The 72089-nt window shown below is 33.6% G+C and overlaps 2 protein-coding genes and 2 long non-coding RNA genes across 4 annotated transcripts; 1 reads left to right on the top strand and 3 right to left on the bottom strand.

Moving 5' to 3' along the window:
• Positions 1 to 28321: 28321 nt before the first annotated feature.
• On the bottom strand, positions 28322 to 29530 carry LOC131650918 (uncharacterized). Its single transcript, XM_058920618.1, has one exon. The coding sequence runs from the start codon at positions 29528 to 29530 to the stop codon at positions 28322 to 28324; it is 1209 nt and encodes a 402-aa protein (XP_058776601.1).
• Positions 29531 to 40129: 10599 nt separating this feature from the next.
• On the bottom strand, positions 40130 to 40812 carry LOC131647707 (uncharacterized). Its single transcript, XR_009297914.1, has 3 exons — positions 40673 to 40812; positions 40277 to 40364; positions 40130 to 40185 (listed from the first exon to the last, which is right to left on the bottom strand). It is a non-coding gene; the product is annotated as an uncharacterized LOC131647707 (long non-coding RNA).
• Positions 40813 to 57231: 16419 nt separating this feature from the next.
• On the bottom strand, positions 57232 to 57912 carry LOC131647706 (uncharacterized). Its single transcript, XR_009297913.1, has 3 exons — positions 57782 to 57912; positions 57388 to 57475; positions 57232 to 57296 (listed from the first exon to the last, which is right to left on the bottom strand). It is a non-coding gene; the product is annotated as an uncharacterized LOC131647706 (long non-coding RNA).
• A 5660-nt stretch (positions 57913 to 63572) lies between these two features.
• Positions 63573 to 64827, top strand: LOC131650917 (uncharacterized). Its single transcript, XM_058920617.1, has 2 exons — positions 63573 to 63576; positions 64469 to 64827. Exons 1-2 carry the CDS (start codon positions 63573 to 63575, stop codon positions 64825 to 64827), a joined length of 363 nt encoding a protein of 120 aa, XP_058776600.1.
• The last annotated feature ends 7262 nt before the right edge of the window (positions 64828 to 72089 follow it).

Raw genomic sequence — 72089 nt, 5'->3', positions numbered from 1 at the left:
GGGGTGCTAAAGAATAGAGCGTCTCCAAGGAGAGTGGGGGTAATTTGGGTGGCGGTGTGCTGGTGTATATGGAAATATCGTAACGAAATTGTATTCAACAACGGCGTATGCGATGCAGAAGAAATTATCCATAATATAAAAATGCATTTCTGGTGGTGGTTAGCAATAGGGAGCAAAAAGAAGGTTAATTGTAATTTCTTTGAATGGTTTCAATGTCTCTTAGAATACTTGTAGGTTGATTATAGTTTAGTTTTTCTTGGCTGGGCATCATAATACTTTTGTAAGGTTCTGAGAATTTCTTCTCTGCACTGTGGGTGCTGTTAATATTAAATACATCATTGCCTATAAAAAAAAAAACCTTATATAAATAGCAATAACAAAGTTTATGAGGCCCTGGGCAATAGGCCTTGTTGCCCTGCCTTAGGACCGACACTGGTTAAGTCCATTTAGGACACTTGGTTACTCCAAACATTCTAAAATTTCAATATTTTATCATTACGACTTTATATAATAATATTCATAAAAACCTTACTTTTGCCCAGGTGGTTGCATGGTTTGTATGTGAAGACCAAGACAAAGTCACTAACTATACACGATTATAAAGACATTTGAATGCTACATATTTTTGCAAACACCAAGACAATTCATAGATTACCATTTACAAATACCAAAGTCAAGGAAGCATTTTGCGTTTGTTTCCTTCCTCTAATTTTGTATTCCATATTCATATTAGCATGGTTTAGAAATCAAAGATCCAAAAGCAAGATGGTGACAAAGTTGGAGCATTTACCCTAAGATATCCAACATTCTATCAAGATTACCAGCAAGATAATTGTTTAAATGCAAATTCGTCTCTAAATTAGGTTTCAATCTCATAACTAATCCTTAATTTATTAAGGATTACTATGTTCTCTCCAACAATTTTATTTACTCTCAAAATCAAGAGAAGTGTCTCTGGATTATTCACAAAATGTTTAATAATTCTGGCGTCAAAATTCATATTCCTCTTCTTTTTTAGAATTTCGATTATCTAAAAAATATTTTCCTCTTCTCCTTTAAATCTTCCTAATGTTTACATTTCCTGTCTAAGTTGATAGTTAGATTATTTGGATATTCGTGTAAATAGTAAATACCATTACATAGACCTAATATTTATTAGGAAGGCTATTTACCATTTACAAGGATATCTAAATAATCTAATTATCATCCAAGAGAAGAAATGTATACATCGTGAAGATTTAAAGTTAAAGAGGAATCAATGTTTTTTGAGATCATCGAAATTCCAAAAAAGAAAAGAAAATACAAATTTCGACGCAAGAATTATTAAAAACTCTTTGAATAACCCAACCTCTTGATTTTGAGAATAAATAAGATAGTGGTAAAAAATATAATAAATTTAATAAAACAAGGATCTGTTATGAGATCCTTATTGTAGGTAATTTTGATAGAATGTTGAATATTATATCATGTGGCAAATGTTCCAACTTTATTACTTTATTTTTTTTTCCAAATATTCATTACAAAACCTTTGTCCAACTATGAACTTGTCTATACTGAATAAAATTAGAATCCTAAAAAACAAAAAGAAGAAAATCATACAAATACAAACTGACCCTTAAACAAGCTTCCTATAAACTCTAGACTTCATAGCATCCGTTTTCAATAAAAAATGTGAAATGATTTTTTTTTGGTAAAATAAATGTGAAATGATTAACTGTTTATATGCTTTAAGGTGTGTCCCTGCAAGCCAATTATAAGGTGTGTCCCTGCACTATACACGTATTAGACATCGACACGCGTATGACATAGGTAAGACACGTATTTGAAACTTTTTTGAAGTGTGAAACACTATTCCAAATAAAGGATATGACAGCCTCTCAAACTCTAAGAATTTTAAAAAATAAAAACTTTCTTACTTTTCATATTTCATCTTCCCGCTATAAAAACAGTATTCCTTTTGTTTTTATTCCTTTTGTTTTTTTATCTTCTCTATCTATTTTCATCTTTGTTTGTTTTCATTTTTGCAAAAATAAGAACTAAATAAATAAACAAATTAATAAGTTTAAAACTAATTCAAATTGCGGTGTCTACGGTTAACCAAACCATGAGGAAACTCCTTTTAAGGTTTTGGTTTTGTAAACTAATTATTTGTCATCAAAACTGGTTTGATAAAAATCTGTTTGATGATAGTTAACGGTAAGTAGCAGTTCCTGGCGTGAAAAAAAAAGTCTAAATGAAAAATCATACACGAAAATGGTAACAAATTGATTTATAAAGTCTTGATTTATAAAGTCTATAGAGGAGTTAGACACAGGGAGGAAACAAAGGTTAATAATTGGGGATAAAAATATGCATATGAATCAAGCATTTTCTACATGAACCATTTGGTGCATCTACATGGGCGTGTGATCAATAAAATAATGAGTATCCTAGAGAAAAACCTTAAATTCCATTTAATAAATACAAATCAACAGCAACGTGATATTTACTATATACAGTTCCACAAATGCATGCTATATGAACAGAAACGCATCAAAATACCAATTGAAGTTGAAAAACATAAATATAATAGGCTAATGCACAACATGCTCACCTTGATTATTTTAGGATTGACTTCATGAGTTATCCTTTCATTTAAACGTTCGAACAGTAAAATGCAGATATTTGCTTTACATACTCTCGTAACAGCCGGAAAATGAGACAAACCCAAATAGGGCAGAGAATAGATTATAGCTGAATAAGGAGAATGAAACCAACTTATCCTCCGTCAAACCACCCGAAAGAACAGGTCCGTGAGAGAAATTCAAAGCCATCACATATATTATTCCTTCCCTATCTATAAACACAAACCCTAACAAAATCAATCAGCCACAAACCCTAACATAGATTTTCTTTCTTTCTCCCCCTATAGATTAGGTCTGTAACGACTAACGACGCTGATCAACTTTGCGGAAAATATTTGTGAGATAGTGAGAAATAATAGGAGAATTTTATTTACTAATTTATATCAAATATAAATCATATTCACTTAGTCAAAAATTAAAAATAAGAAGAGAGATATTGGGTCTGTTTGGTAAAAATAGCGGTTGATTGATAAGTTAGCTGATAGCTTATAGTTTATGACTGATGGCTTATAGCTTATAGCGGATGGTTGAGACTGATAGCTTATAAGCTAATTGAAGTGTTTGGTAATTAGCGGTTCAATTAACTTGTAAATGTAAAATAACATAAAAGATAGGCAAAATACCCTTTTTGGTCCCTTAAGTTTACCTCCGGTCCATTCTATCCAATTTTTGTTTATAAGTTCCAATAATAATAATAATAATAATAATAATAATAATAATAATAATAATAATAATAATAATAATAATAATGATAGTGATAATATATAAAACTGAATGAAAAAGTCAAAATTTTGGAATGTTTTTTTTCAGATTTTTAATGAACTTCAAGATGAATGTGTGCCAACTCATGCGTCATGCTATGACTAAGGGCCACATCAGATGCCAACATGGAAAAGTTGACGTCGTTAACAAAAATTGGACAGAAAGGACTAACGTGGACCTTTTTGAACAATTAAAGGACCACTTTGAAGGTATTTAGCCTAAAAGATATTAATATATAATTATCTATGGATATTAGAAGACATACCAGTTAACATGGGTCATCTGTATATCCCAACCGATTTTGTAGTAATGGATATCAAAGAAGATGACGAAATCCTGATTCTCCTAGGAAGACCATTCTTATCAACAGCCGGAGCCATAACTGATGTTAATAAGGAAAATTAACATTTGAAGTAGGAGATGAAAAGATAGAATTCATTCTTTCCAAGTTCCTAATGGCACCAGTGATAGGAGATGCATGCTATGCAATCGACATCATTGACGAATGTATAAATGAACTTGAAAAAGATGAATCTTTCATTAAATTGCCTTCAACCCCCATTTTAGAGGATGACGGATTCAGGAGAATGGAACCCTACATTGATGACAACCTTTATGAATGTTTGGCTCTTACCCCCGATTCTATGCCATGCCCTAAAAAGTCATCTTTAGAACTTAAGGAACTATCCAAGAATATAAGATATGAGTTTTTGGATGAAGAGATGAATTGCCCTGTTATAATTAATGCCACCCTAAACCAAAACGAAATAGATCAGCTCTAAGATCTCTTACAAAAATATCCCTCAGCCTTAGCATACAAAATCTCTGATTTAAAAGGGATAAGCCCATCCGTATGCATGCATCAGATTATTCTAGAAGAAAATTCAAATCCCTCAAGAGAACACCAAAGAAGAATAAACCTTGTAATGAGTTATGTAGTTAAGAAAGAAGTTCTTAAGTTACTAGAAGCTGGTATAATATATCAGATATCGGATAGCGAGTGGGTAAACCATGTACATGTGGTACCTAAAAAAGGAGGCATCACAACTGTTGAAAATGAGAAGGGTGAACTTGTAGCAAAACGAACAGAAGGAGAATTGCGTATGTGTATAGATTACAGAAAGCTGAATAAGGCGACTAGGAAAGATCATTTCCCTCTTCCATTTATAGATCAGATGCTCGAACGTCTAGCTAGGCATTCGTATTTCTGTTATCTAGATGGATATTTTGAATTCTTCCAAATCCCTATTCACCCAGAGAACCAAGAAAATACAACTTTTACCTGTCCTTATGGAACGTTCGCCTATAGGAGAATGCCCTTTCGACTCTGTAGTACCCCTGCCACCTTTCACCGTTGTATGATGTCAATTTTCGCAGAATATCTCTATGGAATTATGGAAGTATTCATGGACGATTTCTCGATATGTGGATTTGATTCAAAAATTGTCTCTCTAACCTTGAGAAAATCTTAGAAAGATATGTGGAAGTAAACCTTGTGTTGAACTGGAAGAAGTGTCATTTTATGGTTATCGAAGGAATATTTCTAGGATACATTGTCTCTAAAAGTGGCATTGAAGTCGATAGAGCCAAGATAGAAGTAATAGAGAACCTCAACCCACCTAAAACCATCAGGGAGGTGAGAAGCTTCCTGGGACATGCTAGTTTCTACCTACGCTTTATTAAGGACTTTTCCAAAATTACAAAGCCCCTAACTAACCTTTTAATGAAAGATGTTGAGTTTGACTTTGATGAAAATGCACTGAAGCTTTTAACGTCTTAAAACAAGCACTGATTTCAGCTCCTATCATACAACCTCCTGATTGGACGTAACCTTTCGAAATCATGTGCGATGCTAGTGATTATGCAATTGGAGTTGTTCTAGGGCAAAGGAAAGATAAGAAATTGCATGTCATTTACAATGCAAGCAGAACCCTAGATAAGGAATTGCTAGATGTGGTGTTTGCAATTGATAAGTTTCGATCCTATTTGGTGGGAGCTAAGATTGTAGTATACACAGACTACGCAAAAATCTGTTACATGTTAAACTAAAAGGATGTTAAGCCTAGGTTGCTCATATGGGTTATTTTGCTCCAAGAGTTTGACCTAGACATTAAAGACAAGAAAGGAATTGAGAATTCAGTTATTGACCATCTCTCTAGGCTAGAACACCTAAAACCTGACTTAATACCTATAGACGATTTCTTCACCTATTATAGACTGATAGCTAAGATATATGCAATTGGAGAAAATAACTCTGAGACTTGTAAAGAAGAAAACCCTGAAAAAGTCTCGATGATGAGAAACGTACGTTGGTACGCCGACATTCTAAATTATCTAGCCGCTGATATCATACCCCCTGATTTAAGTTACCAACAGAAAAAGAAGTTCTTCCGTGATGTTAAAAAATTCTATTAGGACGAACCACTCCTTTTCAAAAAAGGCATAGACAACATCTTTAGACGTTGTGTTCCGGAAGAAGAAGTAATAAACATTATCAAGCATTGTCATGCTGCATCCTAAGGTGGACATGCAAGCACGTCCAAGACATACGCCAAGATCTTTCAAACAGGTCTTTATTGGCCTACTATATGGTGGGATGTCCATGCTAACATTGTCAAGTGTGACCGGTGTCAACGCATTAGAAACATCTCAAGGCGTGACGAAATGGCCTTAAGTAATATCCAAGAAGTGGAACTTTTCGATGTATGGGGTATAGATTTCATGGGACCTTTTCCATCCTCAATGGGGAATAAGTACATACTAGTTGCTGTTAACTACGGGTCTAAATGGACTGAAGCTATCGCATCAGCCACAAACGACACTAGAGTAGTGATCAAGTTATTCAAGAAAATTATTTTTCCGAGGTTTTGAACACCCCGTCTTGTCATAAGCGATGTGGGATCGCATTTTATATCCAGAATATTTAACAAGATTTTAAGTAAGAACGGAGTGAAACATAGAGTAGCAACACCATATCACCCACAAACCAGTGGTCAAGTGGAAGTATCAAATAGGGAAATCAAACAAATCCTCAAAAAAATCGCTTCTACGTCCAAAAAAGATTGGTCTGAAAAGTTGAAGGATGCATTATGGGCCTATAGAACAGCCTATAAAACCCCTATTGGGACTACCCCCTTCCAGTTGGTTTATGGAAAATCCTACCATTTACCTTTCGAACTAGAACATAAATCCTACTGGGCCATTAAATCTTTAAACTTGTACTACTTAACGGCTGGAGAGAAACGTATTTTGGACATTCACAAGTTAGAAGAACTCCGCCTTAATACTTATGAAAATGCCGTCATATATAAAGAAATAACCAAAATGTGGCATCACAAGAAAATCATAAGGAAAGATTTCACCAAAGGCGACCCAGTTCTCCTATTTAATTCCATGTTACGTCTCTTTCATATTTTTTTTTAAGTGTTCATACAACTTTAACAATGAAACTTTGTACATAACTTTGATATCATTCAAAGAGTTTCATTCAAAGTTTATGAGCATTTAAACTTATTATATTTGAATTATACGTTAAAAGAGAAGAACAATTCATATATTCAAATTTTGTTTCGATCACCGATGTGTGGTGACAATTGTTAGTAATAGAAAAATGTGGGCTTTCTAAAAAGTGTTTTTAATAGAAAGTGGTGTGCTTTCTAAGTGTTGTAAACAAAAATTAGTTTACTTTTTAGTTTATGTGAGAATCATCTCAAGGTTTGATGTTTTTGGAAAAATCATTTGATTCAGGGAGATTCAAAGTCTACCATATGTTTGGTGTTTATGTTAGTAGATTGTAAGAGAGGTCTTGGTGTGAGGCTTGTACAAAGATATAATATAGTGGAAATCCTTCAAGGTGTGAGAAGATTAGATGTACCTTTGGTTGATAAGGGAAACTAGTATAAACATGAAAATCAACTGAGTTAAGCATGAAAATCATTGCCTTAACACTAGAAGCATGTCATCAAGTGCTGTAGCAAGGGATTATGGCATGAAGAAGGAAGTCTTATTTGGTACTGGTAATGACTACGTGAGTATTTTTCTGTTCCTATACATATATTCACCCGGAACAAAACCAATATAAGCCTTTCATTAAAGAATCAGATCGTTGTCTTATATCCCAAGGTAAAGCTTATAAATAGGAAAAACACCAAAGACTCAAAAGTTTTACTATTTCTTTCTTCAAGAGTAGTTAGAAACTTGAATGGGGTAAGCATTAACCTCATCAATGTAAAGTCAATCAAGTTCTCTAGAATTTTGCATCAGTGAAACAACCCTCCATCAAACTGAAATAGAAATCAATTAATCGAAAATCAATGAACAACAAATTTCTTCATTTTCGAACATATTTCCAACCTAACAGTTATTAAATTCACAGAAGAAAGATACCTCTTATATATGCCGAAGAAGAAGATATAATGCCGAATAAGAAGATATAAACCTAGAAGAAACTTTCGTTTTGCAAAAGAAGAAAATCGGTTCTTCGAATCCCCGTGTTCTTTGAATTCGCTGAAGGGTTTTTCGTGTGAGAAGAAATAAGCGATTTCGTGGATGCAGAAGTGATTTAGTGAGAGAAGAAATGAGCGATTTAGTGGATTCAGAAGCGATTTCGTGAGATTCTGAAGGGTTTTTCAAGGATTCAGTGAGAAGAAGTCTAGGGTTTTTCGTGAGAGAAGAGGAACGATAGTATGAGAATAGAAACAGTGATTAGAAACTATTTTTTAATTTCAATTTTAATCCACCTAAGGCAGCGCTTTTTTAGAAAGCGCTTTCTAATGATAATCTAAGGCAGCACTTTTGAGAAGCGCTGGCTAATATGGGCCTTTATCAGCGGTTTTAAGATTTTTTTTAAAATTTATTTGACTTTAGACAACACTTTTGAGAAGCGCTGGCTAATGTGGACCTTTACCAGCGCTTATGTAAAGCCCTTTCTAAAGCAACGCTTTTCACAAGCGTTGTCTAAGGTCGGACTTTTAACAGCACTTTTACTCATTTTCGTATATATTTTTTTTACTTATAGCAGCGCTTTTGTATAAAAGCGTTGTCTAAGGTGCGCTGTCTAAAGGTCTTTTTGACGTAGTGGGTTGAAATTCTGCTAAAACAAACTAATTAAATATATAATATAATACACTTCTAGAAATGTGTCTACCTATCTGCAATTTTATTGGGAGTACAATATTAATATATCATCAAGTATCAGCCATAGGATGTCCACAACTCAAATTGTAAAGACGATTGAAATTCTTGAAAAGCTGAAACATATTTTAACATTCTGTTTCTGTAGCTTATCATCACGATTTTCCTAGTTTACATATTTCACATTTTGTGAGAATGTATATAGAGAAGAAACTAAACCAATTGCCCGTAAGAATCAAAAGAGTTTTGGAGGAATAAGTCTATACTTTGGTAATCATATTTATTTCAATCAAACTTAATCTGAACATTTTACAGCCTCCTTAACCTAGAAAAAAACTTTCATATCCTCTTTAAAATTATCCTCCATCTAACATACCCTAAACTCATCAATCATAGATATTATTTATACATAAGTGGATAAAAAGAAGACATGAACATAAAAGAAAATGTAAGAACTACTTGAGTTTTATTAGGACCATGAACAAAAACTAGAACATGATCAACAAGACATCGAGAAGGCTTCTTCCCAGCCATCAACATTTATTGAAAAGATCACAAACTTATACAACACACTACATTTCGGGGAAGATAATTTAAATTAAGGGTTAAGATACAAAACCACAAGACCAATAACGCAAAGAGGCAACTTAGGGAATTGTTTTGAATTTTTGTTGTCAGAGTTAACAGAGTATCCAAGATAAGCATAGTTGAAACTTGATATTTAAAAAACTTGGGAAACTCACATTATATTTTTTCAAATGAAAGTTTGTTACTCAAATGTTTGTTATGTTATTATGAAGCCGAAGAAAATAAAAACAAAGTGAAGACTACTATTTTGATAAGTGTTATAGTCACAACTACTTTCTACTTGTTATGCGGTTGTGACAATTTCGAGTTCTATAATCACTTATGTTTACTCTATATTACCAATGTCACCATCATTATTCATCTAGATGGAGTTTTCCATGTTTTCTCTCACCCGAAAATGGAAAAAACTTCAATGAGTCTATTTTTTCAATTGCGGAGAAAATTTGAAAAGGTGCAACTAGTTGATAATAGCCAAAAAGGATTTATAGGAAATTTTTTTCAATGACTTTATTAAGTAGCCAAAAAGGATTTATAAGAAAAAATATCGACAACTAATTAAAACAATATTTTTTCTAACGTAAGAGGAGTGGCGAATGGAGTGGAACGTTGTACACCGGAAACGTTTCGGTAATCTGCGTCCAAGATGGGACATCTTTCCGCGTAATTGGAGTGGATTGAAGGAGGAAGTTACTACGGTGTTCTGTTCTGATTTCCCATACAGAATTCAAGCTGAAGATCTTTTTGGTCTTTTTGGGTGTGTAGGGAAGTGTGTGGAAGTTCTTATTTCACCTAATCGAAACAAATGGGGGAAACGATTTGGCTTTGCCAGATTCAGGGAAAATGAAGACTCCAGAATGCTAGCTGTGAAGTTAGATTCAATCCAAATAGATGGTAGGAAGATCCACGCAAATCTCCCTAGATTCGAGCGGAAAGGGGGTTCCACGAGGAGGGGGGGTGGTAGTTTGTATGAGTTTAAAAAAGGGGTTCATCAAGACTCTATTCAGATCAATCGGGAGGTTTCGCGAGGAAGTAAGGTTTGTCTCTTTGAGAAGGGATCTCCTTCTTATGCAGGGGTGGTAAAGAAGCAAACGGTGACGGGAGTTAAACCTTTTACAGGCTTAGTTTTTTCCTCGGTTCTGGAGGACAAGGCTAGAATGGAGAAGGCTTATGTGGGCATTGTTTCTAATCCTGGGTCATCTTTCAGAATACAAGAGCATTTCTTCTCCGAAGGATATTTTGCGATTAAGGCTACACCGCTCGGGGCGAATCTATGTTTATTGGAAGAGTCTGAAGAAGGTGAGATTGAAGACTTGATATGTGATGCGGAATCAAGGTGGTCTCAGTGGTTCAAAGCTATTAGACCGTGGAAGAAGGAAGATGTTGATATGGAGCGAGATACTTGGTTCCGAATCTTTGGTGTCCCGTGTCATGCTTGGAACACCAAGTTCTTCGAAAATCTAGCAAACTCTTTTGGCGTCTATATCTGCTCGGATGAAGATGTGATGAAGAAGAATAGATTCGATATGGCAAGGATTATGGTTCGTGTTAGATGGGACACTGCTATATCCGAGGACATGGAGATTAAGATAGATGGTTTTCTTTACAAATTAAAAGTGAGGGAGGAATTTTTCTGTAACGAGGGTATCAATATCAACAAAGTTGCTTCTGCTCCTTCTGAATCGGAGGATTCAGTTTCCGATGGCGGCTCTTTGGAGGTGTTTGCGGAGGACGAGTTGGAAGAAGGTGAATTTCCGGTTGATGTGGATTGGCCTGAATCGGTTCCAGGGAACAAAGGTGCAGGCGTTGGCCCGTTGGGTAATAACATGGAAGTATCTGGAGGAGAAACGGGTTCCCTAAAAGCACAGGCGGCGGAAAGTGACTTCTCATCCTTTGACCAGGCGGTTGTTGCAGCAAAAAAGGGGATTAGTCAGAACTCTTTTTCGGAGAGAAGTAAGGAGGTAGTTTTGGTAAATCACAACGAGGTCGGTGTGGTGTCTTCGTTCGAGGATGTGAATTGTGTTCCCCCCACGCAAACCGATATGGTGACGTGTTCTAATGAAATTTTGTCAGTTTCGGTGGGTCCCTTAAAGGTTGGAAAAAGCAAGAAGTCTAAACAAGTAAAATTCAAAAACTTAATTCATCATTATGGGCCTCTCTACTCGGGCAAATTTAGGCCCAAACCATACAGGCAGAAGAAAAAGAAGTTAAGTGACTTGAAGGGTTCTCCGGTCATTTCGGACCCAATCTCTTCTTCTCCTTTTCATACAGCGGTGGAGTTCTCTCAGCAGAAGCGTGAATGTAGTGTAGTTATCTACGGAAAGCAACCGGAAGAGTCAGATATTGTGAGAAGCAACAGGAGAATCCATGAGAACCTGAACTCTAATGTTGGAAATAAACTGTGGCAGATTATCAACAAATTAGGGGTAAATGCGGTGGACCCAAAGAAGGATTACGTGATCAGCATTAACGAGTTGGAAAACGATGCGAAAGAAAGACAGCAGAGGATGTTGGGAAAACCAATTGAGTTACTATGATAATTGGATCTCTCAATATTAGAGGTGGTGGCAGCACTGTTAAGAGGAGGAGGATCAGTCAGTTGATTAAAAGAGGTAATGCTGATTTATTCTTGATGCAAGAAACAAAATTAAGAGATATTTCTGTTAAATTAGCCTCTAGTTTCTGGAATATTTCTTCTGTGGATTTTTCTTTCTCGCCTTCCATTGGTGCTTCGGGAGGTTTGATGATTCTTTGGAACACTAGTTGCGTTCAGGTGGTTTATAGTTTTAGTGGCAGGGGCTATCTTGGTGTGAAACTGTATTGGAAGGAGGATATCTATTACGTTGTTAATGTGTACTCACCTTGTTCTATAGTGGAGAAAAGAATTTTATGGGAGAGTTTACTTGGGCTGAAATCTAATTATTCGGATGGCGAATGGTTGTTTGCCGGTGATTTTAATGCGGTCAAAGAGAGACGGGAAAGGAAGGGTGTATCGCTGCACAATAGTAGTTCCGAATGGAGGGGTTTTGCGAATTTTATTGAGAGTAGTAATTTGGTGGATGTTCCGTCGAAGGGGAAAAGGTATACTTGGTATGGGGGAGATGGTAAAGTTAGGAGTAGATTGGATCGTTTTTTGGTGGCGGATGCAATTATAGACAAATGGGGAGTTGTTGGGCAACTTGTGGGTGATCGTGACATTTCCGACCATTGTCCAATATGGTTGTTGAAAGACAATTCGAATTGGGGTCCTAAACCGTTCAAGTTCAATAATGAATGGTTCTCTCATAAGGATTTCTACCCGTTTGTAGAAAAAGAATGGCAACTTATTTCGGTGGTGGGAAGAAGTGATTTTGTGTTGAAAGAGAAATTGAGATTATTTAAGGAGAGGCTAAGATGGTGGAATGTGAATATCTTTGGTAGGTACGACTTGGCGGTTGAGGAAGGAGTTCGCGGCATCAACGATGGTGTTGAGATGGTGGAGGATGATGAAGATTGGGAGGCGGTTTTAGATTTGGATAGAATTAAAAAGGCTTCGAGTGATTTTTGGTTGAATCTTAAAATTAAAGAGAATATGTTGATTCAAAAATCTAGAATGAAGTGGTTAAATGACGGCGATTCTAATTCTAAGTTCTTCCATAGAGTTATGAAAGCTAGAAGGAATAGGAACCATATTGGTTCGTTGTTAACGGATAGAGGGGTGGTGGATTCGGTGGAGGAAGTGAAGGGGGAGGTTTTCGATCACTTTCAAAAGAAATTTACGGAGGGGGAGAATGGGAGACCGAGTTTAGGAGGATTGGTGTTTCCATCTTTATCTTCCGAAGAGTGTTCTTTTCTTGAAAGTCCTTTCACGGAGACCGAGATTAAAGAGGCAATTTGGAATTGCGAGGGATCGAAAAGTCCGGGACCGGATGGGTTCTCTTTCATGTTTATTAAGAAGTGTTGGGATATTATCAAGGTGGATTTCATTAATTGCTTCATGTGTTTCCATCGCGATGCTTTATTGTCAAAGGCTATTACATCCTCTTTTTTGACTTTGGTTCCTAAGTCTCCTAATCCGTTGGGATTGGATGATTTTAGACCAATTTGCTTGGTGGGTTGCATCTATAAAGCTATTTCTAAGCTATTGGCTTCTAGAATTAAAAGGGTGCTTCACTCGGTCATCTCCGATTGCCAAACCGCTTTCGTTCCGGGTAGACAATTATTGGATGGGGTGTTAGTAGCGAATGAGGTGGTGGATTTTGCGAAAAAAGAGGGGAATAGTTGTCTCCTTTTTAAGGTGGATTTCGAAAAAGCCTACGATAATGTTTCTTGGGACTTTCTTAGATTTATGATGAGAAAGATGGGCTTTGGAGGAAAGTGGTTGAGATGGATGGAGGCTTTGATTTTCTCTAGTAAAATGTCGGTTTTGGTTAACGGTAGCCCTACAAAGGAGTTTGTGGTGGAGAAAGGTTTAAGGCAAGGGGATCCCTTATCTCCTTTTCTTTTTGTCATTGTGGCGGAGGCTTTAAGGGGGTTAGTGAGCAAAGCGGTAGAAAATGGGGATTATGTTGGTTTCTCGATAAAGAGAGAGTGTTGTGTAGACGTGCTTCAATTCGCGGATGATACTCTTTTGTTAGGAGAGGGAAGTTGGAGGCAAGTTTGGATCATCAAGGCTATTTTAAGAGCTTTCGAAATGGTGTCGGGTCTTGGGATAAACTATCACAAGAGCAAGATTATTGGTATTAATGTTAACGATAATTTTATGGATATAGCTTCTAACTTTTTATCTTGTAGGAGGGAGGAAAATCAATTCACCTTTCTTGGCATTCCTATTGGGATTAATCCCCGTTGTATGTCATCTTGGAGTAACGTCTTGAACAAAATTAAATCTCGCTTATTAAATTGGAAGGTGCGTTTTTTAAGTTTTGGTGGTAGATTGACTCTCCTTAAGTCCGTCCTTTGTAGCCTTTCTATTTTCATGCTCTCTTTTTATAAGGCCCCTTTGAAAGTTGTGAAGGAGATAACAAGTTTGCAAAGTAATTTCCTTTGGGGTGGATCGCTAGAAAAAAGGAAAATTCATTGGATTAGTTGGAGGAATGTGTGTCTTCCTAAGGAGAAGGGTGGGCTCGGTTTGAAAAGGATTCGCGATTTTAATTTGGCTCTCCTTAACAAATGGAGGTGGAGGATTCTTGGAGGTTCGGAAGCACTTTGGTACAAAGTGTTGAAAGCAAGGTACGGTGATATTAATCTTCTTGTTATTTCTAACGGTGGGAATAAAAAAGGGAGTCTTAATTCTTGGTGGTGGAAAGATATTATGTCTTTGGAGAAAATTTATAAGAGAGATGTTTTTGCTAATAATTGCTCTTTTAATATCGGTAACGGTTTTAGTGCCTCTTTTTGGCATTCTTTTTGGATGGAGAAGAAATGTCTTAAGGATATATTCCCGGTTGTTTATAATCTCTCTAACCTTAAGTTTGTTGCGATAGCGGGGATGGGTGGATGGGTGAATGGTTTGTGGGAGTGGGGCGATTTTGGTGTTGCGGAGGGTAGTAGATCGGAGGCCGTTTCGGTGGCGGTTCAGCACCTAAGATCCCTCTTAGGTTCGGCCCGACCGGATTCGTCGGGTAAAGATGTGGTGGGGTGGGAGGCGGATGCGGATAGGAACTTCTCCGTGAAAAGTTGTTACTCTCTTTTTAATGATTTCCATGTTCCTTTTGGTCCCGATTTGGAATTTTTCAATCCCTTTGGGAGTCTTTGGAAATTGGAGGTGCCTCAAAATATTAAAGTGTTCGGTTGGAGGTGCTTTCTCAATCGGTTGCCAACAAAGGATCTTCTTTTCCGTAGAGGTATTTCTTTTGACAACTCTCTTGCTTGTGTTTTTTGTGGGTCGGAGAGGGAAACTTTGAATCATCTTTTGCATGTTTGTGGGTTTCCCGATTTGATTTGGAAGGAGATCGCTACTTGGTTGGGGTGTGTTGATTTCTTTTTTGAGGGTAGTATTATGGGAAGCTTCATGAAGTGGTATGATTTTTGCAAATCTAAGAAGGTGAAATCCGGTAAAGTAGGAACTATTTGGTTGGCTATTTGTTGGTCTATTTGGAAGATTAGAAATGAGATTATTTTCCGGAATGTTTCTTGGAGTGTTTCCGATACCGTTTGGAGAATTAAGACTCTCATTTGGAGATGGTCTTACATAGGAAAAATTACCCGCACCAATTATAACTTCTATGATTTTAGCAATGATCCTTTGCTTTTTCTTTCTTAGGTTGTATTTGGTGGTTAATTTTTCTTTCGGATGATTTTCTTCTCCGTTTTTTGTAATCGTTCGTAGAACTTTTGGTTCTTTAATATATCTCTTGATTACAAAAAAAAAAAAAAAAAACGTACGTAGAAAACAGTTATAACTATAAACACTCATCAAATTAACAGTCTTTTTATTCTAAAAAAAGTGGATTTCATTTCTCCAGTTTCATCATATTATCACAATTAATGAAGTATCATACTTGAATTTAAAATAACATTAATGAGTTCTACAAATTTTTTAAAGATTAAATAATTTACATGAACTTCTACGTGGATCATAAAGTAAAAATATGCAAAAGTAAATGTTACCGACAACTATGAAACTTTTCTAAACTTTATGGTTCAGTGTTATTCTTGTTTTTTTTTTTTTTTACAAAGTCAAAAATATTTATATTATTCATGATTCTTTTAATATAGGATTCCTAAGTTTACTTATATATGATTGAATCTTGTCTATTTAAGAATGGGGTTTAACAACTTAACTTTATGTATAGAAAAGCATTAATTATGTTTTCTTAAAATATTAAGAATTAATTTAATACTAGTTAAAAATGGGTACGTAGCAAAATACATAAAAAAATATTCTCTTTAAATAACTAACTTACTTTTAAAGGATGTTTTTCTAACATATTAAACATTTTATTTTACCAATTATTTTTTCATAAGCCAAAACTTTAGTACCATTTTAATACTCTGAGTAAATAATTGTTAGATTAAAATCAATTATTTATTTTAAACATGTTTAAAATTAAATAGATTAAGATATATTGATTGAAAGTATTACAATAACAAATTTTAAGAAGAAATTTTATCAACTCATATTGACTCGATCATATCAAGAAATATATTTTAAAAATCGGAAAATTTCACAAGATCAGTATCGTCTTAACACCGTAAGTGTCCAGCATATGGAAGTTAATTTGAATATTTATTATGACATAACCTTGAATTCTCATTCTTCTCTTTAGATGTTTATCTTTATAGTCGGCACCATCTCACACATGTTCTACGTAAGGAAGCCGATGAAAATAAGTGAGTGATCCAAGTTTTATTTGAAAGAAAAAAAGAAAAGAAAAGGAATGCACCTTCTAAGTTTGATGACCCTCACTGGGTCGCTTAACCCAACGGTTGTAGAACCTACAAAAAATGATTTCAAAACACGTTGTTAGTTGGTTCAGAGGTTTCTGGTGTTGAACTTAGTAGCACGGATTATGGTTCGATCCCCTGCAACTACAATTGGGTAAGCAAAAAGTTATACCACTTAGGTACACAAATCTCATGCAAAAAGGATCAGGGTCACTAACTGGTCGCCTTACTACGAGTGTGTGGAGATAATAGGCCTAATGTGATTGCACCAGAATGAAAGAGGGGATGATGAGTAAGTTAGGCTTAGGCATAATAATACGATTCAGATTGATTTGTATATGTAGGAGACACATGACTACACAATTGCGGAGTAGTGTTCTTACAATATCCTTAGTATGCAAGATTAGTACCAAACAATGCTACCTTAACTAAAAAAAAGTTGGTAGCCAGGAATGAGTATCTGCTGCTTTTGTGTTTCTCGAGTTTTTATTTTATTTTGCTCGGAATGCAAAAGTTCAAGTGTGGGTGAAATTTGACCAGTATATTTTGATGCACATTCCTCTATGTTTATACTTATGCATTTCCATATTTTACGTTGGTCATTTTTCTATTTTAATGTGTTTCTATAAATCAATTTATTTTTGCACTTATATAATTTTCGCACTTTATTTTCAACATTAACAGTCTGCACTAAAATGATCATAACTGGAGCTACGGGAATCTGATTGACGTGTTCTAATAATCGCCGAAAATTAAAGAGAAAGAGCTACAACTTTTTTTTGAAACATAGGTTTTAGAAATAAAACAAATACAGTCGTGATGGAAACTTTTCAAGAAAAGGTTGTTTTGAGAGTAGATAAAGGTTGTGATGGTGATGGAACCTCTGTGCGCTATGGGACACGTACAGAGAAAAATTCAAAAAGGAGCCATAAAATGCACAAGTGTGCTAATATTAATTTTTTGTCTCATACGGTCCAAAAGGTAGATAAGAAGGGGGGACAGGTGGCAGATAACATGGTGGGGGTATGAAGATAGCTTAATGGGCGTGGATGTGGGCCGTACTAGTGAAGTGGGTTTTGGCCCAATAGGTGCCATAGACATTATATCCAAGCAACATGCTAGGAAAGCCCAAGGGGCCTTTGGGGAAAATTGTGCTAATTAGGTGAATTCTAGGGATTCCATTTCCTCTTTTAGCCCCAAATCGAAAAATGCTTCGAGACAAAGGAGACATGGGAATATGGGGAAAGCTGATGAAGGGTGTACGGCTAGTTCTGGTGTTTTTGCGTCTGATTCTGATGTGGCTAGATGTAATAGAAGATTGATGGGATGTTTAAACTCAGATGTGGCCACTGTGGTTTGGAATAAAGCTAGAGTTATTGGTATTTCAGGTGGGGGATCAGTTTTGCATCAAATTGAAGCTATCAGAAAATTGGAAGAAGCAGCTCATAGAGTTAAAGCCATGAAGGATGCTCCTAACAATATGGTGTCTCAATGATTGTGCTTTCCTACAATTTAAGGGGGTGTGGGAGTGCGGCTAAGAAGAAGTGTCTTCGTGATCTTATTCGCTCAGTCCAAGTAAATATATGTTTTATTCAAGAGTCCAAATTAAGTAACTTTGATTCGGTGAATGTTATATCCTTATGGGGAGAGGGAGATATGGAGTGGAGTGCCAAATGGTCAATAGGGAGGTCTGGAGGTATTACCACTTTGTGGAAAGTTGGTCTTTTTGATGTGCTCTTCAGCTTCGTTGGTGATGGATTTTCGGGGATTGCTGTGAATTGGCAAGGGAAGTTAGTGTATGTGGTTAATGTGTATGCTTCTTGCTTTCTTGATAAGAAGAAGATGTGGAAGAATTTGAGGGAGTTGAGAGAAAAATTTCAAGAGGGAGATTGGTGCATTGGAGGAGATTTTAATGTTGTTTGTGATAAAGGGGAGCGAAAAGGCATTGGTGCTCAGATGAATAGTGGGTTGGGTGGGTTTTTAGTTGTTGGTGTATTTGGGTTGGGTGAGACTTCCTTGGTATGTCTCTTTTGTTTCTTTTTTGTATTTTGTAAGAACCCCTTGTGCTATTTAATATAAAGTTGTTTATAAAAAAAAAAGTAGAAGTTGAACTATATATAAATTATTTAATTAATGCAAAATATAAATTATTATAGTAAATGAATATTCTCCTATATATGAAATGAATCTGAAGTATGTGATGATTATCTCGATATTCATATTCTATTAATAAAAAGTTTAAAACAAAGTATAATAGCATGATAAGTATTATTTTTAGAACTAAAAATAGTGACTCATGTGCTAAAAATGACATGTGTTTATTGGATAATATTTTTTATTTTGGTTAATAATATTCCAAAAATATTTTCTTAATCAACATTCGTAGATCAATATTTTGTTTGAAGTAATGTTTTTTAGAAACATAGATTTTAGAAATAAAACAAATACAGTCGTGAAATATTCCAAAATTAAGAAGAGAGAGAGAGTTTAACGGTGAATGTTGAATGAAGCTCAAGAAGAAGGGATTGGTGTTGGCAGTGGCTATTAAATGAAGCCGTATTTATAATTGTTACAAATTAAATAAGACATTCACAATTTTTGTTAGGGCATCGTTAAGATTTATAAATTGCATCATGAATTTATTAATAATCTTTATAAAGAAAGCTTATTAAGAGTGTTATTTTAAAAAAAAGTTAAATTAGTTTTTGGTCCATATAAATATTGCAGTTTTATTTTTATTTTTTCTTCGGGTATTAGCAACAGTTTTAGCTAGTTTTCACAACGATTTTTTTTGTAAAATCCGTTGCCTAAAGACAAGGAGTGACTAAAAATAAAACTGCATTATTTTTAGGGACAAAAAACTTATTTAATCCTAAAAAAAAGTGTTATTTAAGATAAAAGTTGAAATTTTCGAAACCGACTTTACACATTACTTACTCAACTTTTCATTTTCATTTACTGCTTATTGCTTCTTCTGCATATTTAATTTTTAAAGCCTATTAATTTTTTTAATTTCAAAAAACACAATTTTTTTTGTTTTTTCATTTTTTCATATGTAGTTTAAAAAATATATTATAGATAAAGCGTGTTGCAAATTTTTTATGTGTAACCTCTCTAAACAATTTCTTTCCCGTTCCCTCAATCCAAGTCGTCATCACTTTTCTTCTTCTTCTTCTGTATCCCCTAGAGAGGAGTGATTTAGGTTCGATTTTGATCCAAAATCACTCCTCCAAATCGTTCTTGTTTCTCTATTAGTTAAATAAGTTGTTTTCACATATATTTAGTTTTTTTTTTGTGATTTCATCATTTTAGTGCATTGTTTGTTTTGATTTGCCGTCTTTGTGCGGTGTATTTTGTTTTTCTCTCGTTGTGCGCAGTGTTCATTTATTTCAGGTTGAAAGATGAGTTTCGATCTAGTGCATATCCTATCTATGACTTTGGTGCCATTAACGCTACGAATCTGGAGGCATAAATATTTCAGACATTTCAATATAGTCATAGTTATATTCGTAGGCATATGCGATTTGCCATTTTATGCTATTAACATGGATTCTATGAGTTTGTTTGCAGATTTATCCTTTTTGTTTTTGGCGATTTTAAATTTGTATTGCAACAATGTACTCTATCTATTGAGATGAATGAATATTTTATTTAGTCAAAAAAAAAATTGTAACCTCTAGTAATGTTTCTGTATAATTAATTTCGATGATATATAATTTATGATATAAAGATTTATCGGGTTTTTTTATTTTTTTAGTTTATCTAAACTATAAATTTGTTAAATAAGTATTTATAAATTACTTATTAACTTAGACTAATGTAGGCTCATATTGAAAGTTTTTATAGAAATTTGATTATTTTCTTCGATTTATTTTTAAATTAGAAAATATTACAAAATTTATAAAAATATTAAATGAACTTATTATTTATTTTTTATATATAAATATATGTGTTAGATTTTTGTTTATTTATTTTTTTAAAATTATATATAATTCTAGAGAATAATAAATATATGTGTTTGATTTTTGTTTATTTATTTTTATAAAAGTATATATAATTCTAGAGAATAATAATTATAATATTTTAATTAATATTTATGGAACCCCTAATATTTTAAGTAAATCCGCCACTGATTATATCACAAAAGAATATATCTATGATAAAAAAGAATAAGTGTATAGATAAGCATAAAGAAGAAGTGGAAATACACGAAAGAATAAAAATTTATTTTTCTTCTTTATTATTTATTTTCAAAACTATTTTGCATCACTTGTTTTATTTTCAAAGAATAAATGGAGATAAAGTCACATGAAAAGTCAAAACATAAATAGAATGAATATGGTTGTTTTTTTTAGAAAAGGTAATCCTGCAATTTTTAATAATATACCAACAAAATATAGAAGAATTTTTTGTTTTTTAATTATGGTTTTTTGTTTTTCTATTAATAATTCCTTAATTTATCATTTTTTGTTTTTTTTTTTTGTTTTCAGTTCTTTAAAAAAAAGTATCTTTTTGAAAGTTTTAGGCTATAGATTAATTTTTGTTTAGTTGTGGAGACTTCAGAAAAGTTCACAAGATCAGTATCGTCTTAACACCATAAGTCTCCAGCATATGAAAGTTAATTTGAATATTTATTATGACATAACCTTGAATTCTCATTCTTCTCTTTAGAAGTTTATCTTTGCAGTCGGCACCATCTCACACATGTTCTACGTAAGGAAGCCGATGAAAATAAGTGAGTGATCCAAGTTTTATTTGAAAGAAAAAAAGAAAAGAAAATGAATGCACTTTCTAAGTTTAATGACCCTCACTGGGCTGGGTCACTTAACCCAACGGTTGTAGAACCTACAAAAAATGATTTCAAAACACGTTGTTAGTTGGTTCAGAGGTTTCTGGTGTTGAACTTAGTAGGACGTATTATGGTTCGATCCCCTGCAACTACAATTGGGTAAGCAAAAAGTTATACCACTTAGGTACACAAATCTCATGCAAAAAGGATCAGAGTCACTAACTGGTCGCCTTACTACGAGTGTGTGGAGATAATAGGCTTAATGTGATTGCAGCAGAATGAAAGAGGGCAGGATGAGTAAGTTAGGCTTAGGCATAATAACACGATTCAGATTGATTTGTATATGTAGGAGACACATGACTACACAATTGCGGAGTAGTGTTCTTACAATATCCTTAGTATGCAAGATTAGTACCTAACAATGCTACCTTAACTAAAAAAAAGTTGGTAGCCAGGAATGAGTATCTGCTGCTTTTGTGTTTCTTGAGTTTTTATTTTATTTTGCTCGGAATGCAAAAGTTCAAGTGTGGGTGAAATTTCACCAGTATATTTTGATGCACATTCCTCTATGTTTATATTTATGCATTTCCATATTTTACGTTGGTCATTTTTCTATTTTAATGTGTTTCTATAAATCAATTTATCTTTGCACTTATATAATTTTCGCACTTTATTTTCAACATTAACAGTCTGCACTAAAATGATCATAACTGGAGCTACGGGAATCTGATTGACGTGTTCTAATAATCGCCAAAAATTAAAGAGAAAGAGCTACAACTTTTATGTTGGAGTCAAAGGCAGATTCAGAGTGCATCATTTCCAAAATTTTGTTTGAAGTTTCAGCATTAGATATATTTTTGTTTTGGGTCATTTGTTATGGGCCTCGGTTATGTATTTGACTTAGTTGGGTTGTAAACCGAATTGGTTGTTCTCTCTATTACCTAGCAGTCGCACACTATTCATTGTTACACTTTTTCCACAAATTTTACTTTTGCTTTAATGATTAGAATGAAGAACTAATTCCCGGAGGCAAATCCTGCTGCTTATGGGTTCCATTGCGTTGAGGTTATTCTAATACTAATTTAAATTCCATTTATGTTCAATTTTTTTTATGAAATCAATTGCTGATTTTGATTACAATTGTTTGCTTAATTCGATTGTTTTTCATATGATAGAATTGATTAAATTCGAATGTATGCATGTTCCTAAATTTAATTGTGTATTATCATTTGCTTAATTTGTTAACTCGTCATATTCTTAACGGCTTGCTTAATTATGTAAACATGAACATAACTCGAATGATTTTGATAAGTGCTTGTCTGAATAATCTCATAATCGAATAGGATCGAAGCTGTTTAGGGATTGGTGTTATTATAACCGACGATAAGTCGGAACCCAAATCAGTAGGATTAGCCGTTTAGCTTATTTTGATAATCACTTTAATTTACTCTGCTTATAAATTTTTTAAAACCATAAACCCCCAATTTTAATTTTAATTAGTTAATAATAATACAAGAGTCCTTGTGATACGATACTCGAGTCATTGTTGCTAAACTATAGATTTGAAAACACTCGTTTTGACCCGCGCGCGACAGAGGATCAAACTGGCGCCGCTGCCGGGGATTCTTGATGTTATTAACCGATATTAGAGTCATACGTATAGAGTTCTTTCTAGCATTTTTCTTGTTTTTTTTGTTGATTTTCAGGGTTGCAATATCGGTTGTAGTGCAGGGGTAAGTTTTCCAGCCTATTACGTGAGCTCTGAAGCTACTGTTTCGATTTGCTCCAAAATTTTTCCAAAAGTTTAGAAAAATATTATGGAACAATACTCCTTTAGATAGGATTCTAAAAGATTTCGACCCTCAAAATCGTAAATTCCTCTTTCTTTCTATTTTATTTGATTTAATTTCTATTTTCATATTTTCAAAAAAATCCAAAGTAAGTTGTAGGTTCGTGATCTTATTTTATTTGATTTGTAGTTAGGTTTTTATATATTTTTATTTTATTTTAATCGCTTTTTCTATTTTTCTATTCGTTTTCTCAACAAGGACATTGCAGTGCTTTCTGATTTTATTTGATTATGTGTTGATTTGATTATCACTAGTGATATTGATTTTATTTGATTTTGAATTTGATAATCATATCTTGGATGACCAAAGAACTCTTAGAGAACTTGTTGCTCTTGGTGTTAATCACAATGCCTAATGTTTTGACTATCCTACAGCTGATGCACCTTTTGAATTGAAATCTGGTTTAACATATTTGTTGCCTAGGTTTAATGGTTTTGTAGGTGAGGATCCGCATAAGCATCTGAAGGAATTCCAAATTGTGTGATCTGCACCTTCCGAACCTTCACTAGATCACCTTGTCAAGCAAATGGTTGCAAATAATCTCCAGTTTCAGCAACAAGTAGATTATAATCTTCAGACTTTGAAAACATAAATTGGACAGCTTGCTACTTTAATGAATATCGTGGTTCCAAATAATCTTCAGTTTCAGCAACAAGTAGATTATAATCTTCAGACTTTGCAAACACAAATTGGACAGGTTGCTACTTTAATGAATATCATGCAACAAGCTCAAGCATCAAACCAACATCTCTTGGAAAAGCATTCTGTTTTTCAAAACGAGTTGTTTTCTAAAACTATTGATGATAATTGTACTGAATTGTTTGCAGATGATGTTCCACCATTGTCTAGTTTTGAGGATGTTTACTATTGTGATGTTTGTACAAACACTAAAATTTGCTTTGTTTGTGCTGATATTGAGGCTGCCTTGCAGGTTGATGTTTCTCATTCACATAAAGTCACACATGAAGTTGTTTATGCGGCTGAAACTCTTGACATCCCGACTGCACCAAACACTGCATCCATCGAGCAACCCCTGTCCTTAGAGCATTAATTATGTTTTCTTAAAATATTAAGAATTAATTTAATACTAGTTAAAAATGGGTACGTAGAAAAATACATAAAAAAATATTCTCTTTAAATAAATAACTTATTTTTAAAGGATGTTTTTTAACTTATTAAACATTTTATTTTACCAATTATTTTTTCATAAGCCAAAACTTTAGTACCATTTTAATACTCTAAGTAAATAATTGTTAGATTAAAATCAATTATTTATTTTAAACATGTTTAAAATTAAATAGATTAAGATATATTGATTGAAAGTATTACAATAACAAATTTTAAGAAGAAATTTTATCAACTCATATTGACTCGATCATATCAAGAAATATATTTTAAAATACACTATATTAATATATATATATATATATATATATATATATATATATATATTTTAATTACTGATAAAGACATAATTTTTTATACTTTCTATTCTAGTTATCATATGATCAACAAATTAAAGAAAAAACACATATATAAAACTCAACGAGCCTTCAATTGAATGCATGCATAACCATCCTTCGGAGCTTTCATTCTCATTATAATATGCCAGATGAATAACCATCCTCCTGTGTTGGTGTTTCAGATATTGTGAGATGCATGAAATATAGAAGCTTAAGAAAAAAACATACAAGGAAAGTTGAGGTGGGTTTGTGGGAATTAGAGAAGCGTTTGAAGTTGGTGTAGGGTAAAGACGGAGGCAGCAATTGGTTAGTCTCATGATGGGAAAAGTGGAGAATCTTTTTCTTCACTCTCGATTTCTATATGTACGATATAGTAAGTAGAAGTTGAACTTTCCATTACTAATTTATACATGAGAGAGGAGAGAGGAGAGAGGAGAGAGGAGAGAGAGAGAGAAAAGGGAAACAACAGCATGCATAGAAAGAAAATTTTGAAGGGAGGTGGTCGGTGGTTTCCAAAAGGAGAAGAAAACAAAGGTCTTGGGATAATGCAGGAGATAGGAGAGGTGGTAATGGTAAGTGGCGTAAATCGTCGTTTTTCATTACATCCTTCCCGGAGAAGTATAAGTCAAGAGACTTGTACAAGGTGTTTACAAAATATGGGGACATCGATGAAATGGTGATCCCATTAAAAAAGGACATTGGAGGTAACAGATACAATTTTGTCCGTTATTTTGATGTGGAAGATGAGAGGCTTATAGCGATTAAGCTGGATAACATTTTTATGGAAGAAAGGAAAATTCGGGCAAATATTCCTAGGTTTAATAGAGGTGGTTGTGCAGATCAAGGGAAACCGTTGGAGTTTGACTTGAGAGAGAAACTCATAGGGGTGCCATGGAAAGAGAGGAAAGTAGGAAGGCTTTTGAGAAGGGAGGAACATAAGATTGGTTGTAGAATCAAGTCTGTTGTCATCAAAGGAGAAGGAAAATCATATGCTCAGGTGGTTAGAAGGAAGATTGAGGATGTGGAATATTCGTCATGTGGTAATGGGAGCAATAACTCTAACTCGGTGATTTTTGACGAGGTGTGTGTGGATTCTGTGTCTAAGTTGCAGAAGGCTATGGTGGGGGTGGTGGATAAGGAGTGGACGGTACATGGTATTTTAAATGCAATGCAGAGAGAAGGTATTTTCCTCATTAAAGTGATACCGATGGGAGCTGATAAATGTTTGCTTTTAGAAAAGGAAGATGGGGCATTAGATGAGTTGATGAAGGATGGAGAGGAGAAATTCAATCATTGGTTTCAATATCTCAAAAGATAGGAACCAGGGGATGTTGATTCTATTCGGATTTCTTTTTTACGCTGTTATGGTGTAACATGTCACGTTTGGAGTGAGAAGTTCTTTAAGTTCATTGCTAAGGAGGTTGGTGCCTTTGTATCCATGGATGGCAACACCATGAGTATGAAGACGCTGGAGGTCGCTAGAATCTGTGTCAAGATGACATGTTTGAGTTTGTTGAATAAAGCTTTGAACGTTGCGATTAAGGGAAGAATGTTTGTCATTAACATTGTAGAGGAGTTTATTGGTGAGGAAGCACCGATGGAGGTCGGTGGTTCTATTAGCGGTTCTGATGCTTCTCTTGAATGGAGTGAGGATGAAGTCAATGAACTTTTTGAGGAAGGAAAAGTGGATGGGATGTTTGATGGCAATGTGTCAAAGGTTGGAGGGACTTTTTTGTGCAAGTCAACCTCGGAGGCGGCGGATTCAGAGGTGTCAGGGGATGAAAAGGTGATGGAAACTTTTCAAGAAAAGGTTGTTTTGAGAGTAGCTAAAGGTTGTGATGGTGATGGAACCTCTGTGCGCTATGGGACACGTACAGAGAAAAATTCAAAAGGAGCCATAAAGTGCACAAGTGTGCTAATATTAATTTTTTGTCTCATACGGTCCAAAAGGTAGATAAGAAGGGGGGACAGGTGGCAGATAACATGGTGGGGGTATGAAGATAGCTTAATGGGCGTGGATGTGGGCCGGACTAGTGAAGTGGGTTTTGGCCCAATAGGTGCCACAGACATTATATCCAAGCAACATGCTAGGATAGCCCAAGGGGCCTTTGGGGAAAATTGTGCTAATTAGGTGAATTCTAGGGATTCCATTTCCTCTTTTAGCCCCAAATCGAAAAATGCTTCGAGACAGAGGAGACATGGGAATATGGGGAAAGCTGATGAAGGGTGTACGGCTAGTTCCGGTGTTTTTGCGTCTGATTCTGATGTGGCTAGATGTAATAGAAGATTGATGGGATGTTTAAACTTAGATATGGCCACTGTGGTTTGGAATAAAGCTAGAGCTATTGGTATTTCGGTGGGGGATCAGTTTTGCGTCAAATTGAAGCTATCAGAAAATTGGAAGAAGCAGCTCATAGAGTTAAAGCCATGAAGGATGCTCCTAACAATATGGTGTCTCAATGATTGTGCTTTCCTACAATTTAAGGGGGTGTGGGAGTGCGGCTAAGAAGAAGTGTCTTCGTGATCTTATTCGCTCAGTCCAAGTAGATATATGTTTTATTCAAGAGTCCAAATTAAGTAACTTTGATTCGGTGAATGTTAAATCCTTATGGGGAGAGGGAGATATGGAGTGGAGTGCCAAATGGTCAATAGGGAGGTCTGGAGGTATTATCACTTTGTGGAAAGTTGGTCTTTTTGATGTGCTCTTCAGCTTCGTTGGTGATGGATTTTCGGGGATTACTGTGAATTGGCAAGGGGAGTTAGTGTATGTGGTTAATGTGTATGCTTCTTGCTTTCTTGATAAGAAGAAGGAGATGTGGAAGAATTTGAGGGAGTTGAGAGAAAAATTTCAAGAGGGAGATTGGTGCATTGGAGGAGATTTTAATGTTGTTTGTGATAAAGGGGAGCGAAAAGGCATTGGTGCTCAGATGAATAGTGGGTTGGGTGGGTTTTTAGTTGTTGGTGTATTTGGGTTGGGTGAGACTTCCTTGGTATGTCTCTTTTGTTTCTTTTTTGTATTTTGTAAGAACCCCTTGTGCTATTTAATACAAAGTTGTTTATAAAAAAAAAAAAAAGTAGAAGTTGAACTATATATAAATTAATTAATTAATGCAAAATATAAATTATTATAGTAAATGAATATTCTCCTATATATGAAATGAATCTAAAATGAATCTAAAGTATGTGATGACTATCTCGATATTCATATTCTATTAAAAAAGAGTTTAAAACAAAGTTGAGTATAATAGCATGATAAATATTTTTTTTAGAACTAAAAATAGTGACTCATGTGCTAAAAATGACATGTGTTTATTGGATAATATTTTTTATTTTGGTTAATAATATTCCAAAAATATTTTCTTAATCAACATTCGTAGATCAATATTTTGTTTGAAGTAATGTTTTTTTGAAACATAGGTTTTAGAAATAAAACAAATACAGTCATGATGTATCACACCACTTACCTTTTAAAAAATTAAAAAGTATATATAATCAAAGTAATGTAAAATATTAGAAAATATATTTAATAAAAATGTTGTAAATTTGATGTAAAAGGATTAGCAACTACTACCAAAACTAGGGTTAACCATTGAATAAACACAAGACAAAGAAAAGGAAATAGCTTATCATTAATTTTCTGCCTTCTAAAATGCAGCCACAAGGTTTAAATACGAAGACAAAATGGATCAGCTAAGTGGGCTGGGCCCAAAATAACATTTCCAAGCTAATTAAAATAAAACTACTAAATTAATTCAACATGTAATCATTTAAATAGCTCGGCCTTTTGATAATTCGTTTGGGCCTGCTATCACTACTTTCTGGCCCAATGACAACCTTGTCCTCAAGGTTGGAGTCAAAATAAGGGTTGGTCTGCTGAAAAGCTGAGGCCCAATTGTTGGAAGTGGACAAAACTTTAGGGCTAGCTGGCGTGGGATTGGAAGTCCCATTTGCATGCGAGCCAGCTGGATGTGTGGTGGCAGCCTCGGAAACCGGTGTGGTAATATCACGCGACCCATGCACAGATGAGGGAGAAAAATTCAATGGACCGGATTGAGAAGCAGAGGAATCCAATGAAATCAAGGGAGGAGATTTAGGAACCGTTGCAATCTTGGGAACTGGAGGGGCGGTGGCAGGAACTGTTGTACTGTTACCCATGTGAGTTAAAGTGGCTTTATGTGTCACATGTGATATGTCAGTAGTGTGTGAAGTACGCTTTAGATTTCCATTTAACTTTGAAGAAACAAAACGTTGTTTCATTTTCTCTCCAAACCTTCCATTTTCAGATGTATCTTTCTCTCTCAACCCAAAAGTATCTAAGTCATTTTGTCCGTTCCTTTCTTGAACCGCTATCACTTCCTCCACACTTGGCTCCGTGTCTGTGAATGTTTGCAAATCCGGTGGAAGTGGTTTGAAGTTACCAGATGAGTTGTCACCGTGATAAGCTCGCAACTGTGAAACGTGGAAGACGCTGTGGATACGTGAGGTAGGTGGAAGCTCGAGATCGTAGGCCACCGGACCGATACGGCGACGAACCGGAAAGGGACCAAAGTAGCGGTGCGAAAGTTTCTGCGAGGTGCGACGATGAATACTACTTTGGCGATATGGTTGAAGACGTAACAGGACAAGATCCCCAACGTTAAAGGTACAGTCCACCCGTTTCTTATTAGCTTGTTCTGTCATTCTTTTCCGTGCTCTTTCGAGGTTAGATCTTAAGGTGCTAAGGAGTTCTTGTCTTTGGTGCAGGTTGATGTCCAGATCCGGAATAGATGTGGTGCCTTGGAGGTATTGAGGGAAAAAAGGTGGTTCTCTACCATATAAGGCTTCGAACGGTGACATCTTGGTGGCGGAGTGATAGGCGGTGTTATGCCAATATTCTGCGAGGTGTAAGTACTTGAACCATTGGTTCGGATTATCACTGGTAAAACATCTCAAATAAGCCTCTAAACATCTATTCATAACCTCCGTTTGCCCGTCTGTTTCAGGATGGTATGTTGAACTGAACTTTAAGGTGGTGCCCTGGATTCTGAAGAGTTCTTTCTAGAAGGAACTTAAGAACAAAGGATCTTTGTCCGAAACGATGGAGCGAGGGATCCCGTGTAAGCGACAGATTTCAGTTGAAAATCGTCTAGCAAGGTCTCGAGCCGTGAAGCTGGTAGGTAGGGCAATGAGATGGACATACTTTGTCAAGCGGTCACAAATTACCCAAATGGTCGTATGACCAAAAGATGAAGGTAGGTGTGTTATAAAGTCCATTGAAAATTCATCCCATACCTGCAAAGGAATTTCCAGTGGCTGTAGTAACCCTTGTTTTTTCTTTGGCATGTATTTACTATGTTGGCAGGTTTGACATTCCTTCACAAACAGTTCGACATCTTTGTAAATACCAGGCCATAAGAAGGAAGCTGAAAGACGAGCCAAGGTGGGTTGAATGCCGGAATGACCAACTATTGGTGTAGAGTGATATTCTTGGATGATTGCACGGCGTAGATCTTTCACCGAAGGTATAAAAACTCTATCTTTGTAGTATAAGATGTCATTTTTAAATTGATAGATGGTTGATTCGGTTTTGGCTTTTGTGATGAGGTCCTGTCCATCCTTTGTTTTACTGTAAAAGTCAACAAGCTGGGTAATGAGGAGCGGAACCGGAGAGGAGATGGATAACAACAGCGATTCGTCTTCATGCTGAACACGGCTCAGAGCATCAGCCACTTGATTCTGCTTACCAGGTTTGTAAAATATTTCAAATTGAAAACCCTGCAATTTAGCGGCCCACTTTTGTTGTTCGGGTGTTTGGATTGTTTCTACCAGTAGGTTTTTTAAGCTCCTTTGGTCTGTATATATGTGAAAATGTCTCCCTATCAAATACTGTCTCCATTTCTTTACTGATTCAGTTATGGCATACATTTCTCGTACATAGACTGATGATGCCTGCATTCTGTTACAGAGTTTCTTGCTAAAGAAAGCCAACGGATGGCCCTGCTGAGAGAGAACTGCACCCACTGCAATGCCAGAAGCGTCCATTTCAATGACAAAAATCTTGGAAAAATCAGGAAGGCACAAGACGGGAGTTGATGTCATTTTATGTTTTAAGCTTGTAAATGCTGCTTCGGCAGACTCATTTCATGTAAACTTTGAATGACGTAATAAATCGGTGAGAGGAGCGGCGAGAGAGGCGTAGTGGCACACAAAGCGTCTATAGAAACCGGTGAGACCGAGAAAGCCCCTGAGAGTCGTGAGAGAACGTGGCTTAGGCCAATCCATAATTGCTTGAATTTTCGTAGGATCAGGGGTGACGCCATTACTTGAAATGATATGACCTAGATAATCAACACTAGGAACAGCGAAAACACACTTGGATAATTTTGCATAAAATTGGTTAACTGATAGTAAATCAAGAATCAAAGATAAATGATGGGCATGTTCAGCTAAACAAGAACTATAGATTAAAATGTCATAAAAAAAAACTAAAACAAACCATCGTAGAAACGGGCGTAGTAGGTCGTTCATAGCCGATTGAAAGGAACTAGGAGCATTAGTCAGCCCAAAGGGCATCACCAAAAACTCATAGTGTCCATCAAACGTACGAAACGCTGTCTTGTGTGTATCCGCCGGTGTAACCCTGGTTTGATGATAACCAGATCGAAGATCGATCTTGGAAAAAATAGTTGCTGATCCTAATTCATCAAAGAATTCATCTATGGTAGGTATAGGAAAACGGTCTCTAACGGTAACAGCGTTTAGGGCTCGGTAGTCAACGCATAATCTCCAACTTCCATCTTTTTTTCGAACCAAGAGAACCGGGGAGGAGTAAGGGCTTTGGCTGGGTTTAATTATTCCCTCAGATAGCATTTCTTGAATTAAAACTGTCATAGCATCTTTTTGGGAATGGGGATATCTGTAGGGTTTAACGTTGACGGGGGAGGTATTAGGTAAAAGAGGGATATGATGATCGTGAGGGCGTGATGGTGGTAATCCGTGAGGTTTGTGAAAAACTTTTGGAAAGGATTTGAGAAGAGTGGTGATTTGTGGGGGAATGGACGAAGGTAATGAGTCAAAAGGGTCTGGATTTGGGAAAGAAGTGAGGGTATCTTGGGCAGGTGTGGGCTGGCAAATTAAAAGGTGTAAGGATGCGATGGAATCATTATGGAGGAGATGGCAGATTTGATGAAATGAAGAGGGTGAGGGTAGTGTGTTAGAGTCACCTGTAATGGTGATGTCGTTGTTATGGTAAGTGAAGGAGAGTTTTGGAATTGAAAAATCAGCCTTGAGTGGACCAAGAGTACGTAACCATTCCATTCCGAGAACGATATCCACCCCCTCTATAGGAAGTAAGTGGAACAAAATAGTAAACAAGTTGTCTTGGAGGGTGAGAGGAACTTGTTGACAAAGTCCTGAACAGTTTAATTTAGAATCGTTACCTACCATAACCGAAAAGTTAGGGATAGGGGTAGTTTGGAGTTTTAGGTGATGGGCAATAAGAGGTTGGAGGATATTATGTGTACTCCCTGTATCAATTAAAACAGTGACGGGTAAGCCAAAAATACTGCCACGAAATTTGAGGGTTTTGGGAGATAAGTGTCTACAAGCAGCTTGGGGTGACAGCTGGAAATAGGTTTCTTCATGTTCTGATTGGAAAACCGGTTCAGACTCAGGTAAAATAGTGTCTTGCTGCAGTATTTCATCCTCATCCACCAGTAATAAAAGGAATTTTCCGGCAGAGCACTTATGACCGGCGATGAATTTCTCATCGCAATTAAAACACAGGCCTTGGGCGCGACGCTCTTGGAGCTGGACATTAGATAGGCGGCGAATGGGAAATTTGTTGGGCTGAATGGTGGGATTAGGTTTGGGGGGTTTGGATGGAATAGGTGGGGTCGTTTGGGCAGGCGGTTTAGGATATGGGCTGCTGAAAGGTTTGTGGTATTTTGGTTTGGACTCTCTTAATTTAGATTCAATGAGTTTAGAAAGCCCAATAGCCTGAGAAATAGATGTGGGTTTATGTATAACAATTTCATTCTGGATTTCTGGAATAAGGCCTGAGATAAAACAATTTAGTATAGCATCATGTGATAACCCGACAACTTGATTGCCCAATTTTTCAAAAGCTGCTTGATATTCCACAACAGAATTATTTTGTTTAAGCTTAAATAATTCTGCTTGATGATTTGCAAAAGGGGAAGGTCCAAATCTTAATTCTAATGCCCTAGTAAAAGAAGCCCAATCAGTAAGTAAGCGATTATGGTGCATCCACTTAAACCAAGCAAGAGCATCACCCTTCATATAAAAAGACATCATAGACAATCTATTTTCCGGGGACATATTATAAAATCCAAAATACTGATCTGCCTGGAACAGCCACTCTAAGGTATTTGACCCATCAAACAATGAAAGTTCTAGTTTGGGGGAGCGAAAAGGGGGAAAAGGGGGAAGATTTGGTGTTGGTGAGTAAGGATGGGGGTTTGGGAAAGGGATAGTATAAGGGGGAGGTGGGGGTAGGCTGGTCGGAATAAAAGTGTAAGGGGGTGAAGGCAGAGGAAACATGAGTGTGGGGGGTATATGTGAAAGAGGGGATTTGTGAGGTTCCCAACGAAAAAGGGATTGTTGCGGTGGTGTGGGGAGGGGTTGTGGACGTGGATGCAATGCCGGGCAGAGGTGAGGCTAGCGTAGGAATGGGTGAAAGGACAGTTTTCGTACCTGAAGGTGTTGGGGTGGTGGCGGCTACAGTAGCTGCAGGGGGCTGTAGCAGCAGCTTTTGTGGTGTAGACATAATAGAGTCATAGCGCGAGTCCGAAATCTGACGGTCAGTCTCCATTCTGGTGTTGATTTGCTTCAGATTCTGGTGTGTTTTATCCAGATCTGACTGCACAAAAACAAACCTATCATCAAGATCTGAATGAATCTGATCTACTGCATTAGCCAGCTGAGTATTAGAGGTTTGAACAGCTTGATCAATAATCTCTTGAGGTGTGGGTTGGGGTGGTTTGGGAGGAGCCATGGGGTCAAGATGAAAGCACCAATGATGTAAAAGGATTAGCAACTACTACCACAACTAGGGTTAACCATTGAATAAACACAAGACAAAGAAAAGGAAATAGCTTATCATTAATTTTCTGCCTTCTACAATGCAGCTACAAGGTTTAAATACAAAGACAAAATGGATCAGCTAAGTGGGTTGGGCCCAAAATAACATTTCCAAGCTAATTAAAATAAAACTACTAAATTAATTCAACATGTAATCATTTAAATAGCTAGGCCTTTTGATAATTCGTTTGGGCCTGCTGTCAAAATTGAAATTATTTCAATTCATTTTAATAAACAACTATCAAAACAAAACAACTAATAATACACAGAAAAAAACAATACAAAAAAACCACAACCACAACTAACAAACAAAAAAAACAACATAAAAAAACCACACCAACTATCTAGCAGAGCAGCAAATTCTACTAAAAAAATACGATTTAGCACGATTTAGCGTTAAATCGTGATTTTCTTGTAGTGAAATTTGCTGCCCTACTAGATAGTTGGTGTGGTTTTTTATGTTGTTTTATGTTTGCTAGTTGTGGTTGTGGTTTTTTTTATTGTTTTTTGTGTGTATTATTAGTTGTTTATTAAAATGAATTGAAATAATTTCAATTTACAACATTTTCATTATATATATTTTCTAATATTTTACATTACTTTGATTATATATACTTTTTAATTTTTTTAAAGGTAAGTGGTGTGATACATCATGACTGTATTTGTTTTATTTCTAAAACCTATGTTTCAAAAGAACATTACTTCAAACAAAATATTGATCTATGAATGTTGATTAAGAAAATATTTTTGAAATATTATTAACCAAAATAAAAAATATTGTCCAACAAACACATGTCATTTTTAGCACATGAGTCGCTATTTTTAGTTCTAAAAAAATACTTATCACGCTATTATACTCAACTTTGTTTTAAACTTTTTTTAATAGAATATGAATATCGAGATAGTCATCCCATATTTTAGATTCATTTCATATATAGTTCAACTTCAACTTACTATTTCATACATATAGAAATCGAGAGTGAAGAAAAAGATTCTCCACTTTTCCCACCATGAGACAAACCATTTGCTGCCTCCGTCTCTACCCTACACCAGAGAACAAAACCTATACATAAGTCAACAAATGTTAAGATGAAAGAAAACAAAATTTGTTACAGCCATTATTTCAACCAAAAAAGCGAACAAAAGTTCAACAATAGTAGGCTAATAGTAATAGTTATGTGATCTATTCAGGACATGAGTTAAGAAGAAGGGTCCCCATTGGCTTCTTGATAATTCTCTATCTCATTCCTCTTTAAGGCATTTGCAATAGTCTGGAAAGGAATTTTAGAGGCAAGGCTAATTTCATATGTCTTGGAACGGAAGGAGAAGAGAATTATCAAGTAGCCAGTTGGGGTGCTTCATATTATACTGAGGCAACATGCTACCAAACAGTGCGTGGTTTTCATAACTTAATATACATATTTTATTTATATTAATGAATAAAAAATATATATTAACTTATGAAAACCACGCACTGTTTGGCAGCATATTGCCTCAGTATAATATGAAGCACCCCAACTGGCTACTTGATAATTCTCTTCTCCTTCTGTTCCAAGACATGAAATCAGCCTTGCCTCCAAAATTCCTTTGCATACTATTGCCAATGCCTTAAAGAGGAATGATATAGAGAATTATCAAGAAGCCAATGGAGACCCTTCTTCTTAACTCATGTCCTGAATAGATCACAGAACTATTACTATTAGCCTATTATTGTTGAAATTTTGTTCTCTTTTTTGGTTGAAATAATGGTTGTAACAAATTTTGTTTTCTTTCATCTTAACATTTGTTGACTTATGTATAGGTTTTGTTCTCTAGTTAATAGATCCTATTTTTCAGTTTTATTGTGAGATGTATTTCATGCATCTCACAATATCGGAAACACCTATACCTATAAAATAACATGTGTTTGTTGCAAGTATTCTTATGGTCGGTATCAATATGATCATAAAGATGCAAGTTAAATGATTGTTGATCAAAATAACCATAATAAGCAAATAAGATATTCAACCTCACACACCTGATTGTTGACAATACTTACACAATGTCGTCGTTCCTAATTTCTCTGTGTTAACGAATATCTCGCTCTCTTCATTTTTGAGCCTGTCGTTCTTTCTTTCTATGTGTCAATAAAAATTCACATACACAACAAAGGAAATATGAAGAACAGAAACAACAAACTGAATACATAAATCAACAAATCGGATGGTTTTTAATAAATTGCAACTAATATTGGTAATGGATTACTGATCCAACAAAGAAAAAGCAAGAATCCATTGAAAATCAAGATTATGCCGTCTAGAGGAACCATTGATATTGCATCATTTATATATCCCATTAGGTAAGGGTATTGAACCAGTATGCCCTATGCCAGAATAACACGGAGTTGACTGAAGGGAAATGTAGGTAAATTTTATTAACTTAGTCAAGAGCTAAAAATAATTAATATTTTTCGCTTATAATAGGAGAAATAATAAGAGGGAAATAATAGGAAAATTTTATTAACTGAGTCAAGAGCTAAAAATGAGAGAGAGAGAGAGAGAGAGAGAGAGAGAGAGAGAGAGAGAGAGAGAGAGAGAGAGAGAGAGAGAGAGAGAGAGAGAGAGAGAGAGAGAGAGAGAGAGAGAGAGAGAGAGAGAGTGAGAGAGAGAGAGAGAGAGAGAGAGAGAGAGAATGTTGAATGATATTGCACGGAGAGAATGTAGAAGAGGAAGAGATTGGTTACTATTAAATAACATTTTGTAACAATCAGTATTTCATCCCATGGGTGCTCATGCCAATTAATTTTTATTTAATGTATAAATAATTTTTTTAATATATATTGAGAATCAATAATAAATATTAGTATATTATAAATTTAAGTAATTTATATATTAAATTTAAATATACCGTATTAATGGTAATAACCCTAACTATTGTTGTCAAATTTTCTTTTAAATAATAAACTTTTCAATATATAGTATTGATCCCCCCGTTAAAATGACTTAACAATTGGCTACTTCCATTCATTTTTCCCAACTCGTTTGTTCTTCAAGGCAACTCGTTTCATTTGTTCTTCAAGGCAACTCGTTTCATTCTTCTTCTTCACTAAACTCATTTCATTCATCAACGTGGGTATATAATTCAAAATATAATCCACGTTGACAAATGAAACAAATTTCACCTAAGTCTGTTTGTGAAAATTAAGTCGAGGGATAAAATGTTTCGACGGAAAAAATTACAAGAACTATTATTTGGAATTTTTTTGAGGAAATAAAATTGAATATTACCCTATTTATAGAAGCTAAAAATATATTTAGCCATACTAGATGTTCGCAAGTGCGATAGCACGAAATAGTGGTACATAATATCGTGAGATCTATTATTAATAACAAATATAATTTTAGAAAACAACTTAAAAAATATTAAAATAATTGGTCATCAATTTATGTGTGATAACTCATTCAACGTCCAAATTTTTCTTTAGAGTGAAGAAATATTGTTCAACTTCTACTGTGTCAATTCCAACTTATAATAAAAATTAGTCAAAAAAATTTAGATTACTTTCACTCTCATAAATTAGAAAATCGTAAATAATCCCAAAAATAAATAAAAAAATATCAAACACATTTTAAATTTTTATTGCTCTACATCTTTAAATATGAAATTATAGTCATAAAATAGAACAACAGAATAAACTAGAAAAATGCAAAACAAAATAAAAAAAATTACATATACATCCTTAGACAAAAGTTAGATATAATAGAAAAGATATATACATTTGATAAAACTTGCATTGTATTAAAAATAAAAAAATATAAAAAGTAAAAGAAAAACAATACCAAAATAAATAAATAAAAATTGACAAATTTTATTAAAGATAATTTAATTCTAAAAAAACTTTTTTAATAATGTGTTAGTGGGTGGTTAATATGGTAATGAGATGAGAGATAAGGTGACATATAAGAAGGTTAAAAGAATAGAACTATTTTTTTTGATGGTATAAAAGAATAGAACATTGAATGGGAGCGTTTTCAATAAATTAATTCAAATATTTTAGTGGGTTACTTAAATGGATTTGATAATACTAAAAATAATAATAACAAAATTATAAGTTTTTATAGATTAATTACATGATTAAGTATAAAATATCACTAAATAAAAAAAAGTGTGGAAAGAGGTTACATTACTTGATTGAATATAGATATAAAATTATTAATTAGTGGTTTAATTATTAAGGAGACAATAATTTAATAATTAAAAGAGATAGTAGTTTAATTATCAAAGAAATTAAAATTCAATAATTAAAAGTGATATTTCTATAAATTAAAATAAATAAATAAATAAATATAGATTGTTTCAAAAATACCATTCAATTTGGCGATAATAGTTATTATAAATAACATAGACATGTCTCAAAATTCAACTTGTATTTAAGCAGCAGAAACATCATCAAAGTTGACATTGACACTAGAAAATATCACTACTAAAAATATGACATTTGCTTAAAAGATTTTACATCAGGTATCAAAATATATGATGTGAAAAATATTTTTCAAAATATTTTACATTAGACATTTATTTCCAATAATATAAAAAATATATGAAAAAATGAAAAATGTATAACACAATGGAAGTATTGTAAATAATATGAAAAAATAACATGCGGTGGCAGAATTGTAAATAAAATGAAAATTTTGTTATAAGGGATTTTACATTGAGCCTAGATAATACCCGATAGGAGAAATGTTACTAACAGTGGACCTTTGCATCGATTCAGTTAAAACCCGATGGGAAATGTTAGGCAGAGTGGGCCTACACATCGGGCCATTCAAGAACCGATGGAAAATGTTACGGCCATTTTTTCCCTAAAACCCTAGACATTCTTTACAAACACAAATCTTTTCTTCTTCTTGTTGCCGTACGAAAAGCTCCAGCGTTCTCTCCATCTCTCCACGAACACAGCCAAACAGAACAAACACAATCACAAACTCCATTGCTTCACGAAAAGCTTCCACAACTTTTGACTATTATTCCAAAATATTGTTAATCTCCACAACTGAGGGATACGCTTGCAACATCTTCAAACCCATAACAGCCTCCTGAGCTTCTAAACCTAATGACGAAGCATTTGAAATAAGTCATATGTCTCATGAAGTCCGATGACCAACTTCCCTCTGCCAATGAAGAACAATGCTTCATGCTTCAGGGAGGAAGAAGTCCTAAGGAGGCGTCCATGTTTTTGAATTTCCTCAACATAGTTTCATCGTCTCGCATCACAACTTTGAGCTGCTTGCCGGGACTTTCTCACATCTTTTCATGAATGACTTCAATAATCCCCAAATTGCTGAGATTGAAATTATGATTGCTGAACCAACCAGGTAACTACTATTTTAAAATTCATCACATAATTGTGTTGGAAATTGACCTAGAAATTAACGCCATTTCCAATTAAAAAAAGTTGTGACATTGTTTGTTGTTTTATTAGCATAGTTGTGGCAAAGGACTTGGAAAGGAGTCTGTTCTGATGATGATGACCTTTTCTATTGAGGAGTTAGGGATTAACATCTTTCAGGTTAAAATTGGAGAATCAAATTTAGAATCCACCAACTTGTTCAAAAAATTGGTTTGTCTCTAAAATTTCTATATCTTTCAAGTTCATGTACTCTAGTGTTAAGAAGCTTCAAGTTGTTTCTACTTGTTAAATTCTCTTCTGCTGACTTGTACACAGATTTCAGTGTCTTCTGCATCTCGGAAAGGGAAAGCGACTGATCCTTGGTCTCACATCGAAGTGTGAAAGTTGAAGAAAATAGGAAGATTTTGGAGATGGAATAGAGGAGAAAGAAAATGAACAAGGTTGGAAAAGTGATTGATGAAACATTGAAATATGCATGGAAGCATTGTTTTAAATTGCAGTTGCGGCTGCGGATGTGGTCACTGCAGTTGCGAGTATTGCGGTTACTGTGAAGCGGATTATGGTCGTTCCGGTGTGAATTTATTTTTTAGAGCATAAAATATTAGACTTTATTATTTAGTTTATATTTCACATGTCTTTCATTTCATTATATATATATATATATATATATATATATATATATATATATATATATATATATAATTTGTTCAAAACATACCTAGAATCTAGGATAAAATTAGAAAGGAAGATAGATTAAATGATTTCTGCTAGCAATATATAATCTATTGCGGGCAGACGCGGTTTGATGCAGGCTGATCCGGCCGTTGCAGTGGTATGATGCGGTCGTTGCGGCGTTATAATGCGGTTTTTAATGTGATTTACGATCACACCGCAATTACGATCTGATGCGGATGCGGACACTACTGCAACCGTAATATTGCGGAAACAACAGATGATGCGGTCCGCAATTTAAAACCATACATGAAAGGGAAAGAAGACGGAGTGATAGAGAGAAGAAATATTACAATAGTGACATAATTTTCCAACATACACCTTTAGTCAAGAAGGAAAAAAACATACCTTTTTGGGTAAGTGCTGCAAAGCTCAATAACCAAAACTAAATTGGTGGAAGCAGCAGCTATATGAAAAACCAAACAATGATTAGAAGTATAAAAAAAGAAAAGAAATTATTTTGGGAACAAAACTTAAGTAAAGTGGAGGTTAGTTACCTGTGATCCATCACGGATACAACTGGATACATTGTCACAAATGGCATGAGTTTCAGAGTGTTGTGTTTTGTGTCATTTCACAAGAGATCTGAAAATTTGAATGAATTTAAAAGAATTAGCAATATTGGATTTAAATTAGAGATTTTAAAGGAGAGGTTTTAGGTTTGAAGCGTAAATTGAACAAAATATCAAAATAGAGAAGAGGATTCACGGTACTTTTCGGTGCCAATGAGGGTACCAAAAATGTCAAAATGAGAAATCATACTCATAAAGGTCACAAATTGATATGTAAAGTCTATAGAGAAATTTGAAAGAGAGAAGAAAGAAAGGTTAATGCGGTGGATCTATACATAGTGGAAGAGAGGAAAACATTTTATTAATCAAAAAAATGAATACCTTCCCATAAAAAACATCATCAGTGATCCTTTTATTCAAAGGCTGATCAACGTGGATACTTTCCCATAAAAATGTATCAGTTGGAACAGTAAAATGCAGATATTTTTTACTCTCGCAACAGTTTTTATTCAAAGGCTGATCAACGTGATAATTGGGATTGAAAATGAAAAGATGATAAAACTGGAATCAAAGAAAAATGAGAGCATTTGTTGAGAGATTGAAAAATTGAATGAAGAGGAATGAGAAGATGAATGAAAATTAGTGGTTACGATTAGGAAGAAAATAAGGAAAATTCAGAGGAATTGTTGTGTCGTGTGGTTTTTTCTTTCTTCTCTCTATAGAGTAGGCATACAATGCGGATGCGGAAAATATGGGTGAGATAGTGAGAAATAATAGGATATTTTTATTAAATGAGTCAAGAGCTAAAAAATTAAGAAGAGAGAGAGAGAGAGTTTAACGGTGAATGTTGAATGAAGCTCAAGAAGAAGGGATTGGATTTTGCCGTGGCTATTAAATGAAGCCGTATTTATCTATGAAGATGTCTCTCTAAAAAACTAAATGCAAAAAAATTGTTACAAATTAAATAAGACATTCACAATTTTTGTTAGGGCATCGTTAAGATTTATAAATTGCATCATGAATTTATTAATAATCTTTAAAAAGAAAGCTTATTAAGGTGTTATTTTAAAAAAAAGTTAAATTAGTTTTTGGTCCATATAAATATTGCAGTTTCATTTTTATTTTTTCTTCGGGTATTAGCAACAGTTTTAGCTAATTTTGACAATGATTTTTTTATAAAATCCGTTGCCTAAATGTAAGGAGGGACTAAAAATAAAACTGCATTATTTTTAAGAACAAAAAACTTATTTAGTCCTAAAAAAAGTGTTATTTAAGATAAGAGTTGAAATTTTCGAAACCGACTCTACACCTTACTTACTCAACTTTTCATTTTCATTTACTCCTTATTGCTTCTTCTGCATATTTAACTTTTAAAGCCTATTAATTTTTTTAATTTCAAAAAACACAATTTTTTTTGTTTTTTCATTTTTTCATATGTAGTTTAAAAAATATATTATAGATAAAGCGTGTTGCAAATTTTTTATGTGTAACCTCTCTAAACAATTTCTTTCCCGTTCCCTCAATCCAAGTCGTCATCACTTTTCTTCTTCTTCTTCTGTATCCCCTAGAGAGGAGTGATTTAGGTTCGATTTTGATCCAAAATCACTCCTCCAAATCGTTCTTGTTTCTCTATTAGTTAAATAAGTTGTTTTCACATATATTTAATTTTTTTTTGTGATTTCATCATTTTAGTGCATCGTTTGTTTTGATTTGCCGTCTTTGTGCGGTGTATTTTGTTTTTCTCTCGTTGTGCGCAGTGTTCATTTATTTCAGGTTGAAAGATGAGTTTCGATCTAGTGCATATCCTATCTATGACTTTGGTGCCATTAACGCTACAGATCTGGAGGCATAAATATTTCAGACATTTCAATATAGTCATAGTTATATTCGTAGGCATATGCGATTTGCCATTTTATGCTATTAACATGGATGCTATGAGTTTGTTTGCAGATTTATCCTTTTTGTTTTTGGCGATTTTAAATTTGTATTGCAACAATGTACTCTATCTATTGAGATGAATGAATATTTTATTTAGTCAAAAAAAAAATTTGTAACCTCTAGTAATGTTTCTGTATAACTAATTTCGATGATATATAATTTATGATATAAAGATTTATCGGGTTTTTTTTATTTTTTTAGTTTATCTAAACTATCAATTTATAACTATAAATTTGTTAAATAAGTATTTATAAATTACTTATTAACTTAGACTAATGTAGGCTCATATTGAAAGTTTTTATAGAAATTTGATTATTTTCTTCGATTTATTTTTAAATTAGAAAATATTACAAAATTTATAAAAATATTAAATGAACTTATTATTTATTTTTTATATATAAATATATGTGTTTGATTTTTGTTTATTTATTGTTTTAAAATTATAAATAATTCTAGAGAATAATAAATATATGTGTTTGATTTTTGTTTATTTATTTTTATAAAATTATATATAATTCTAGAGAATAATAATTATAATATTTTAATTAATATTTATGGAACCCCTAATATTTTAAGTAAATCCGCCACTGATTATATCACAAAAGAATATATCTATGATAAAAAAGAATAAGTGTATAGATAAGCATAAAGAAGAGGTGGAAATACACGAAAGAATAAAAATTTATTTTTCTTCTTTATTATTTATTTTCAAAACTCTTTTGCATCACTTGTTTTATTTTCAAAGAATAAAGGGAGGTAAAGTCACATGAAAAGTCAAAACATAAATAGAATGAATATGGTTGTTTTTTTTAGAAAAGGTAATCCTGCAATTTTTAATAATATACCAACAAAATATAGAAGAATTTTTTGTTTTTTAATTATGTTTTTTTGTTTTTCTATTAATAATTTCTTAATTTATCATTTTTTGTTTTTGTTTTGTTTTCAGTTCTTTAAAAAAAAAGTATCTTTTTGAAAGTTTTACGCTATAGATTAATTTTTGTTTAGTTGTGGAAACTTCAGAAAAGTTCACAAGATCAGTATCGTCTTAACACCATAAGTCTCCAGCATATGGAAGTTAGTTTGAATATTTATTATGACATAACCTTGAATTCTCATTCTTCTCTTTAGAAGTTTATCTTTGCAGCCGGCACCATCTCACACATGTTCTACGTAAGGAAGCCGATGAAAATAAGTGAGTGATCCAAGTTTTATTTGAAAGAAAAAAAGAAAAGAAAAGGAATGCACTTTCTAAGTTTAATGACCCTCACTGGGTCACTTAACCCAACGGTTGTAGAACCTACAAAAAATGATTTCAAAACACGTTGTTAGTTGGTTCAGAGGTTTCTGGTGTTGAACTTAGTAGGACGGATTATGGTTAGATCCCCTGCAACTACAATTGGTAAGCAAAAAGTTATACCACTTAGGTACACAAATCTCATGCAAAAAGGATCAGAGTCACTAACTGGTCGCCTTACTACGAGTGTGTGGAGATAATAGGCTTAATGTGATTGCACCAGAATGAAAGAGGGCAGGATGAGTAAGTTAGACTTAGGCATAATAACACGATGCAGATTGATTTGTATATGTAGGAGACACATGACTACACAATTGCGGAGTAGTGTTCTTACAATATCCTTAGTATGCAAGATTAGTACCTAACAATGCTACCTTAACTAAAAAAAAGTTGGCAGCCAGGAATGAGTATCTGCTGCTTTTGTGTTTCTTGAGTTTTTATTTTATTTTGCTCGGAATGCAAAAGTTCAAGTGTGGGTGAAATTTGACCAGTATATTTTGATGCACATTCCTCTATGTTTATATTTATGCATTTCCATATTTTACGTTGGTCATTTTTCTATTTTAATGTGTTTCTATAAATCAATTTATCTTTGCACTTATATAATTTTCGCACTTTATTTTCAACATTAACAGTCTGCACTAAAATGATCATAACTGGAGCTACGGGAATCTGATTGACGTGTTCTAATAATCGCCGAAAATTAAAGAGAAAGAGCTACAACTTTTATGTTGGAGTCAAAGGCAGATTCAGAGTGCATCATTTCCAATTTTTTTTTGAAGTTTCAGCATTAGATATATTTTTGTTTTGGGTCATTTGTTATGGGTCTCGGTTATGTATTTGACTTAGTTGGGTTGTAAACCGAATTGGTTGTTCTCTCTATTACCTAGCAGTCCCACACTATTCATTGTTACACTTTTTCCACAAATTTTACTTTTGCTTTAATGATTAGAAGGAAGAACTAATTCCCGGAGGCAAATCCTGCTGCTTATGGGTTCCATTGCATTGAGGTTATTCTAATACTAATTTAAATTCCATTTATGTTCAATTCTTTTTTATGAAATCAATTGCTGATTTTGATTACAATTGTTTGCTTAATTCGATTGTTTTTCATATGATAGAATTGATTAAATTCGAATGTATGCATGTTCCTAAATTTAATTGTGTATTATCATTTGCTTAATTTGTTAACTCGTCATATTCTTAACGGCTTGCTTAATTATGTAAACATGAACATAACTCGTATGATTTTGATAAGTGCTTGTCTGAATAATCTCATAATCGTATAGGATCGAAGCTGTTTAGGGATTGGTGTTATTATAACCGACGATAAGTCGGAACCCAAATCAGTAGGATTAGCCGTTTAGCTTATTTTGATAATCACTTTAATTTACTCTGCTTTATAAATTTTTTAAACCATAAACCCCCAATTTTAATTTTAATTAGTTAATAATAATACAAGAGTCCTTGTGATACGATACTCGAGTCATTGTTGCTAAACTATAGATTTGAAAACACTTGTTTTGACCCGCGCGCGACAGAGGATCAAACTGGCGCCGCTGGCGGGGATTCTTGATGTTATTAACCGATATTAGAGTCATAGGTATAGAGTTCTTTCTAGCATTTTTCTTGTTTTTTTTTGTTTGTTGATTTTCAGGGTTGCAATATCGGTTGCAGTGCAGGGGTAAGTTTTCCAGCCTATCACGTGAGCTCTGAAGCTACTGTTTCGATTTGCTCCAATTTTTTTCCAAAAGTTTAGAAAAATATTATGGAACAATACCCCTTTAGATAGGATTCTAAAAGATTTCGACCCTCAAAATTGCAAATTCCTCTTTTTTTCTATTTTATTTGATTTAATTTCTATTTTCATATTTTCAAAAAAATCCAAAGTAAATTGTAGGTTCGGGATCTTATTTTATTTGATTTGTAGTTAGGTTTTTATATTTTTATATTTTATTTTAATCGCTTTTTCTATTTTTCTATTCGTTTTCTCTACAAGGACATTGCAGTGCTTTCTGATTTTATTTGATTATGTGTTGATTTGATTTTGGTTTTAATTTGATTATTGATTTGATTATCACTAGTGATATTGATTTTATTTGATTTTGAATTTGATAATCATATCATGGATGACCAAAGAACTCTTAGAGAACTTGTTGCTCTTGGTGTTAATCACAATGCTTAATGTTTTGACTATCCTACAGCTGATGCACCTTTTGAATTGAAATCTGGTTTAACATATTTGTTGCCTAGGTTTAATGGTTTTGTAGGTGAGGATCCGCATAAGCATCTGAAGGAATTCCAAATTGTGTGATCTGCACCTTCCGAACCTTCATTAGATCACCTTGTCAAGCAAATGGTTGCAAATAATCTCCAGTTTCAGCAGCAAGAAGATTATAATCTTCAGACTTTGCAAACACAAATTGAACAGCTTGCTACTTTAATGAATATCATGGTTCCAAATAATCTCCAGTTTCAGCAACAAGTAGATTATAATCTTCAGACTTTGCAAACACAAATTGGACAGGTTGCTACTTTAATGAATATCATGCAACAAGCTCAAGCATCAAACCAACATCTCTTGGAAAAGCATTTTGTTTTTCAAAACGAGTTGTTTTCTGATACTATTGATGATAATTGTACTGAATTGATTGCAGATGATTTTCCACCATTGTCTAGTTTTGAGGATGTTTACTATTGTGATGTTTGTACAAACACTAAAATTTGCTTTGTTTATGCGAAAATTGAGGCTGCCTTGCAGGTTGATGTTTCTCATTCACATAAAGTCATACATGAAGTTGTTTATGCGGCTGAAGCTCTTGACATCCCGGCTGCCCCAAACACTCCATCCATTGAGCAACCCCTGTCCTTAGAGCATTAATTATGTTTTCTTAAAATATGAAGAATTAATTTAATACGTAGCAAAATACATAAAAAAATATTCTCTTTAAATAAATAACTTATTTTTAAAGGATGTTTTTTAACATATTAAACATTTTATTTTACCAATTATTTTTTCATAAGCCAAAACTTTAGTACCATTTTAATACTCTAAGTAAATAATTTTTAGATTAAAATCAATTATTTATTTTAAACATGTTTAAAATTAAATAGATTAAGATATATTGATTGAAAGTATTACAATAACAAATTTTAAGAAGAAATTTTATCAACTCATATTGACTCGATCATATCAAGAAATATATTTTAAAATACACTATATATATATATATATTAATTACTGATAAAGTTATAATTTTTTATACTTTCTATTCTTGTTATCATATGATCAACAACTTAAAGAAAAAACACATATATAAATCTCAACGAGCCTTCAATTGAATGCATGCATAACCATCCTTCGGAGTTTTCATTCTCATTATAATATGCCAGATGAATAACCATCCTCCTATGTTGGTGTTTCAGATATTGTGAGATGCATGAAATATACAAGCTTAAGAAAAAAACATACAAGGAAAGTTGAGGTGGGTTAGTGGGGATTAGAGAAGCGTTTGAAGTTGGTGTAGGGTAAAGACGGAGGCAGCAACTGGTTAGTCTCATGATGGGAAAAGTGGAGAATCTTTTTCTTCACTCTCGATTTCCATATGTACGAAATAGTAAGTAGAAGCTGAAATTTCCATTACTAATTTATACATGAGAGAGGAGAGAGGAGAGAGGAGAGAGAGAAAAGGGAAACAACAACATGCATAGAAAGAAAATTTTGAAGGGAGGTGGTCGGTGGTTTCCAAAAGGAGTAGAAAACAAAGATCTTGGGATAATGCAGGAGATAGGAGAGGTGGTAATGGTAAGCGGCGTATATCGTTGTTTTTCGTTACATCCTTCCCGAAGAAGTATAAGTCAAGAGACTTGTACAAGGCATTTTCAAAATATGGGGACATCGATGAAATGGTGATCCCATAAAAGAAGGACATTAGAGGTAACAGAAACGGTTTTGTCCGTTATTTTAATGTGGAAGATGAGAGGCTTATGGCAATTAAGCTGGATAACATTTTTATGGAAGAAAGGAATATTCGGGCAAATATTCCTAGGTTTAATAGAGGTGGTCGTGCAGATCAAGGGAAACTATTGGAGTTTGACTTGAGAGAAACTCAGAGGGGTGCCATGGAAAGAGAGGAAAGTAGGAAGGCTTTTGAGAAGGGAGGAACAGAAGATTGGTTGTAGAATCAAGTCTGTTGTCATCAAAGGAGAAGGAAAATCATATGCTCAGGTGGTTAGAAGGAAGATTGAGGATCTGGAAGATTCGTCATGTGGTAATGGGAGCAATAACTCTAACTTGGTGATTTTTGACGAGGTGTGTGTGGATTCTGTGTCTAAGTTGCAGAAGGCTATGGTGGGGGTGGTGGATAAGGAATGGACGGTACATGGTATTTTAAATGCAATGCAGAGAGAAGGTATTTTCCTCATTAAAGTGATACCGATGGGAGCTGATAAATGTTTGCTTTTAGAAAAGGAAGATGGGGCATTAGATGAGTTGATGAAAGATGGAGAGGAGAAATTTAATCATTGTTTTCAATATCTCAAAAATGGGAACCAGGGGATGTTGATTCTAATCGGATTGCTTGTTTACGCTGTTTTGGTGTACCATGTCACGTTAGGGGTGAGAAGTTCTTTAAGTTCATTGCTAAGGAGGTTGGTGCCTTTGTATCCATGGATGGCAACACCATGAGTATGAAGACGCTGGAGGTCGCTAGAATCTGTGTCAAGATGACATGTTTGAGTTTGTTGAATAAAGCTTTGAACGTTGCGATTGAGGGAAGAATGTTTGTCATTAACATTGTAGAGGAGTTTATTGGTGAGGTAGCACCGGTGGAGGTCGGTGGTTCTGATAGCGGTTCTGATGCTTCTCTTGAATGGAGTGAGGATGAAGTCAATGAACTTTTTGAGGAAGGAAAAGTGGATGGGATGTTTGATGGCAATGTGTCAAAGGTTGGAGGGACTTTTTTGTGCAAGTCAACCTCGGAGACGGCGGATTCAGAGGTGTCAGGGGATGAAAAGGTGATGGAAACTTTTCAAGAAAAGGTTGTTTTGAGAGTAGATAAAGGTTGTGATGGTGATGGAACCTCTGTGCGCTATGGGACACGTACAGAGAAAAATTCAAAAAGGAGCCATAAAATGCACAAGTGTGCTAATATTAATTTTTTGTCTCATACGGTCCAAAAGGTAGATAAGAAGGGGGGGACAGGTGGCAGATAACATGGTGGGGGTATGAAGATAGCTTAATGGGCGTGGATGTGGGCCGGACTAGTGAAGTGGGTTTTGGCCCAATAGGTGCCACAGACATTATATCCAAGCAACATGCTAGGAAAGCCCAAGGGGCCTTTGGGGAAAATTGTGCTAATTAGGTGAATTCTAGGGATTCCATTTCCTCTTTTAGCCCCAAATCGAAAAATGCTTCGAGACAAAGGAGACATGGGAATATGGGGAAAGCTGATGAAGGGTGTATGGCTGGTTCTGGTGTTTTTGCGTCTGATTCTGATGTGGCTAGATGTAATAGAAGATTGATGGGATGTTTAAACTCAGATGTGGCCACTGTGGTTTGGAATAAAGCTAGAGTTATTGGTATTTCAGGTGGGGGATCAGTTTTGCATCAAATTGAAGCTATCAGAAAATTGGAAGAAGCAGCTCATAGAGTTAAAGCCATGAAGGATGCTCCTAACAATATGGTGTCTCAATGATTGTGCTTTCCTACAATTTAAGGGGGTGTAGGAGTGCGGCTAAGAAGAAGTGTCTTCGTGATCTTATTCGCTCAGTCCAAGTAGATATATGTTTTATTCAAGAGTCCAAATTAAGTAACTTTGATTCAGTGAATGTTAAATCCTTATGGGGAGAGGGAGATATGGAGTGGAGTGCCAAATGGTCAATAGGGAGGTCTGGAGGTATTATCACTTTGTGGAAAGTTGGTCTTTTTGATCTGCTCTTCAGCTTCGTTGGTGATGGATTTTCGGGGATTGCTGTGAATTGGCAAGGGAAGTTAGTGTATGTGGTTAATGTGTATGCTTCTTGCTTTCTTGATCAGAAGAAGATGTGGAAGAATTTGAGGGAGTTGAGAGAAAAATTTCAAGAGGGAGATTGGTGCATTGGAGGAGATTTTAATGTTGTTTGTGATAAAGGGGAGCGAAAAGGCATTGGTGCTCAGATGAATAGTGGGTTGGGTGGGTTTTTAGTTGTTGGTGTATTTGGGTTGGGTGAGACTTCCTTGGTATGTCTCTTTTGTTTCTTTTTTGTATTTTGTAAGAACCCCCTGTGCTATTTAATACAAAGTTGTTTATAAAAAAAAAAAAATAGAAGTTGAACTATATATAAATTAATTAATTAATGCAAAATATAAATTATTATAGTAAATGAATATTCTCCTATATATGAAATGAATCTGAAGTATGTGATGATTATCTCGATATTCATATTCTATTAAAAAAAAGTTTAAAACAAAGTATAATAGCATGATAAGTATTATTTTTAGAACTAAAAATAGTGACTCATGTGCTAAAAATGACATGTGTTTATTGGATAATATTTTTTATTTTGGTTAATAATATTCCAAAAATATTTTCTTAATCAACATTCGTAGATCAATATTTTGTTTGAAGTAATGTTTTTTTGAAACATAGGTTTTAGAAATAAAACAAATACAGTCGTGATGATTCACACCACTTACCTTTTAAAAAATTAAAAAGTATATATAATCAAAGTAATGTAAAATATTAGAAAATATATTTAATAAAAATGTTGTAAATTGAAATTATTTCAGTTCATTTTAATAAACAACTATCAAAACAAAACAACTAATAACACACAGAAAAAAACAATGAAAAAAAACCACAACCACAACTAACAAACAAAAAAAAAACAACGTAAAAAAACCACACCAACTATCTAGCAGAGCAGCAAATTCTACTAAAAGAAAAATACGATTTAGCACGAATTAGCGTTAAATCGTGATTTTCTTGTAGTGAAATTTGCTGCCCTACTAGATAGTAGGTGTGGTTTTTTATGTTGTTTTTATGTTTGCTAGTTGTGGCTGTGGTTTTTTTTTATTGTTTTTTGTGTGTATTATTAGTTGTTTATTAAAATGAATTGCAATAATTTCAATTTACAACATTTTCATTATATATATTTTCTAATATTTTACAATACTTTGATTATATATACTTTTTAGTTTTTTTAAAGGTAAGTGGTGTGATACATCATGACTGTATTTGTTTTATTTCTAAAACCTATGTTTCAAAAGAACATTACTTCAAACAAAATATTGATCTATGAATGTTGATTAAGAAAATATTTTTGAAAAATTATTAACCAAAATATAAAATATTGTCCAACAAACACATGTCATTTTTAGCACATGAATCGCTATTTTTAGTTCTAAAAAAATACTTATCATGCTATTATACTCAACTTTGTTTTAAACTTTTTTTTAATAGAATATGAATATCGAGATAGTCATCCCATACTTTAGATTCATATCATATATAGTTCAACTTCAACTTACTATTTCATACATATAGAATTCGAGAGTGAAGAAAAAGATTCTCCACTTTTCCCACCATGAGACAAACCAGTTGCTGCCTCCGTCTCTACCCTACACCAGAGAACAAAACCTATACATAAGTCAATCAATGTTAAGATGAAAGAAAACAAAATTTGTTACAGCCATTATTTCAACCAAAAAAACGAACAAAATTTCAACAGTAGTAGGCTAATAGTAATAGTTCTGTGATCTATTCAGGACATGAGTTAAGAAGAAGTGTCCCCATTGGATTCTTGATAATTCTCTATCTCATTCCTCTTTAAGGAATTTGCAATAGCCTGCAAAGGAATTTTAGAGGCAAGGCTGATTTCATATGTCTTGGAACGGAAGGAGAAGAGAATTATCAAGTAGCCAGTTGGGGTGCTTCATATTATACTGAGGCAACATGCTGCCAAACAATGCGTGGTTTTCATTACTTAATATATATATTTTATTTATTCTATTGCAGAGGTTGTCTTCTTGTGCCTCAAAACGACTTCCACAATGATGTTAACAATTTCACAGATGTAGGAGGCGTTTGTTTTGAAATTTGTCATGGTTTCATTATTTTATATTATAAATGCATTGGTTTCATGTATAATTGACTGACAACCTCTTTTTGGTTTTTTTCACGAACTGTTGTGGACGGTCAAATTTGTCATCCAAGAAATTATGACTTCTATATGTGTGCTCATGCAGGAATGATTGTGAGTATCTCCAACTCATTTTGACTGATCATTTATGTTGAGTTTGAAGTTGTATGATTGTCAACAATACCATAGTGTTTCTTTAAGTTATGCATGTTCTTTAAAAAAAAAAGTTAACCAGCCGAGAAAAGAATCAGAGTAAAGAACATGCATAACTTAAAGAAACACTATGGTATTGTTGACAATCATACAACTTAAAACTCAATATAAATGATCAGTCAAAATGAGTTGGAGATACTCACATTCACTCCTGCATGAGCACACATATAAAAGTCATAATTTCTTGGATGACAAATTTGACCGTCCACAACAATTCCTGAAAAAAAAAAACCAAAAAGAGGTTGTCAGTCAACTGTACATGAAACCAATGCTTTATAATATAAAATAATGGAACCATGACAAATTTCAAAACAAACACCTCCTATATCTGTGAAATTGTTAACATCATTGGGGAAGTCATTTTGAGGCACAAGAAGACAACCTCTGCAATAGAATAAATAAAAAAAAAATATATATTAACTTATGAAAAACACACACTGTTTGGCAGCATGTTGCCTCAATATAATATGAAGCACCCCAACTGGCTACTTGATAATTCTCTTCTCCTTCTGTTCCAAGACATATGAAATCAGCCTTGCCTCTAAAATTCCTTTGCATACTATTGCCAATGCCTTAAAGAGGAATGATATAGAGAATTATCAAGAAGCCAATGGAGACCCTTCTTCTTAACTCATGTCCTGAATAGATCACAGAACTATTACTATTAGCCTATTATTGTTGAAATTTTGTTCTCTTTTTTGGTTGAAATAATGGTTGTAACAAATTTTGTTTTCTTTCATCATAACATTTGTTGACTTATGTATAGGTTTTGTTCTCTGGTTAATAGATCCTATTTTTTAGTTTTATTGTGAGATGTATTTCATGCATCTCACAATATCGGAAACACCTATACCTATAAAATAACACGTGTTTGTTACAAGTATTCTTATGGTCGGTATCAATATGATCATAAAGATGCAAGTTAAATGGTTGTTGATCAAAATAACCATAATAAGCAAATAAGATATTCAACCTCACACACCTGATTGTTGACAATACTTACACAATGTCGTCGTTCCTGATTTCTCTGTGTTAACGAATATCTCGCTCTCTTCATTTTTGAGCCTGTCGTTCTTTCTTTCTATGTGTCAATAAAAATTCACATACACAACAAAGGAAATACAAAGAACAGAAACAACAAACTGAATACATAAATCAACAAATTGGATGGTTTTTAATAAATTGCAACTAATATTGGTAATGGATTACTGATCCAACAAAGAAAAAGCAAGAATCCATTGAAAATCAAGATTATGCCGTCTAGAGGAACCATTGATATTGCATCATTTATATATCCCATTAAGCAAGGGTATTGAACCAGTATGCCCTATGCCAGAATAACACGGAGATGACTGAAGGGAAATGTAGATAAATTTTATTAACTGAGTCAAGAGCTAAAAATAATTAATATTTTTCGCTTATAATAGGAGAATTAATAAGAGGGAAATAATAGGAAAATTTTATTAACTGAGTCAAGAGCTAAAAATGAATGAGAGAGAGAGAGAGATAATGTTGAATGTTGAATGATATTGCACGGAGATAATGTAGAAGAGGAAGAGATTGGTTACTATTAAATGGCATTTTGTAACAATCAGTATTTCATCCCATGGGTGCTCATGCCAATTAATTTTTATTTAATGTATAATGTATAAATAATTTTTTTAATATATATTGAGAATCAATAATAAATATTAGTATATTATAAATTTAACTAATTTATATAATAAATTTAAATATACTGTATTAATGGTAATAACCCTAACTATTGTTGTCAAATTTTCTTTTAAATGATAACCCTGATAAACTTTTCCATATATAGTATTGGTCCCTCTCGTTAAAATGACTTAACGATTGGCTACTTCCATTCATTTTTCCCAACTCGTTTGTTCTTCACGGCAACTCGTTTCATTCTTCTTCTTCACTAAACTCGTTCCATTCATCAACGTTGGTATATAATTCAAAATATAATCCACGTTGACAAATGAAACAAATTCCACCTAAGTCTCTGTTTGTGAAAATTAACTCGAGGGATAAAAGGTTTCGACGGAAAAAATTACAAGAACTATTATTTGGAATTTTTTTTAGGAAATAAAATTGAATATTACCCTATTTATAGAAGCTAAAAATATATTTAGCCATACTAGATGTTCGCAAGTGCGATAGCACGAAATAGTGGTACATAATATCGTGAGATCTATTATTAATAACAAATATAATTTTAGAAAACAACTTAAAAAATATTAAAATAATTGGTTATCAATTTATGTGTGATAACTCATTCAACGTCCAAATTTCTCTTTAGAGTGAAGAAATATTGTTCAACTTCTACTGTGTCAATTCCAACTTATAATAAAAATTAGTCAAAAAAACTTAGATTACTTTCACTCTCATAAATTAGAAAATCGTAAATAATCCCAAAAATAAATAAAAAAATATCAAACACATTTTAAATTTTTATTGCTCTACATCTTTAAATATGAATTTATAGTCATAAAATAGAACAACAGAATAAACTAGAAAAATGCAAAACAAAATAAAAAAATTACATATACATCCTTAGCCAAAAGTTAGATATAATAGAAAAGATATATACATTTTATAAAACTTGCATTGTATTAAAAATTAAAAAATATAAAAAGTAAAAGAAAAACAATACCAAAATAAATAAATAAAAATTGACAAATTTTATTAAAGACAATTTAATTTTAAAAAAACTTTTTTAATAATGTGTTAGTGGGTGGTTAATATGGTAATGAGATGAGAGATAAGGTAAACAAATAAGAAGGTTAAAAGAATAGAACTATTTTTTTTGATGGTATAAAAGAATAGAACATTGAATGGGAGCGTTTTCAATAAATTAATTCAAATATTTTAGTGGGTCACTTAAATGGATTTGATAATACTAAAAATAATAATAATAAAATTATAAGTTTTTATAGATTAATTACATGATTAAGTATAAAATATCACTAAATAAAAAAAAGTGTGGAAAGAGGTTACATTACCTGATTGAATATAGATATAAAATTATTAATTAGTGGTTTAATTATTAAGGAGATAATAATTTAATAATTAAAAGAGATAGTAGTTTAATTATCAAAGAAATTAAAATTCAATAATTAAAAGTGATATTTCTATAAATTAAAATAAATAAATAAATAAATAAATATAGATTGTTTCAAAAATACCATTCAATTTGGCGATAATAGTTATTATAAATAACATAGACATGTCTGAAAATTCAACTTGTATTTAAGCAGCGGAAACATCATCAAAGTTGACATTGACACTAGAAAATATCACTACTAAAAATATGACATTTGCTTAAAAGATTTTACATCAGGTATCAAAATATATGATGTGAAAAATATTTTTCAAAATATTTTACATTAGACATTTATTTCCAATAATATAAAAAATATATGAAAAAATGTAAAATGTATAACACAGTGGAAGTATTGTAAATAATATGAAAAAATAACATGCGGTGGCAGAATTGTAAATAAAATGAAAATTTTGTTATAAGGGATTTTACATCGAGCCTAGATAATACCCGATAGGAGAAATGTTACTAACAGTGGACCTTTGCATCGATTCAGTTAAAACCCGATGGGAAATGTTAGGCAGAGTGGGCCTACACATCGGGCCATTCAAGAACCGATGGAAAATGTTACGGCCATTTTTTCCCTAAAACCCTAGACATTCTTTAGAAACACAAATCTTTTCTTCTTCTTGTTGCCGTACGAAAAGCTCCAGCGATCTCTCCATCTCTCCACGAACACAGCCAAACAGAACAAACACAATCACAAACTCCATCTCTCCACGAAAAGCTTCCACAACTTTTGACTATTATTCCAAAATATTGTAAATCTCCACAACTGAGGGATACGCTTGCAACATCTTCAAACCCATAACAGCCTCCTGAGCTTCTAAACCTAATGACGAAGCATTTGAAATAAGTCATATGTCTCATGAAGTCCGATGACCAACTTCCCTCTGCCAATGAAGACCAATGCTTCATGCTTCAGGGAGGAAGAAGTCCTAAGGAGGCGTCCATGTTTTTGAGTTTCCTCAATATAGTTTCATCGTCTCGCATCACAACTTTGAGCTGCTTGTCGGGACTTTCTCACATCTTTTCATGAATGACTTCAATAATCCCCAAATTGCTGAGATTGAAATTATGATTGTTGAACCAACCAGGTAACTACTATTTTAAAATTCATCACATAATTGTGTTGGAAATTGACCTAGAAATTAACGCCATTTCCAATTAAAAAAAGTTGTGACATTGTTTGTTGTTTTATTAGCATAGTTGTGGCAAAGGACTTGGAAAGGAGTCTGTTCTGATGATGATGACCTTTTCTATTGAGGAGTTAGGGATTAACATCTTTCAGGTTAAAATTGAAGAATCAAATTTAGAATCCACCAACTTGTTCAAAAAATTGGTTTGTCTCTAAAATTTCTATATCTTTCAAGTTCATGTACTCTAGTGTTAAGAAGCTTCAAGTGGTTTCTACTTGTTAAATTCTCTTCTGCTGACTTGTACGCAGATTTCAGTGTCTTCGGTATCTCGGAAAGGGAAAGCGACTGATCCTTGGTCTCACATCGAAGTGTGAAAGTTGAAGAAAATAGGAATATTTTGGAGATGGAATAGAGGAGAAAGAAAATGAACAAGGTTGGAAAAGTGATTGATGAAACATTGAAATATGCATGGAAGCATTGTTTTAAATTGCAGTTGCGGCTGCGGATGTGGTCACTGCAGTTGCGAGTATTGCGGCTACTGTAATACGGATTATGGTCGTTCCGGTGTGAATTTATTTTTTAGAGCATAAAATATTAGACTTTATTATTTAGTTTATATTTCACATGTCTTTCATTTCATTATATATATATATATATATATATATATATATATATATATATATATATATATATATATATATATATATATATATATATATATATATATAATTCACCATCACTTTGAAAATCATTAATTTGTTCAAAACATACCTTGAATCTAGGATAAAAATAGAAAGGAAGATAGATTAAATGATTTCTGCTAGCAATATATAATCTATTGCGGGCGGACGCGGTTTGATGCAGGCTGATCCGGCCGTTGCAGTGGTATGATGTGGTCGTTGCGGCGTTATAATGCAGTTTTTAATGTGATTTACGATCACACCGCAATTACGATTTGATGCGGATGCGGACACTACTGCAACCGTAATATTGCGGAAACAACATATGATGCGGTCCGCAATTTAAAACCATACATGAAAGGGAAAGAAGACGGAGTGATAGAGAGAAGAAATATTACAATAGTGACATAATTTTCCAACATACACGTTTAGTCATGAAGGAAAAAAACATACCTTGGTCCTTTTGGGTAAGTGCTACAAAGCTCAATAACCAAAACTATATTGGTGGAAGCAGCAGCTATATGAAAAACCAAACAATGATTAAAAGTATAAAAAAAGAAAAGAAATTAATTTGGGAACAATACTTAAGTAAAGTGGAGGTTAGTTACCTGTGATCCATCACGGATACAACTGGATACATTGTCACAAATGGCATGAGTTTCAGAGTGTTGTGTTTTGTGTCATTTCACAAGAGATCTGAAAATTTGAATGAATTTAAAAGAATTAGCAATTTTGGATTTAAATTAGGGTTTTAAAGGAGAGGTAAAGGTTTGAAGCGGAAATTGAACAAAATATCAAAATAGAGAAGAGGATTCACGGTACTTCTCGGTGCCAATGAGGGTACCAAAAATGTCAAAATGAGAAATCATACACATTAAGGTCACAAATTGATTTGTAAAGTGTATAGAGAAATTTTAAAGAGAGAGGCAAGAAAGGTTAATGCGGTGGATCTATAGATAGTGGAAGAGAGGAAAACATATTATTAATCAAAAAAATGAATACCTTCCCATAAAAAACATCATCAGTGATCCTTTTATTCACAGGCTGATCAACATGGATACTTTCCCATAAAAATGTATCAGTTGGAACAGTAAAATGCAGATATTTTCATACTCTCGCAACAGTTTTTTTTTTACTGGGATTTAAAATGAAAAGATGATAAAATTGTAATCAAAGAAAAATGAGAGCATTCGTTGAGAGATTGAAAAATTGAATGAAGAGGAATGAGAAGATGAATGAAAATTAGTGGTTACGATTAGGAAGAAAATAAGGAAAATTCAGAGGAATTGTTGTGTCGTGTGGTTTTTTCTTTCTTCCTTCTATAGAGTAGGCATACAATGCGGATGCGGAAAATATGGGTGAGATAGTGAGAATAATAGGATATTTTTATTAAATGAGTCAAGAGCTAAAAAATTAAGAAGAGAGAGAGAGAGAGAGAGTGTTTAACGGTGAATGTTGAATGAAGCTCAAGAAGAAGGGATTGGTGTTGGCAGTGGCTATTAAATGAAGCCGTATTTATCTATGAAGATGTCTCTCTAAAAAAACTAAATGCAAAAAAATTGTTACAAATTAAATAAGACATTCACGATTTTTGTTAGGCAATGGGACACGATTTATAAATTATCTGCATCATGAATTCATTAATAATCTTTAAAAAGAGAGCTTATTAAGAGAGTTATTTTAAAAAAAAGTTAAATAAGTTTTTGGTCCATATAAATATTGCAATTTCATTTTTATTTTCTCTTCGGGTATTAGCAACAGTTTTAGCTAATTTTGACAACGATTTTTTTTATAAAATCCGTTGCCTAAATGTAAGGAGGGACTAAAAATAAAACTGCATTATTTTTAAGAACAAAAAACTTATTTAGTCCTTAAAAAAAGTGTTATTTAAGATAAGAGTTGAAATTTTCGAAACCGACTCTACACCTTACTTACTCAACTTTTCATTTTCATTTACTCCTTATTGCTTCTTCTGCATATTTAATTTTTAAAGCCTATTAATTTTTTTAATTTCAAACTTTTTTTTTCATTTTTTCATATGTAATTTAAAAAATATATTATAGATAAAGCGTATTGCAAATTTTATATATGTAGCCTCTCTAAACAATTTCTTTCCCGTTCCCCTCAATCCTAGCCGTCATCACTTTTCTTCTTCTTTTGTATCCTCTAGAAAAGGGTGATTTAGGTTCGATTTTGATCCAAACACACTCCTCCAAATCGTTCTTGTTTCTCTATTAGTCAAATAAGTTATTTTCATATATATATATATATATATATATATATATATATGGGGACGACTCAAGTGAGAACACTTGGTTATTACGATAAATGAGAACAATGAATCACGACCATTAAATTTTGATTTTGTTGATTTTGATGGAATAGATTGGTTTCTCTTTCTATGATGCTTAGCATTTATTATAAATCAACATAGAAAGAGAAACCAATCAAGTCCATTAAAATCAACAAAATCAAAATTTAATGATCGTGATTCATTGTTCTCATTTCTCATAATAACCAAGTGTTCTCACTTGAGTCGTCCCCTATATATATATATATATATATATATATATATATATATATATATATATATATATATATATATATATATATATATATATATATATATTTAGTGTTTTTTTTGTGATTAGTGCATCGTTTGTTTTGATTTTCCGTCTTTGTGCGGTGTATTTTGTTTTTCTGTCGTTGTGCGCAGTGTTTATTTGTTTCAGGTTGAAACATGAGTTTCGATATAGTGCATATCCTATCTATGACTTTGGTGCCATTAATGCTACAGATCTTGAGGCATGAATATTTCAGAAATTTCAATATAGTCATAGTTATATTCGTAGCCATATGCAATTTGCCATTTTATGCTATTAACATGGATGCTATGAGTTTGTTTGCAGATTAATCCTTTTTATTTTTGGCGATTTTTAATTTGTATTGCAACAATGTACTCTATCTATTGAGATGAATGAATATTTTATTTAATCAAAAAAAAAATATATGTAACCCCTAGTAATGTTTCTGTATAATTAATTTCGATGATATATAATTTATGATATAAAGATTTATTGGGTTTTTTTTATTTTTTAGTTTATCTAAACTATCAATTTATAACTATAAATATGTTAAATAAGTATTTATAAATTACTTATTAATTTAGACTAATGTAGACTCATATTCATAGTTTTTATAGAAATTTGATTATTTTCTTCGATTTATTTTTAAATTAGAAAATATTACAAAATTTATAAAAATATTAAATAAACTAATTATTTATTTTTTATATATAAATATATGTGTTTGATTTTTGTTTATTTATTTTATTAAAATTATATATAATTCTAGAGAATAATAAATATATGTGTTTGATTTTTGTTTATTTATTTTTATAAAATTATATATAATTCTAGAGAATAATAATTATAATATTTTAATTAATATTTATGGAACCCTAGTATTTTAAGTAAATCCGCCACTGATTATATCACAAAAGAATATATCTATGATAAAAAAGAATAAGTGTATAGATATGCATAAAGAAGAAGTGGAAATACACGAAAGAATAAAAATTTATTTTTCTTCTTTATTATTTATTTTCAAAACTATTTTGCATCACTTGTTTTATTTTCAAAGAATAAATGGAGGTAAAGTCACATGAAAAGTCAAAACATAAATAGAATGAATATGGTTGTTTTTTTTTAGAAAAAGTAATCCTGCAATTTTTTATAATATGCCAACAAAATATAGAAGAGTTTTTTGTTTTTTAATTATGATTTTTTGTTTTTCTATTAATAGTTCCTTAATTTTTTTTTTTTTTGTTTTGTTTTCAGTTCTTTAAAAAAAATGCATCTTTTTGAAAGTTTTAGGCTATAGATTAATTTTTGGTTAGTTGTGGAGACTTCGGAAAAGTTCACAAGATCAGTATCGTCTTAACACCGTAAGTCTCCAGCATATGGAAGTTAATTTGAATATTTATTATGACATAACCTTGAATTCTCATTCTTCTCTTTAGAAGTTTATCTTTGCAGTCGGCACCATCTCACACATGTTCTACGTAAGGAAGCCGATGAAAATAAGTGAGTGATCTAAGTTTTATTTGAAAAAAAAAAAAGAAAAAAAAAGGAATGCACCTTCTAAGTTTGATGACCCTCAGGACGGATTACGGTTCGATCCCCTGCAATTATAATTGGGTAAGCAAAAAGTTATACCACTTAGGTACACAAATCTCATGCAAAAAGGATCAGAGTCACTAACTGGTCGCCTTACTACGAGTGTGTGGAGATAATAGGCTTAATGTGAATGCACCAGAATGAAAGAGGGGAGGATGATGAAGTTAGGCTTAGGCATAATAACATGATTCAGATTGATTTGTATATGTAGGAGACACATGACTGCACAATTGCGGAGTAGTGTTCTTACAATATCCTTAGTATGCAAGATTAGTACCTAACAATGCTACCTTAACTACAAAAAAGTTTGTAGCCAGAAATGAGTATCTGCTGCTTTTGTGGTGGAAATTTGACCAGTATATTTTGATGCACATTCATCTATGTTTATACTTATACATTTTCATATTTTACGTTGGTCATTTTTCTATTTTAATGTGTTTTTATATATCAGTTTATTTTTGCACTTATATAACTTTCGCACTTTATTTTGAACATTAACAGTCTGCACTAAAATGATCATAACTGGAGCTACGGGAATCTGATTGAAGTGTTCTAATAATCGCCGAAAACTAAAGAGAAAGAGCTACAACTTTTATGTTGGAGTCAAAGGCAGATTCAGAGTGCATCATTTCCAAAATTTTGTTTGAAGTTTCAGCATTAGATATATTTTTGTTTTGGGTCATTTGTTATGGGCCTCGGTTATGTATTTGACTTAGTTGGGTTGTAAACCGAATTGGTTATTCTCTCTATTACCTAGCAGCCGCACACTATTCATTGTTACACTTTTTCCACAAATTTTACTTTTGTTTTAATGATTAGAATGAAGAACTAATTCCCGGAAGCAAATCCTGCTGCTTATGAATTCCATTGCGTTGAGGTTATTTTAATACTAATTTAAATTTCATTTATGTTCAATTCTTTTTTATGAAATCAATTGCTGATTTTGATTACAATTGTTTGCTTAATTCGATTGTTTTTCATATGATAGAATTGATTAAATTCGAATGTATGCATGTTCCTAAATTTAATTGCGTATTATCGTTGCTTAATTTGTTAACTCGTCATATTCTTAACGGTTTGCTTAATTCTGTAAACATGAGCATAACTTGTATGATTTTGATAAGCACTTGTCTGATTAATCTCATAACCGACGATAAGTCGGAACCCAAATCAGTAGGATTAGTCGTTTAGCTTATTTTGATAATCACTTTAATTTACTCTGCTTTATAAATTTATTTTAAAACCATAAACCCCCAATTTTAATTTTAATTAGTTAATAATAATACAAGAATCCTTGTGATACGATACTCGAGTCATTGTTGCTAAACTATAGATTTGAAAACACTCGTTTTGACCCGCGCGCGACAGAGGATCAAACTGGCGCCGCTGCCGGGGATTCTTGATGTTATTAACCGATATTAGAGTCTTAGGTATATAGTTCTTAATTTCTATCACTTTTCTTGTTTTTTTTGTGTTTGTTGATTTTCAGGGTTGCAATATCGGTTGCAGTGCAGGGGTAAGTTTTCCAGCCTATCACGTGAGCTCTGAAGCTACTGTTTCGATTTTCTCCAAATTTTTTTCAAAAGTTTAGAAAAATATTATGGAACAATACTCCTTTAGATAGGATTCTAAAAGATTTCGACCCTCAAAATCGCAAATTCCTCATTTTTTCTATTTTATTTGATTTAATTTCTATTGTCATATTTTCAAAAAAATCCAAAGTAAATTGTAGGTTCGTGATCTTATTTTATTTGATTTGTAGTTAGGTTTTTATATTTTTTTTATATTATTGTAATCGCTTTTTCTATTTTTCTATTTTTTTTCTCAACAAGGACATTGCAGTGCTTTCTGATTTTATTTGATTATGTGTTGATTTGATTTTGGTTTTAATTTGATTATTGATTTGATTATCACTAGTGATATTGATTTTATTTGATTTTGAGTTTGATAATCATATCATGGATGACCAAAGAACTCTTAGAGAACTTGTTGCTCTTGGTGTTAATCACAGTGCTTAATGTTTTGACTATCCTACAGCTGATGCACCTTTTGAATTGAAATCTGGTTTAACATATTTGTTGCCTAGGTTTAATGGTTTTGTAGGTGAGGATCCACATAAGCATCTGAAGGAATTTCAAATTGTGTGATCTGTACCTTCCGAACCGTCACTAGATCACCTTGTCAAGCAAATGGTTGCAAATAATCTTCAGTTTCAGCAACAAGTAGATTATAATCTTCAGACTTTGCAAACACAAATTGGACAACTTACTACCTTAATGAGTATCATGGTTCCAAATAATCTCCAGTTTCAGTAACAAGTAGATTATAATCTTCAGACTTTGCAAACATAAATTGGACAACTTGCTACTTTAATGAATTTCATGCAACAAGCTCAAGCACCAAAACAATATCAGTTTGCTATTCTTGTTTTTTTTTACAAAGTCAAAAATATTTATATTATTCATGATTCTTTTAATATAGGATTCATAAGTTTACTTTTATATGATTGAAGCTTGTCTATTTAAGAATGGGGTTTAACAACTTAACTTTATGTATAGAAAAGCATTAATTATGTTTTCTTAAAATATTAAGAATTAATTTAATACTAGTTAAAAATGGGTACGTAGCAAAATACATAAAAAAATATTCTCTTTAAATAAATAACTTATTTTTAAAGGATGTTTTTTAACATATTAAACATTTTATTTTACCAATTATTTTTTCATAAGCCAAAACATTAGTACCATTTTAATACTCTAAGTAAATAATTGTTAGATTAAAATCAATTATTTATTTTAAACATGTTTAAAATTAAATAGATTAAGATATATTGATTGAAAGTATTACAATAACAAATTTTAAGAAGAAATTTTATCAACTCATATTGACTCGATCATATCAATAAATATATTTTAAAATACACTATATATATATATATATATATATATATATAAATATATATTAATTACTGATAAAGACATAATTTTTTATACGTTCTATTCTTGTTATCATATGATCAACAAATTAAAGAAAAAACACATATATAAAACTCAACGATCCTTTAATTGAATGCATGCATAACCATCCTTCGGAGCTTTCATTCTCATTATAATATGCCAGATGAATAACCATCCTCCTGTATTGGTGTTTCAGATATTGTGAGATGCATGGAATATAGAAGCTTAAGAAAAATACATACAAGGAAGGTTGAGGTGGGTTTGTGGGGATTAGAGAAGCGTTTGAAGTTGGTGTAGGGTAAAGACGGAGGCAGCAACTAGTTAGTCTCATGATAGGAAAAGTGGAGAATCGTTTTCTTCACTCTCGATTTCTATATGTACGAAATAGTAAGTAGAAGTTGAACTTTCCATTACTAATTTATACATGAGAGAGGAGAGAGGAGAGAGGAGAGAGAGAAAAGGGAAACAACAGCAGGCATAGAAAGAAAATATTTAAGGGAGGTGGTCGGTGGTTTTCAAAAGGAGTAGAAAACAAAGGTCTTGGGATAATGCAGGAGATAGGAGAGGTGGTAATGGTAAGCGGCGTATATCGTCGTTTTTCGTTACATCCTTCCCGGAGAAGTATAAGTCAAGAGACTTGTACAAGGTGTTTGTAAAATATGGGGACATCGATGAAATGGTGATCCCATTAAAGAAGGACATTAGAAGTAACATATACGGTTTTGTCCGTTATTTTGATGTGGAAGGTGAGAGGCTTATGGCGATTAAGCTGGATAACATTTTTATGGAAGAAAGGAAAATTCGGGCAAATATTCCTAGGTTTAATAGAGGTGGTCGTGCAGATCAAGGGAAACCGTTGGAGTTTGACTTGAGAGAGAAACTCAGGGGGTGCCATGGAAAGAGAGGAAAGTAGGAAGGCTTTTGAGAAGGGAGGAACAAAAGATTGGTTGTAGAATCAAGTCTGTTGTCATCAAAGGAGAAGGAAAATCATATGCTCTGGTGGTTAGAAGGAAGATTGAGGATGTGGAAGATTCGTCATGTGGTAATGGGAGCAATAACTCTAACTTGGTGATTTTTGATGAGGTGTGTGTGGATTCTGTGTCTAAGTTGCAGAAGGTTATGGTGGGGGTGGTGGATAAGGAGTGAACGGTACATGGTATTTTAAATGCAATGCAGAGAGAAGGTATTTTCCTCATTAAAGTGATACCGATGAGAGATGATAAATGTTTGCTTTTAGAAAAGGAAGATGGGGCATTAGATGAGTTGATGAAGGATGGAGAGGAGAAATTCAATCATTGTTGATTCTAATCGGATTGCTTGTTTACGCTGTTATGGTGTATCATGTCACGTTTGGGGTGAGAAGTTCTTTAAGTTCATTGCTAAGGAGGTTGGTGCCTTTGTGTCCATGGATGGCAACACCATGAGTATGAAGACGCTGGAGGTCGCCAGAATCTGTGTCAAGATGACATGTTTGAGTTTGTTGAATAAAGCTTTGAACGTTGCGATTGAGGGAAGAATGTTTGTCATTAACATTGTAGAGGAGTTTATTGGTGAGGCAACACCGGTGGAGGTCAGTGGTTCTGATAGCGGTTCTGATGCTTCTCTTGAATGGAGTGAGGATGAATTCATTGAACTTTTTGAGGAAGGAAAAGTGGATGGGATGTTTGATGGCAATGTGTCAAAGGTTGGAGGGACTTTTTTGTGCAAGTCAACCTCGGAGGCGGCGGATTCAGAGGTGTCAGGGGATGAAAAGGTGATGGAAACTTTTCATAAAAAGGTTGTTTTGAGAGTAGCTAAAGGTTGTGATGGTGATGGAACCTCTGTGCCCTATGGGACACGTATAGAGAAAAATTCAAAAAGGAGCCATAAAGTGCACAAGTGTGCTAATTTTAATTTTTTTGTCTCATACGGTCCAAAAGGTATATAAGAAGGGGGGACAGGTGGCAGATAACATGGTGGGGGTATGAAGATAGCTTAATGGGCGTGGATGTGGGCCGGACTAGTGAATTGGGTTTTGGCCCAATAGGTGCCACATAAATTATATCCAAGCAACATGCTAGGAAAGCCCAAGGGGACTTTGGGGAAAATTGTGCTAATTAGGTGAATTCTAGGGATTCCATTTCCTCTATTAGCCCCAAATCGAAAAATGCTTCGAGAGAGAGGAGACATGGGAATATGGGGAAAGTTGATGAAGGGTGTACGGCTAGTTCTGGTGTTTTTGCGTCTGATTCTGATATGGCTAGTTGTAATAGAAGATTGATGGGATGTTTAAACTCAGATGTGGCCATTGTGGTTTGGAATAAAGCTAGAGGTATTGGAATTTCAGGTGGGGGATCAGTTTTGCATCAAATTGAAGCTATCAGAAAATTAGAAGAAACAGCTCATAGAGTTAAAGCCATGAAGGATGCTCCTAACAATATGGTGTTTCAATGATTGTGCTTTCCTACAATTTAATAGGGTGTGGGAGTGCGGCTAAGTAGAAGTGTCTTCGTGATCTTATTCGCTCAGTCCAAGTAGATATATGTTTTATTCAAGAGTCCAAATTAAGTAACTTTGATTCGGCGAATGTTAAATCCTTATGGGGAGAGGGAGATATGGAGTGGAGTGCCAAATGGTCAATAGGGAGGTCTGGAGGTATTATCACTTTGTGGAAAGTTGGTCTTTTTGATGTGCTTTTCAGCTTCGTTGGTGATGGATTTTCGTGGATTGCTGTGAATTGGCAAGGGAAGTCAGTGTATGTGGTTAATGTGTATGCTTCTTGCTTTCTTGATAAGAAGAAGGAGATGTGGAAGAATTTGAGGGAGTTGAGAGAAAAATTTCAAGTGGGAGATTGGTGCATTGGAGGAGATTTTAATGTTGTTTGTGATAAAGGGGAGCGAAAAGGCATTGGTGCTCAGATGAATAGTGGGTTGGGTGGGTTTTTAGTTGTTGGTGTATTTGGGTTGGGTGAGACTTCCTTGGTATGTCTCTTTTGTTTCTTTTTTGTATTTTGTAAGAACCCCTTGTGCTATTTAATACAAAGTTATTTATAAAAAAAAAGTAAGCAGAAGTTGAACTATATATAAATTAATTAATTAATGCAAAATATAAATTATTATAGTAAATGAATATTCTCCTATATATGAAATGAATCTAAAATGATTCTAAAGTATGGGATGACTATCTCGATATTCATATCTATTAAAAAAAATTAAAACAAAGTTGAGTATAATAGCATGATAAGTATTTTTTTTAGAACTAAAAATAGTGATTCATGTGCTAAAAATGACATGTGTTTAATGGATAATATTTTTTATTTTGGTTAATAATATTCCAAAAATATTATCTTAATCAACATTCGTAGATCAATATTTTGTTTCAAGTAATGTTCTATGTTTCAAAAGAACATTACTTTAAACAAAATATTGATCTATGAATGTTGATTAAGAAAATATTTTTGAAATATTATTAACCAAAATAAAAAATATTGTCCAACAAACACATGTCATTTTTAGCACATGAGTCACTATTTTTAGTTCTAAAAAAATACTTATCATGCTATTATACTCAACTTTGTTTTAAACTTTTTTTAAATAGAATATGAATATCGAGATAGTCATCCCATACTATAGATTCAGTTCATATATAGTTCAACTTCAACTTACTATTTCATACTGTTGAATGCAGTATAGGGCAAGCAACAAACAAGATTTGGAAATATTGATCCGGGATTTATCGTCCACAGAGATGGAGAGATGCCATTCAACAGTTTCTACGGTTTCGAACTTGGGTTTGAATGAGAAAAAAGTAAACAAAGATATAGACAGGAAAAGAATAAACACATTCTTAGAAGAGAAAGAACTTATCAGGAATGTAAATATATTCACTCTTCACAAACATACACTTACCAACCCGTTATACTCAACCTACGATACTCATCTATGTCATCACGTATCTCTCACATAAGCGTCCATCTCTGGAGCACAAACGAGATCATCTCACAACTAAGGTTATCTCTAACGCGGAGTCACGAGAACATCCGTATTCTCGCGTCGGCGATCTCTCGCGCGCCGCTCAAACACGAAAGCATTAAGTACAGATACCCACAGTGAATGCTAGCTCTAAATCTATCTCTAGAGTTCAGAACCAACAGATAATCATCCTAGATAAAGATTCAAGAAGTTTATCTCTAAAGCAACTCAAATCCCTAGCATAGAGCAAAAATCCAGGATAACAATCAACACAGATTTGTAAAGAAAGTTAAATATAACTTTATAATCGGTAAATCGGTAAATATACATAAGATTCAAGTAAATATACAAACAAAACCCAACACAAAAGAAATACACAAAGAAGAGAAGAGATAAACCAAACATCTCGCGGGTTGTCAGCTCCGATTGATGAGAAATCCACCTCTGATCTTCCAAGTGCATGACCCGGTGTTGTTTTCTAAGCTAATCCTAATCTAAGAATGAAAATGATGGAGTTGGGACTAAAACTTTCCCAAAACCATAACCTAGAAATGTACAAATGAAGAGAATATAAACACAAATCTGCACAGGTCCGCTCAGCGGACCCCCTCCGCTCAGCGGCCTTCACTTATTCCCCAAAATATCTACAACAGTATACGTAGCTCCGCTGAGCGGGCTACCTCCGCTGAGCGGACCCAAAAATGCTTCAAATCTCTGCCAAGCTCCGCTTGAACTCCGCTCAGCGGACCTTCTGCTACAAAACTTCCTTATTCAGATCCAAAATTGCGCAATCGGAGCCGTGCCTTCGACACTTTATTCCTCGAGGCTCCAATAAGCATGAATACCTATAAAAACAAAGAAAAAACTATTAAACGGTATAAAAGTATATGAAAACTAAATAATGTGAATATATACACAAAAGTGGGGATTTTATTACAAAAACGGAATGAATCGAATCGATAAGTGCCACAATTATATACTCAAAATAACAACATTTTGGCACTTATCAAACTCTCCCCAACTTAAAACTTTGTTTGTCCTCAAACAATGTCAAATAAATCAAAGAATTAAAAGTAATAAACCAAAGAATTGTGAATCAACAAGTTTTGAAAACCAAAAACAAATGTATGGCTCAACACAAAAACGTATAAACAAAGTAAATACTTACCACTATACTACAACGACAACATGTAAACGAAACGAATCCTAAGTACAAAAAGCATACAAAACATTCTAACACAATACATGCTCACATCATGAATCACACCTAGCAAAAATTCATCAATGGATGAAGAACACACAAAGGTGAAGGACTTTTAACACTCATCCAACAATCTTGCAAACAAAAGATTAAATTATGCATTCATCTAAAAATCACATTGAAGATACAAAAGCAAGAATCACAAGGACTTTTCAAGGTTGTAATGTGGCTTGGTTAACAAACAAGGGATATGTCCTAAGGCTAATCGAAACAAAAACTTGCCTAAACCTAAGGGAGTGATCAATCCACCAAAGTCCTAAGCAACAAAATCTCGATTAAACTTCTTCCATAACCACAAGTTTCTCAAACCAATCACAATACTTATTAGCACATTTATTCACTTCTCTTTTCTTTTTTGTTTTTCAAAACTTTTTCAATTTTTTCTTTCTTTTTCTTTTCTTTTCTTTTCACTTTTTTTCTTTTCTTTTCTTTTTAACCTCATAGCAACAACCAAATAAGTACACAACCATTTCTCTCCCCAACTTGAATTCAACCACACCATCATATGAATACTCCCTACTTTCTAAGGCAAGGTAAAAATTCATACCAAAAATCATGGTTGAGGGTTCAAGAAAATAAAGAATCAATCATCCATGCAAAAATGAGAACTAAACACTCAAAGATAAGCATTTAGCAAAAACAACATGGATATTGACAAAAAGGCTCAAAAGGGTTAACAAATGCTCACACACTCACAAGGTGAATTGACTATTTGGTTTTGGTAGCTGTGCTCAAAATGAAACAAAATGCCTTGATCCTTTTCATGCTTTCATAAAATCAACATAAACAAAAGATTAAGCATAATAAAATCCAGTTAAAACAAAGATTGTGGCCTCCAGTATATGTAAACAGTGGAAAGCTTCCTCACATTTATGGTTTGGGAACTAAAGTGATTCAATCAATAAGCAAGTAATGCAAAAGAATGAATGGCATGGTAATTGTACAAATGAAAAGTTTCCTAAACATGCTATGTTATAAAAAGCGATAAATGAGTACCTTGAATGATACGACTTTAAAAACAATATCCTACCATACATCCGCAAGTTGAAACACTCAAGCTTTGGAAAATCACCTCAAAAATCTTCGAATCACCGAACAAAATTTGAGTACAAACAACCAACAAAAGAATTAGAAAAACAAAACTAATATATACTACTAATTAGCCTTGGTGAAAGTGGGAAAAAGATGGAACCAAGTGGAATTAGAACCTGCTGGTGCAGAGCAGAAAAACAAAATTCTGCTATGCTCGCTCAGCGAGCTCTGCTCCGCTCAGCGGATGACAGAAAAACCAGAAAAATCAGAATTGCACCAGCTGTTCCAATCACTCACCACTTCACCTAAATACCTCATAAACATAAATATAAACAATATTTACAACCATTGGGGTGCCTCCCAACAAGCGCTTGTTTTACGTCGTTAGCTCGACGCCTTTATTGTTTAGGTGTTTGGAAAGTAGCTTCCTTCCGTCATGCCATGGTGACGTCTCACCGCACAAGCCTAAAGAAAGTTTCCTAACCATCCACTCAACAAATGTTACTGGTACAAATATATACAACAATTAAACGAACATAAAAGAAAACGCAAGTATACAATTATGTACACAAACCAACACATATGCACAAGTATGAAACACAAACAACTACTATCATACAAAAAAGGGAAAATTGGTGGATATAAACAAGTAAACATATACAAGTGAAACTATAAAAATATATATGTTATATACAAAAGTATAATTATATGTAATTATAAACAAGTAAGCTAAATTGGTGAACATAAACAAGTAAACATGTACAAGTGGAAGTATACAAGTAAACATATACAATATATACGTTATATACAAAGCTCAAAACCACGAAAACTATTGCGATGCAATCACAACCATCCCCGGCAACGGCGCCATTATGTTGAATGCAGTATAGGGCAAGCAACAAACAAGATTTGGAAATATTGATCCGGGATTTATCGTCCACAGAGATGGAGAGATGCCATTCAACAGTTTCTACGGTTTCGAACTTGGGTTTGAATGAGAAAAAAGTAAACAAAGATATAGACAGGAAAAGAATAAACACATTCTTAGAAGAGAAAGAACTTATCAGGAATGTAAATATATTCACTCTTCACAAACATACACTTACCAACCCGTTATACTCAACCTACGATACTCATCTATGTCATCACGTATCTCTCACATAAGCGTCCATCTCTGGAGCACAAACGAGATCATCTCACAACTAAGGTTATCTCTAACGCGGAGTCACGAGAACATCCGTATTCTCGCGTCGGCGATCTCTCGCGCGCCGCTCAAACACGAAAGCATTAAGTACAGATACCCACAGTGAATGCTAGCTCTAAATCTATCTCTAGAGTTCAGAACCAACAGATAATCATCCTAGATAAAGATTCAAGAAGTTTATCTCTAAAGCAACTCAAATCCCTAGCATAGAGCAAAAATCCAGGATAACAATCAACACAGATTTGTAAAGAAAGTTAAATATAACTTTATAATCGGTAAATCGGTAAATATACATAAGATTCAAGTAAATATACAAACAAAACCCAACACAAAAGAAATACACAAAGAAGAGAAGAGATAAACCAAACATCTCGCGGGTTGTCAGCTCCGATTGATGAGAAATCCACCTCTGATCTTCCAAGTGCATGACCCGGTGTTGTTTTCTAAGCTAATCCTAATCTAAGAATGAAAATGATGGAGTTGGGACTAAAACTTTCCCAAAACCATAACCTAGAAATGTACAAATGAAGAGAATATAAACACAAATCTGCACAGGTCCGCTCAGCGGACCCCCTCCGCTCAGCGGCCTTCACTTATTCCCCAAAATATCTACAACAGTATACGTAGCTCCGCTGAGCGGGCTACCTCCGCTGAGCGGACCCAAAAATGCTTCAAATCTCTGCCAAGCTCCGCTTGAACTCCGCTCAGCGGACCTTCTGCTACAAAAC

Source organism: Vicia villosa, linkage group LG2, assembly GCF_029867415.1.
Source record: "Vicia villosa cultivar HV-30 ecotype Madison, WI linkage group LG2, Vvil1.0, whole genome shotgun sequence".
In the NCBI taxonomy this organism is placed as follows: domain Eukaryota; kingdom Viridiplantae; phylum Streptophyta; class Magnoliopsida; order Fabales; family Fabaceae; genus Vicia; species Vicia villosa.
The sequence above is the reverse complement of the archived record's forward strand: the minus strand, read 5'-3'. Positions and strand labels throughout refer to the sequence as shown.

What these genes read in the sequence shown, in the direction of transcription:
- LOC131650918 (XM_058920618.1), bottom strand. Translation starts at nt 29,530, where the DNA reads ATGAATAGATGTTTAGAGGCTTATTTGAGATGTTTTACCAGTGATAAT.